General features: G+C 41.1%; 1 protein-coding gene across 1 annotated transcript; it reads left to right on the forward strand.

Moving 5' to 3' along the window:
- The first annotated feature begins 13,858 nt into the window (after window positions 1-13,858).
- C7H14orf132 (chromosome 7 C14orf132 homolog) lies at window positions 13,859-37,425 on the forward strand. Its single transcript, XM_075280679.1, has 2 exons — window positions 13,859-14,263; window positions 36,803-37,425. Exons 1-2 carry the CDS (start codon window positions 14,237-14,239, stop codon window positions 37,025-37,027), a joined length of 252 nt encoding a protein of 83 aa, XP_075136780.1. The 5' UTR covers window positions 13,859-14,236; the 3' UTR covers window positions 37,028-37,425.
- Window positions 37,426-72,089: the final 34,664 nt, after the last annotated feature.

Here is a 72,089-nt window from a genome sequence, read left to right on the forward strand (position 1 = left end):
AGGAGCAGATATCAGACAGTCCTGTTTTCTGTGTAGTGGCCAGACCAGGTACTGCAGATCAGCTCCAAGTCACTGGAATGGGATATAAACTGCAGTGACTCCACAAAACAGAGCTGTCTGCCTCCATCTCCATTCTCTGTGCATCAGTTACTAAAAGCAGCTGATCAGAGGGGATGATTAGTATCAGACCCTGACATATCATATATGAGTGATCGATCCTTGGGATAGGTCATCAATATTTTTATTCTTAAAAACCCCTTTAATGATTTCATAATGAAAAATTCTAATATATTTTCAGGAAATTTATCAAGGCCTGCAAAAGTGTGTACAAAGTTGAGTAACATCTCAGAACAGAAATATTAGACTTACAGTTGCAGAGCTGAATTGTTATCAAAGATTGTGTAATATTTCACAAATATAGTTCAAATTGGACCAACACGGACTCCACCACAACGGACTTTGACTTCTTCCCCTATGCGCTGAACATATAGTTAATGCTCAGCACTGCAATATTACGGCGCTGTAATGGTATGGCACTATAATGCATTGGGACAGGAGCTGTGCCTGCAGCATTACTTCTAGTACTCGGCTATATCACACAGCTGAGGCCCAGAACTAGCTGTCGGAGTCAGAAAATACCCCGACTCTGGTGGTCAAGATCGCATTCCCCACCACTCCTCAGATCCCTTGTGATGAAATCATGGAGTTTGAGGGGTTGCCATGGCAGACTGAACAATGGTCTTCTGATTGCCATTCCCTATAACAGGTAGTAATAATAATAGGTAGCCTATGTGTGATGCTCTGCAATATGGTGTATCAAGAACATTGCAGTGGGGATCAGAGATCCCAGGTTCAAGTACCCATGTGGGATAGGTAAAAAAAGTGAAAAGTCAAGTATAAAAAAAAATTAACAAATAAAAAGTTTTTTTTTTTTTTTTTTAAAAAAAAAAAAAAAACACTTTTATTTTATCCCTTAAGTACTATCATGGTGTACACCATGATAGTACTTAAGGGTTAAAAAACTACAACATAAACAAAAAAAAAACAAGCATGTTAGGTATCTCCATGTGCATATAAGTCTTCACTATCCAAAAGTAGAGCTAATTATTCCTATGGAGAACTCTGTAAAGAAATATATTGCAATATGCAAATCAACTTATTTTGGTCACCTCATTTCCCCCTCAAAAATAGCAATAAAAAGTGAACAAAAAGCCATATGTACCAAAAATTGATACCAATAAACACTACAGCTTGCCCTGCAAGTAAAGAGCCCTAATTGATGTTTTATTTGTAAAAGTGGTAAAATACGATAAAAGTAATATGAATATGGTATTGCCGTAATACTAGTGACTCACCAAAGTTACCATGTCATTTTTAATCTAGCGTGAACACCGTAAAAATAAAATGCTAAATATTATGATAGAATTGTTAGTTTTTTCACAAGGACCACCAAAAATGTTAATAAAAATAAATCAAGACATTGTGCTTAGGCTCTAGATTGTACTGGCCAATCACTGAATTGATCACTGAAATCAATAGCGGCCATCAGCTATTCAGCGACAAGTGCTTTGACTCAGAAGGCTGGAAAATAGTGGAGCCAGAGCCATTAATAGCAGCAAGTGCCCTACTATGATTTAACCCTTTACTGTGACACAGTGATGAACACATGATGCATACATCCACATCACAGAGAATTCTATCCCATTCTAAATTCCAAGAAGAGCTCACAGAGTCAATGGGAATTTAAAGTGTCATATGTCTTAAATAATAGAAAAGATGAAACCTAACTTTTATTAAACATTGTATAATAAAACCAGAGCTGGAAGCTTTTCACTAGACACAATAAACCGTCTCATGTGTTTGGCTCAATAATGTACAGATATCACCGCAGTGATTACCTGTCTGACCGCAACCGACTAAGTAAACTCCACTCTAGGGGTTTCAATAAATAATCATCACCTTAGTGGGTATCGATAATAGACCTAGATTGTCGTGTCGCTATGTACATGAACCAATTCAATGTTATAATAGCTGGATCTGAAATAAACAACCAAATTTTCAGATTGGAGGTAATTAAGTCCCCCTATAGCAGCTATAGTGCTCCTTGCCTAATCATCTCCACACGCTCCCCCACTATATACAGGTTCATCAGTAGAGTGTGCAAGGTTAAGTACGGTTTCAGTATAGCCAAAGTTTCCAATAATGTGAGCAGAATTCCCCCTTCCCCCCAATATAATTATTATACCCATAGTGTGATATCACTGTCAGAGTACAGGGTTAACTCATAGTGCCTTCCTCTGGATCAATGTTGGATCAGAGGAAGGCAAATAGAAACAATTAGGCTGATAGTAATTGCCCCATGTCAAGGGAAAAAATTCCTTCCCAACTCAAAATCCAGCAATCAGTATAAAGCCCTGGATCAAATTGTCATGATCAAAATCTAAAACCTGTAACTTGTAATATTTTTACATTCAAGTAAGATACCCAGGCCCTTTTTGAACTTGTTCATTGAATCCACCATCACCACTTCCTGGGGCAGAGTTTTCCAGAGCCTCACTGTTCTTACAGTAAAGAATCTCTGTCTATATTGCTGGTGAAATGTTTTCTCCTCTAAACGTAGAGGATGTCCCCTTGTCACTGTCACTGGCCTAGGAGTAAAAAGATCATTAGGAAGGTCTTTGTGCTGTCCCTTCATGTATTTGTACATTGGTATTAGATCTCCCTATTGACATCTTTTTTCTAAACTAATAATGCCACTAATTAATTACCAATGTCCATAGCTGTCCCTGCTAGCACTTCCCCTTCAGCCCTCAAGTGGGCCCTGTGCTTCCCACATCCTGTCGCTAAACAGTGTCAATCCGTCACTGACGTTGTTTAACGCAGCACACAGGATCTCCTGGAGGCTGAAGGATAAGCACAGATGGAAGCGGCCATGAACAGGAGTGATGATCAGTAAATAATAGCTGCCTGCAGTAGTAATCAGCAGGTCACAGCCTATTGCAACAACAAAAAAAAGCAGCAGGGTCTAATCATTACCCAAGGTATGGGTGGTTCACTATGGAGAGGTATTTACTGCATGGAGATAATACTGGAGAAGTATACCATGTGGGAGCCAGTAAAGGGAGTAGCTTCCCTTTACTGGTCCCCACATGGTAACGTGACCAATTAATGGCCCCAACATGGAATATCACACCCTTTACTGGCCCCCATACAGCATACTACTCCCTTTACCCACTTACAAAACGCACACCTTTATTGGTCCATAATATTCCCCTACTGATCTACAGTAATACGCCCCTTTTACTGGAGTCATACCATTTGGGACTGGTAAAGAAGGCTTTATACATTGTGGTAGCCATGAAAAAGAGTTATATTGTGTGGTGGGGGTGAGGGGGCAGTCAAAAGTTTGCTACAGAGTCTGATCTTTGCTAATTATTCTTGTGCCCTGTGTTCAAAATCATTACTTTATTACTGCTCCCTGTGTACATAAACCTAGCTACTATAACACTGCCCCTTATATAGAAGATAAGATATCCCTATATTACTTCTCCCTATGTACAAAAATGTATCTACTATAATACAGCCACCTACAGCATGTGCCATTATAACTAGAGATGAGCGAACACTAAAATGTTCGAGGTTCGAAATTCGATTCGAACAGCCGCTCACTGTTCGAGTGTTCGAATGGGTTTCGAACCCCATTATAGTCTATGGGGAACATAAACTCGTTAAGGGGGAAACCCAAATTCGTGTCTGGAGGGTCACCAAGTCCACTATGACACCCCAGGAAATGATACCAACACCCTGGAATGACACTGGGACAGCAGGGGAAGCATGTCTGGGGGCATAAAAGTCACTTTATTTCATGGAAATCCCTGTCAGTTTGCGATTTTTGCAAGCTAACTTTTCCCCATAGAAATGCATTGGCCAGTGCTGATTGGCCAGAGTACGGAACTCGACCAATCAGCGCTGGCTCTGCTGGAGGAGGCGGAGTCTAAGATAGCTCCACACCAGTCTCCATTCAGGTCCGACCTTAGACTCCGCCTCCTCCGGCAGAGCCAGCGCTGATTGGCCGAAGGCTGGCCAATGCATTCCTATGCGAATGCAGACTTAGCAGTGCTGAGTCAGTTTTGCTCAACTACACATCTGATGCACACTCGGCACTGCTACATCAGATGTAGCAATCTGATGTAGCAGAGCCGAGGGTGCACTAGAACCCCTGTGCAAACTCAGTTCACGCTAATAGAATGCATTGGCCAGCGCTGATTGGCCAATGCATTCTATTAGCCCGATGAAGGCTGGCCAATGCATTCCTATGCGAATGCAGACTTAGCAGTGCTGAGTCAGTTTTGCTCAACTACACATCTGATGCACACTCGGCACTGCTACATCAGATGTAGCAATCTGATGTAGCAGAGCCGAGGGTACACTAGAACCCCTGTGCAAACTCAGTTCACGCTAATAGAATGCATTGGCCAGCGCTGATTGGCCAATGCATTCTATTAGCCCGATGAAGTAGAGCTGAATGTGTGTGCTAAGCACACTCATTCAGCACTGCTTCATCACGCCAATACAATGCATTAGCCAGTGCTGATTGGCCAGAGTACGGAATTCGGCCAATCAGCGCTGGCTCTGCTGGAGGAGGTGGAGTCTAAGGTCGGACCTGAATGGAGACTGGTGTGGAGCGATCTTAGACTCCGCCTCCTCCAGCAGAGCCAGCGCTGATTGGCCGAATTCCGTACTCTGGCCAATCAGCGCTGGCCAATGCATTCTATTAGCTTGATGAAGCAGAGTGTGCACAAGGGTTCAAGCGCACCCTCGGCTCTGATGTAGCAGAGCTGAGGCTGCACAAGGGTTCAAGCGCACCCTCGGCTCTGATGTAGGAGAGCCGAGGGTGCACTTGAACCCTTGTGCACCCTCAGCTCTGCTACATCAGAGCCGAGGGTGCGCTTGAACCCTTGTGCACACTCTGCTTCATCAAGCTAATAGAATGCATTGGCCAGCGCTGATTGGCCAATGTATTCTATTAGCCTGATGAAGTAGAGCTGAATGTGTGTGCTAAGCACACACATTCAGCTCTACTTCATCGGGCTAATAGAATGCATTGGCCAGCGCTGATTGGCCAGAGTACGGAACTCGACCAATCAGCGCTGGCTCTGCTGGAGGAGGCGGAGTCTAAGATCGCTCCACACCAGTCTCCATTCAGGTCCGACCTTAGACTCCGCCTCCTCCAGCAGAGCCAGCGCTGATTGGCCGAATTCCGTACTCTGGCCAATCAGCACTGGCTAATGCATTGTATTGGCGTGATGAAGCAGTGCTGAATGTGTGTGCTTAGCACACACATTCAGCTCTACTTCATCGGGCTAATAGAATGCATTGGCCAATCAGCGCTGGCCAATGCATTCTATTAGCGTGAACTGAGTTTGCACAGGGGTTCTAGTGCACCCTCGGCTCTGCTACATCAGATTGCTACATCTGATGTAGCAGTGCCGAGTGTGCATCAGATGTGTAGTTGAGCAAAACTGACTCAGCACTGCTAAGTCTGCATTCGCATAGGAATGCATTGGCCAGCCTTCGGCCAATCAGCGCTGGCTCTGCCGGAGGAGGCGGAGTCTAAGGTCGGACCTGAATGGAGACTGGTGTGGAGCGATCTTAGACTCCGCCTCCTCCAGCAGAGCCAGCGCTGATTGGTCGAGTTCCGTACTCTGGCCAATCAGCGCTGGCCAATGTATTCTATTAGCCCGATGAAGTAGAGCTGAATGTGTGTGCTTAGCACACACATTCAGCTCTACTTCATCAGGCTAATAGAATACATTGGCCAATCAGCGCTGGCCAATGCATTCTATTAGCTTGATGAAGCAGAGTGTGCACAAGGGTTCAAGCGCACCCTCGGCTCTGATGTAGCAGAGCTGAGGGTGCACAAGGGTTCAAGTGCACCCTCGGCTCTCCTACATCAGAGCCGAGGGTGCGCTTGAACCCTTGTGCAGCCTCGGCTCTGCTACATCAGAGCCGAGGGTGCGCTTGAACCCTTGTGCACACTCTGCTTCATCAAGCTAATAGAATGCATTGGCCAGCACTGATTGGCCAGAGTACGGAATTCGGCCAATCAGCGCTGGCCAATGCATCCCTATGGGAAAAAGTTTATCTCACAAAAATCACAATTACACACCCGATAGAGCCCCAAAAAGTTATTTTTAATAACATTCCCCCCTAAATAAAGGTTATCCCTAGCTATCCCTGCCTGTACAGCTATCCCTGTCTCATAGTCACAAAGTTCACATTCTCATATGACCCGGATTTGAAATCCACTATTCGTCTAAAAAGGAGGTCACCTGATTTCGGCAGCCAATGACTTTTTCCAATTTTTTTCAATGCCCCCGGTGTCGTAGTTCCTGTCCCACCTCCCCTGCGCTGTTATTGGTGCAAAAAAGGCGCCAGGGAAGGTGGGAGGGGAATCGAATTTTGGCGCACTTTACCACGTGGTGTTCGATTCGATTCGAACATGGCGAACACCCTGATATCCGATCGAACATGTGTTCGATAGAACACTGTTCGCTCATCTCTAATTATAACATTTATAAAGTATATCCAGCTCACCTGGTACACAGAAACAGGCAGGGATAGTGCATGCACCAGAACATAACCCAGCCACAAGATAAGGAAACCATGATTGGATATCTGACAGATGCCAGACATAGAGAGTTTTAAGGTTCATGATCATTTCCATTGGCAGCCTACCTAGAGGACCCCAAAAAATGTCTAACTTTTAATTGTATACTAATTTAATAGTATATTAGTTTAATGCATGTTTTTTCCACAGTGTTTTTCATTGAGTTTTTGTTTTTTCCCTATTAAATATATTAGGGAAAGTGAACAAACCACACTTTTTAGTTTCTTATAATAAGGATTATGCAGAATGCATGTCCTTTAGATTTTTCATGAACTACCAAAAGACGAGATTCTTTCAATGTACTAAAATATAACTGCTATAATGTTGTTTTCTATGTTAAAGAATATAACTATATATAACACTGCTCCATGTACAAAAATATAACTACCATAAAACTTCTCCTATGTACAAGAATATAACTACTAGAATACTTCATCTATTTACAGAAATATAATCTCTATAATACTGCCCCTATGGTGAATCATATAGATCTGAACATTCACATCTGTGCCTGGTCTCCATACAGGGATTCCGTTTACCTCTCCGTATGAAAAATGGAGAAAGAAAAGTGCTGTGGTTTTCTCTGTGCATTTTCACACTTTTCAGGCGGAAACTGAACGTAAGCCACATGGACCCCATTATAGTCCATGGGATCCGGGATTACTAAGGTAACCACTTTTTATGCACATTAGGTTTCCGTTCTGGGGGACCCCAAGTGGATGTGAACCAAGCCTAAATCTCCCTAGTGATAAGATTGTGTTGGACATCTCTGTATGTACTTGACAGATCAATAGTGACGCTCAGATAACATCATTAAGGAATTGATTTTTTTTGTCTTTCCTTTTTTTTTTCTATTTCCAGGGTTTGTGACACAATTTATCTGTAAGTTTCCATTTGCTTTTTCCCCTAAATCAATAGCATTATAATAGCAGCCACAGTTTTCATGCAGACTTCGCTCACTTGACACATTGTGGCTGTATTACTAAACCTGTCTAAAATAAAGATGACATAAACGTAAATGACGCACTCTATTGGATATAGTTTGCACATCTTGCTATAAATTAGATACTTATCTTTTCTCATTTGTGTGAGGGTATTATATGAGAATCTGATATAACATATTAGGTATGTCCAAACTCTCACTGTGGGATTCTTTTTCAGGGTCCTAATGTCATGTCTAGGGGTGTAACAAGTAAGAAAGGGGCCCTATAACAAAACTCTTAATGGGACCTCAATTTACCAGGACCCCCTGAAAGAGCAATTTCGGAACCTGAAAAATGTACAATTATTTTGGTCTCCTTTACACAAAGGGGTAAAACAACACGCAGAGGCTAGAACCTTATAGTTCACTTCTCCCACTCTTTCAATAATTTCATAATGCTTTCTGGCCAGAAATTTACTTTCCACCATAGGAACTAATACCAACACCCAATCAACTGGATTAAAGGTTCTAAGTTTTACTGTTCTGTTATAGACACGGCTCTGGGACATTTGGGCCTTCTCCATATGTTCCTTCACAATAGGCATGACTGATGCAATTCTGTCCTGCAACAGGGTAAGGGCTCGTTCACATCTGCGCCCAGTCTCCGTTCTGCAGGTTTCTGTTTCTTGCACAAAACAGAGGCAGGAGACGGAAACCTGTAGGACTCTTTCAAGCCCATTCATTTTTTTTAAACCGGACACAGAGTCGGACATGCAGTACTCTGTGTCCGATTTAAAAAAAAAACGGTTTCGCAGCAGAGAGCATAAAACGCTCACCGCTGCTCACCGCTGGACCCGATCTGACAGGTTTCCGTCTTCTGCATGCAGAAGATGGAAACCACAGAACGGAGACCGAACGCTAGTGTGAACCTAGTGTAATATGTTCAATTGCCCACCAGTAAGGAGGTTTGCTTTTGCTTCCAGGTTTCTTTAGCCATATCTAGGAGACCATGTGGGTGTCTACCATACACCAACTCAAATGGGGGAAAACTTGTGGAGGTCTGGAGGATTTCTCAGATTGCAAACATTAAATAGGGGAGTAGGCAATCCCAATCTTTGTCATCCTTGCTAACCACCCTCTTTAACATGCTCTTAAAGGTTTTATTGAACCTCTCCACTGGGTCATCTGTCTGGTGGTGATACACAGGAGTTCACAGATGTTTAATTTGTAGGAGCTTACACAATTCTTGCATTACCTTGGACATAAAAGAAGTCCCTTTGTCAGTCAAGGTCTCCTTGGGTATACCTCTCTGAGAAAACATATAAAAGAGCTCCTTGGCTATTAGCTTAGCCAAAGTATGTCTCAAGGGTACAGCCACAGGGTATGGTGTAGCATAACTAATGCCACTAGTATATACTGAAGAAAGTAATAATGATGACTCCTATCAGATTTTTGAACAGGACCTACAAAGTCCATGGTCATAGTACCAACTATAATGGGTAGAGGTAGCAAAGGACTCCTGAAGTGTGACACAGGAGCGGTTAGTTGACACTGGGTAAGAGTTACAATAATCTTGAATATGTTTATCAACACCTGGCCAATAGAAACACTGTAGAATGCTCTCTTTGGTCTTTTTGTACCCCAGGAGTCCTCCTAACACATGCTTATGTGCCAAATCCCAAACGACCCTCTGATAGGGCCAGGGCACCACATATTGTTCAACAATTTCTCCCCACATTTGGTTTACCCTATACAGTAGGTCCTGCTTACAGACATATAGGGGAACTCCTTGTCAGAGCCTGGATACTGGGGTTCACCATTTACCACCTTTACATTTTTCCTGGCATGGGGAAGATTAGGATCTCTAAGCTGAGCAATCCCAAAATTGTCACAGGACACCTCGAGCTCCGGCATCTCAATAACTCCCTCCTGATCCTCAGCATCTTCAGCTAATACAGACAGTGGAAAGTTATTATCATCTTGGGTCACCCCTACAGCTGTTGTTTCCCTGTCAGGTTGAAAGGGTTCAGGGTTAACGATAGGCAATATTTTTAGGACATGGTAGTCTTTGCTTTTTCCACATATCCCAAAACAGACGAAAATCCCTCCCTATAATTACACTATGGAACAGGTATTTAACCACACCCACTTTGAGAGTGACTACGCCAGAGGTAGCTGTTATGGTGAGCTCTGCAATAGAATACTCTCTAGTTTCACCATATATGCACAAGACCCCAATAGTTTGTCCACTGTACAGTGCAGGACCAGGTCACGATGCACCAGGGTTCCCAGCCTTCCAGAGTCCAGAAGAGCCAGTACCGCATGCTCTGTCACAGTCACAGTGCACATTTGTGGTTCTGTTGCAGTTTCTATTGAACAAGTGGGTTGAGCAAAGAGGGATACCCGCCTAAAACTGCTCAGTCGTCAGTATGCAGCTACATGACCCAATTCATGGCACCGCCAACATATGAAATGAGACTTGGATTTAAAGTTCACATTCCCACTGCCTGTTTCCCCTCAGAGCGTCCTCCCATCACAACTTTAATCACTCCTACAGTAGTCAGCACAGTCTTACTTGTCTTGGGGGGTAACAGGTCTAGGAGATGACTACAGTAGTTCATCTTTGGTTCGGTATCGTTCCACCAAAAATACCAGCTGGTCAGCCGTTGTAGGTCCCGCTTGTCCAACACAGCACTAACTCTGAGGCAGAAGCAATTTGGTGTATTTGTTCAGTACCACTGTCTCTAATATCTTTGCCGGAGTGGCCTCCTCAGACTGAAGCCATTTCCTCACCAAACACACTAGATCATGCATCTGGGATCAGGGTGGAAGACTCTCAGAAAAAGTCCACTGATGAACTCTCCCAGCACGTACATGCATGTTCACCCTGAGACGTGACAAGATCTCACGTGAAGTTTGGGTTATTCCTTAGCCTACTGTGAGAAACGATCCCAATACATCGGCCCATTGATCCCTTGGCAATTTCTCTCGCTCAACAACTCACTCAAAAACCTGAAGATATGCCTCCATGTCATCTGTGGATGTCATCTTTTGTAGGGTACACTATAGTGCAGCTCGGGCAGTGGTCTGTAAGCTCCGGGTCTCTCTTGCACCAGTACACTCTCCTGCTGTCCTCTGGTTGACCAATGCCTTGCTGAGCAGCGTTAGCTTCTCCATAAGCAGCAAGTTCATCTACTGCTGTTCTGCCTGGGCTTGCTGCTGTAGTAGTATTACCTGCCCAGATTGCTTCACAAAGTCCTCCATGCTGGCAATCTCCTTTTTAATCCTTCCCACAGCCTTTACTCAGGACATTGGAGAGTTAAAAAAAATAGGTGTTTATCTCTTTAATACTGTTTGAAATTGCGTTTCCTGCATCCGTAGCACCATATGTGGGGAAGGTAGCTCGGTAGCAGCAACCAGAGACAGGGACACGAAATCTGTAGAAAACAAGTTTATTTAGAAAAACAGCAAAATCAATAAACCTTACGTCAGGTACAAAATGAGCAAAGTAAAATACAGCCTTAATTTCAGACGAAAGTGTGTGAAACGAAACCCTGCTCGTCTGAGCAATAACTACACAATAAGTAGTAACTGTAATGGATGGCTTACTACCAGCTACACGAATTAACAAAAAGAGCACAAGATAGTCTCACCAGACTCAGTGTCAGGGCAGACCCAGGCACCTCCTCTTGCTTCCAGGGTCTGCCCTGAAGTGCAGGCTCTGCAGCCTTTTATGGCCCGGTAATGAGCCCAAGACCCGCACCTAAGCTGAGACCTATTCAATGCCTGCACTGGACCATATGTATGTCAGAAATCTGGGGGAGATATACCGTGACTCCAGCACTCTGCCTGTCACCTTCTCACAACACATTGATGCCACAGTACAGGGATAATACAGACATTGATGTCACAGTACAGGAATAATGCACTCAATGATGTCACAGTATAGGGATAATACACTCAGTGATGTCACAGTATAGGGATAATACACTCAATAATGTCACAGCATAGGGATAATACACACAGTGATGTCACAGTACAGGGATAATACACACATTGATGTCACAGTACAGGGATAATACACACATTAATGTCACAGTATAGGGATAATACACTCAATGATATTACAGTATAGGGATAATACACACATTGATGTCACACTATAGGGATAATGCACACAGTGAAATCACATTACAGGAATGATTAACACAGTGATGTCACAATACAGGTATAATATATAAAGTGATGTCACAATACAAGAATAATGCACACATTGATGTATAAGAAAAATGTAACTTTGTACCGTAATGTCATCAATGAAATGAAGATCCTGGTTCTAAGAGGAAATTTTAAAAGCTAAAAAGATCGGCGTGTGTGTGAATATAAACTAATGATGACCTTTGACACACTGCAAAAGGGGTTAAACCAGTCACACGGTTTTATGTCCTTTTACAACAACTAGACACCATGTCACTGATCAAGGGAATCATAAAACTCAGAGAACCTTCCTGTGAACTGACTTTTTTTTGGACTTATGTGTTTATTTGCTTGTACTGTTTCCTATCATTTGTGCATCAAACACTGTATTCCTGTATAAATGTACTTGCCTTCAGATATTGTGTTGTACTCAGGGGTGAACCTGCCTTTTTCGCCACCCCAACCCCCCCTCCAGGAGGAGGGGGAGGGGCGGAGGGAGCGGGGCGAAGGGGGCGGAGCGGCATTAGCAGGCACGGAGAGGACCTGCTCTCTGCCTGACCATGAGGGGAGGCCGCTGGAGCAACGCTGCTCCAGCGGCCTCCCCAATCCACCACTCGGTGACACTAAGCCAGTCCAGGACAGCTTGTCCTGGACTGGCTTAGGTAAGCAAAAATGCCGCCCTCCCCGGGGCCCTGGCATAGCGCTGCCTGAAGCGGTCGCTTCAGGTCGCCTCATGGGAGGTGCGGCGCTGGTTGTACTAGCCTGATGAAGGAAAGCTCGCAATATGTCATCATTTTTTGTTAGCCATTAAAAAGGTATCAACTACTAAGGACTCTCAATCTTTACATTTTATAGCACACATTGATGTCACAGTACAGGGATAATGCACACATTGATGTTACAGTAAAGGCATGATAAACACAGTGATGTCACAGTACAGGGATAATACACACAGTGATGTCACATTACAGGGATACTGTACACATTGATGTCACATTACAGGGATAATGCACACATTGATGTTACAGTAAAGGCATGATAAACACAGTGATGTCACAATACAGGGGTAATATGCACAGAAATGTTACATTGCAAGAACAATGCACACTGTGATGTCAAAGTACAAAGGAAACTGCCACTATGACATCATAGCACAGGGATTATGCTAATGAAAAAGATGAATGTATACACAGTGACATCACACTAATAAAGTTTGAAGCACATTCAGTTTTTCACGCCGCGTTCCACCATCCATAGTTATCCCTAATTGCCTTCTATTTCTCAGAAGAAATAGCCCCCCTTAGTTGTTGGGTCCCATAGCAGATGCTCTGTCTGGTACCAGAGTAGAGAACAGTTGCCAAGAATGTCTCATCCTGTCCTGCATGACATAAGCAGCAAATTAATTTAAATGGCCACTGTGTAAAGTTTAACAACTCCATTCGGATTTCCATTTGGAGAATTCCCCAAACGGAAACCTATCCGCATAAAAACGCTGTTAACTAAGGAAAGCTGCAGACCCCATATACTGTAATGGGGTCCGTGTGGTTTCCGCTCGGATTCTGCACAGAAAATCAGAGAGAAAAGTGCTGCTTGCAGGACATTTCTCTCCATATATTTCATCCAGAGGGGGGAACGGAATGGCTCCAATGCAGATGTGAACCGGGCCTTACATGAAGCCCCTGATCTGCAATACAAAACATATCTCAGAGTCCTTAATCTAGCATGTGCCATTGATAATACTGGTGTGATATAGGAGCTTTTAACCCCCTCTTAGGCTCCAGGACCCCGGTATGACTGCTACTTCTGTGCCCTCTATAGCTTCTCCCAGTTTCTGCTCTTTTTAAGCTTTTCACAATAATCCATGTAGAACTATAGCCCTTAACTAAAGTCCAAAACAACGACCGTCACCAACTTCCAGACGCAGACTGCATCTGCCGGAAACTTCCCTGTCAGTCGCTCTGCTCATTCGTTCTGTCCCTAAGGAGCTTTTGTTGCCATAGGAACCCACTTAACCATCACATCACTTTATAAATGAAACTCGCTGCATAATATTCCGCCACCGACACACAAATCTGTGCCAAGGCGTTCACACTAGAATAGCTTGCTATGGATAATACGTAACCCCTGCATCTGTTCCCTTTCTCTTGCTCGGTACATATGGGTGTCATTAGGTTGGGCGGTGAAGGGTTAACTTTGCATGGCACTGCTGCCACTTAAACAGGAGGCTTACCCCTACCAGAATACCAGAAGCAGAACGCAGTTTGCATGGTCAGTGGTGGTCAGTGTATTCGGTATTGGGTATGAGCCTGGAAGCAGCAGGTTGGGTCGCACAGGTCTCTGTACCAGTGATTGCCCACCCCTCATGCAAAAACATTAGGGAGCCCAGGAGGATGAGCGCAGCTGAGGTCACCCTGGATCTGTAGAAAGGATCTACTCCACCAGTAACCATGGACCTCTCCTTCATGGCAGCTCAGGTAAGATACCTACATTACTGCTCTTATTACAGATCTCAGAATGTGGGAGATGGAGAACTGAGAAGAGATATAAGCAAAGTGCAGATTCTATGGGAAATATTGAACATTAATATCTCAGGACTACAGAATATATTATACCCTGGCATTAATAATCTGGGAAGTTATGCTCATGTAATGAATCATATATTATGTAATTGGTAAATATGTGTAATGGATTTCAGTATAACTGTAATCTGGTGATGTCATCAGTTCAGTAAACTTGTACAAAGTCAAGTATTATAAGTATTAAATTTATATTAATTTATAATAATGTAATAATTTAGCACCAATTAATAGAGTAGATTGTAACATGTTACAGTGAGGGGCAGTACAGATCATCGTAGTATAGAGTAGAATGTTATTTTATAGAACTATAATATCATATATAATAGCCAGCACAGGATTATAGATTATACTAAAGGATGCTATAGTGAATTAGAGAACAGATTATTAACAGTAAAGTGCAGTATATTACAATATAATGGAATATATTATTGTATAGTATAGTACATAGTATATAGTATAATATCTAGTACTAGATATTACATGATATTATGTTACAGTGCAGAATGTTATCTCTTTTTACAAATTATATTTCATTGCAATATATTATAGTATAGAATACAGCAGTGTGCAGTAAATAATATTATGATTGCCATATATTGCATTATATATTATATTACACTACAATGTGCAGTATTACAAAATATAGGACAGTGCTAGTAAAGTGCAGCGTATTATATTTACAGCACAGTAAATTATAGAATAAGTGTCTTGTTAACCCTTCTTTTACTTGGTTTATTTCAAAAGGGAATATGAGATCAAAAAAATGTTATTGACACTTGCATACCACGTGTTCGTTTTTAGATATGACACCCCCTCCCCTCCTCTTAGTGGCTAATTTATGGTTTGTTTTGATTAATTAATTTGCAGACTAATGACTTCAGTCCCCAGTGATCAGTAGCACTAAGTGCTCCCTATAGTGGAGTCAACAGGGACTGAACTACTCCGGTCTGTAAATACTGTTTGTAATCCTGTCTGATGGAGTCATAGTGGACCTGTAGCTTTTGAACTGGTGAAGAATCTATCTATCTATCTATCTATCTATCTATCTATCTATCTATCTATCTATCTATCTATCTATTTCCTATCTATCTGTCTATTTATCTGTCTATCTCATATCTATCTATTATCTATCTATCTATCTATCTCACATCTATCTATCTATCTATCTATCTCATATCTATTTATCTATCTATCTATCTATCTCACATCTATCTATCTATCTATCTATCTATCTATCTATCTCTCTCACATCTATCTATCTATCTATCTATCTATCTATCTATCTATCTATCTCACATCTGGCTAATCTATCTACATGCCAGGTGCAAGCTGCTATGGCAGTAATACAAATACAGAAACTACAGTAACACCCTGTAAACAGTCCCAAATCCTATATAAATTAAGCTGAACATGTATTGCTGCTATTTGTTAATTATAGATTTACTGCTAATTATTATCTATACATATAAATTTGAGGGTCTTCATAAATATGATTGATCAAACTTGTTAAAGCCCATTTGGCATGACAAGGCAACTTCATTCAGATAGTACCTACATTAAACAAACATACCTCTACTGGACTCAGAGTAGGCCTACAGTGTGAATACAGGGCAAGTAGGATCTAGAGCCATGCTCCTTTCCAATTAACTTTGGACAGATGGGAGAGTTTAGATTCTACTTCCGACTCCCATCTGTCCAAGGCTATTCTAATTGGAATGGATCATGACTCTAGATGCTATGTGCCCTGTATTCACACTGTAGGCCTATTCTGGGTCCAGGAAATGTATGTTTAAGTGTAGGGTCCCCTCTGAATGAGGTTGCCTTGTCATGGCAGATGGACTTTTACAAGTTTGATCTTTCAAGTATATGAAGAAGCTCAAATTGATATGTATAGATAATAGTAAATTTATATGTGTAGATAACAAATAGCAGCCATGCATTTTCAGCTCTATTTGTATAGACCTTGGTGCTGTTTTCAGACTTCTGTTGTAGTTTCTCTCTATCTATCTATCTATCTATCTATCTATCATCCATCCATGCATCCAATATTTCCCTTTCTGTTTGTCTACCAACTATCCATTTGTACAATATCTACCAATCTCTGTCCATATATCTCTAGTATACAGTGGCTTCATCCACTATATATCGGTGGCACCAGGGTGCTGCAGATCTGTTCCTACTACTAATAGGAGAAGAGCTGCTTCAGGCTCCATGCATCATAATAGCTCCTGGCACCTAGAGGCAGCAGGATCAGGTGCTCAGTGCAGGATCCAGGTACTGGACTACCACCAATCACATACTGATGACCTATCCTGAGGATCACTCATCTGCCTGGGGGCCCCGATTTGCTATTTTGAACAGCATTATGAAGACAATTCATATAGGAGAATTACACGACTACTATTTTGACACTTAGGGTATATGCATAATATAGTCATGCAATTGTCACAGGAAGTTCTGTCTTCTGTATAGTAGAGTGCTTCTCCATGTTACACAGGCTTGGTAAGTTATCTCCTATTCAGGATGTAGGAATATGGGAATATTCTATTAGAAAACACAGCAAGTCTTAAAAGATAGGTACAGGACCAAGAAAGATTGGTCTGTGCTATAATTGTATTAATTTGATACAGTGTATTATATGGTTATATTGTATATCATTTTATAACAAAGGAGCATGCAAGACTGATGAGGAAAGCTGTCCAAGCCTCACATGCCTGTATTTTGTCTCCTGATCTTTACTGTCACACACAGTTACATAGTTAGTGGGTTGAAGGAATACCTAGGTCCATCAAGTTCAAGCGTTTTACACTTAAAACCCAAGTTGATCTGGAGAAAGGCAAAATCCACTCTGTTAATGGCACAGACCCAATTAACCATAAAGTGGAAAAAATTCCTTCCTGACCTCTGCAGGCAATAAGACAGGTCCCTGGGTCAACATTCTCCATTTATACCAGTAGCCCTGAATATTGTGCTCTACAAGGAAAAAAAATATTATTTAAAGTTCAACTCAATTTCTGCCATTACCAAATCCTGTTCCATAATTTTACAGTTCAGACAGTAAAGCAATGCTTCTGAACTTTGTGACGAAACGGCACTTCATTTAACTGTAAGCAGTGACCCCCCCCCCCCCCATGTTGTTTGTTCCGATTGCAGAAAAAATTATTTATCACACTTTTTTTAGGACAAATCATATATTTATTTGTATATACTCCTATAAAGATGATGGGGGAGATGGATCATGCGTTGTACACCAAGTTTATAGTGTTGAAGGCATGAAAAAGTCACAAGTTTTTATACAATTAGTATCAAACAAAAAATATATAGGGCAAATCTAGGTAGTGTTTAACAGAAACCAACCATATTGACCCATAGGCCAACTACCATATAAGAACAAAAAATCGGTATAAAAAGTATAAATTTATTGAAAAACATAAATAACAATAAATATGGATTCAGAGGCAATTTGTGCAACCAACAATGGATGCAATGAAATACATACTAGCAGGTTTCCATAAAGAATGCACTTTATAATTAGTCAATGCAATACTGAATGACAAAAACAAGAGTACTCCATAGAGTGGGTATCATTCACTGTGTTCAAATAGGTATATGAAAGGATCATAGATCACTAGCAATTGCTGAAAGCTAACACATTAACCCACAATATTGCATACATGAGAGAAAGCATTTGAGATACATTTACATTACCTGTATGTATAACATGCATTAGTACGCGCCCCGACGCACGTTTCACCACATAAGTGGCTTCGTCAGGGGGAAAGGCTATATGCCTTGTACAGAGGTGTTCGAATGGGAAGAAGGACCTCTGTAGGTTGCTTGTTCTTTTGAGAGAGGTGTATAGGTAATGAAATTGGACATAATGCCAGTGAGTTGAGAGTGTTCTGTTTTCTCAAGGCACCAAGTCTTGACAGGAATGTAGAACAGTTGGGGTTAGCACTTTCTGAAACCTGAGGGGAGCCTGCCCTGTGAAATGGAAGAGAAATGGAGAATAAAGCACAGCTCGAAAGTCTGGGTTGCCTGAGATGGGAGTCATAGGACCATCATTAGAATAGACACATGAGATGCCACGGTATATCCTACAGGTATGAAGGACTTGGCATGTTATGTACAGTAGCTTGGTCGTAGCTTTGTTCTATATGAAGCCAAGGAAGGGCAGTGAGAGGATGAGAGCTGAGGGTCCCCTGCAGCGAACTATGGAGTTCTGAGCATGTGGAGTGATGCAAGTCCAGTAAGGTCATAGTTTATTGCTTCGGGAACTGCTAGGCCCCCTTCTATTTAGGCAATGTTATTATGCAATTAGCAATTTGTGGGGGTTTAGAGGACCAAGTGAATTTGGAAAAGGACTTTCAGATAGTGGAGAAAAATTCTTTGGTGAGGACTATGGGGATGGTCTGGAAGAGTTAAAGGACTCTAGGGGATACATTTATTTTGAGGAGGTTAATCCTACCAAACCAGGAGAAGCCTTTTGTATTCCATCACTCAAGGTCCATAAGAATGGTGAGAAATATGGCAAGGAAGTTTAAGGAGTAGGAATCTGTGACATCCCGTCGAAGGTATATCTCTAGGTATTTAATGGCTTTGGGGAATCAAGTGAAGAGAAAGGAAGAGTGGAGAGACTGCACGAGAGACGGGGGGAAGGAGGTATAGAGCGCTGTGATTTTGGAGATAATCATTTTGTAATTGCTAAAGAAACTATAAGTGGCAATTTCATGGAGCAGTAAGGATAGCATCGTGCGTGGTTGTGTTATGAAGAGTAGAATGTCATCCTTAAATGCTGAAATTTTAAGATGCACGGAATGCCCTGTATATTAGGGTTGCAGCTGATGGTTATGAGAAAATGTTCCATGACTAAAGCATAGAGTATGCTGGCGGAGCATGCCAATCACCTTTATTTGGGCTTGTGGAGAAGTATATAGTATATATGCCAGACAGCATGGTGGAGCTGGGGTCTACTTGTGAAAGAGTCAATTCCAGGTAACCCCAATATCCACTCTATAGAAAGCCTTCCCACATTGAAAGAGAGCAGCATCATTGGTGTGTGTGTGTGTGTGTGTGTGTGTGTTGTGGCGTGGTGGATTGCAGAGAAGGCTTTTAAAATGTTATTCTGAGCCTCAATGTGTGGCATGACGCCCACTTGGCCCAGATGTATTAGGTTGCTCATATGATGGCCTAGTCTCTTGGCTAGTAGCTTAGTGAGCAGCTTTTCTCAGGCATAATTGGGGATCAGAGTCTCTGATACTTATGCTCAATAAGTGATCTGATCTCATGACGTGTTGCTGTGTGCGGCAAAGGTAGAACGTTAGAAGGATAGATTATGTTGGGCCTCCAATGTGGTAAAAGAATGCAGCACCTGCCTCCCTTTTAAGTCGGGCTCTATGCCTCATGAGAACACCTCGAAGGATGCATTTTAGAACCTCCTATTGAATGGGCAATGAAGTGGCATCTTGTGCTTGATCCTTTTCAAAGTTAGTAATAGATATTTTGTGGTCTTTCATGCATTGAGCATCAACTAGGAGTGACTCGTTAAGTCTCCAAGAGGTGTTATGGGAGAAGGGTGTTGGAAATAGCAGAGAGCATAAGTTGGGGTGTGGTCTGCGAAGAGAGTGTTGGCAATTCAGGCCATGGATACCTGTGTGAGAAGGGCATGGGATGGAAAATATCATCCAGCCTGCTGTTTAAGTTGGGGACTTGGGAGTAGAGCAAGTAGTCTCGCGCATTGGGATGGAGGATGCGCCAGATGTCACACAGCAACATGGAGTGGAGAAGTTTTCTCAGTTTCTCAAGGTATTGGGGACCTGGGTTTTACCCGGAGGAGGAGTGGAGTAATGTGTTGATGATCAGATTAAGGTTGCCACATAGTATAAAATGACCCTGTGTGAAGGGCTGGAGAGTGGCTAGTGTAGAGAGGAGGAAAGGAATTTGACCAGAGTTGGGAAAATAAATATTAGCTATGGTGTATATTGTGCCATAAATTTCGCAGATGAGGAACACGTATCTAGCATCTGGGTCTGATATTGAGTCTAGTACCTTCACTGGCAAGTTTTTGTGAAAAAAATTGTGACACCTTAGGGAACTCCTACAGTGGAACCAAAGAGGGAAGTAACGATTTTTGATCATGGGTATGTGAGGGACAGAGAAATGAGTTTCCTGCGAACAAAAGATATGGCTCCTATGTTTGAGGGAACCATAAAGAATCTGTGAGCATATTTCATGAGTGTTTAGACCATTCACATGGAGAGATGTCACAGTAATATCCACCATTAGGAAGGAAGGGGACGGAGAGAGGGATATGGAGCACAATGCACTAGTAGAGGAACAATAATGGTGGAGAAGATGAGAGAATAATAAAGGGGTTTACACAGGAGAGAAGGGCAGTATAGCTATATTCAGGGGAACTATCAATGGGGAGCACAAGTCTGCAAGAGTGCTGAAACCTGCAGCCTCAAAACTCTGTTAGAGCAGTGGTAACAGAACAATGAAACTCAGTCTTTTCGGGCCCATTACAAATAGGTGGCAAAAATAAGAATGAGTCAGAGTGCGTGAGAAATGGGAAAGAGAGAACAATAAGAGAAGAACGAGTGTCAAAACTGGTTAAATATCTTGACAATACAGTGGTCAGGGGGAACAGCCCAGTACAAATGGGTCACCTGACGGTGCACAGCTCAGGCATTATGGTCTAATTTCTGGGCTGATCTCCTTCTACTGCAATGTCTTTGTGGACGAGGTGGGCTTTGACAAGTCTGATGACTATGGTGCTGCCCATGATGGACCTAGCAAACAGAGATAATAATAAGATATTAATCTGTTGTATTGTAAAAGAGATATAGAATCTGAGACGGAGGATTGAAACTGCTCCAGGTCATCTACAAGGTGTAGGATTGTTATATCAGACTTTACTATCTTGAGATCTTGGTTCCTGGAGAGTAAGTCAGAGGTCAAGTCACATTGGCAAGCAGTGCTAGTAGGGCTCTCAGTTCAGGATGACTTTGAAGAATATTCACCACTTCTTTGGGTGGTGGCAACTATGCTGTGAAAGGAGATGGCATAGTATGGCGTGAGGTATGGAGTAATGCAGCACGTTAGACTCTGTGTCATGTAGGTGGCAGATCAGAGTCCTCTGTAGAGGAGGATGCAGATATTTCAGGTGGCTGGTGCTGACCAAAATGGCATCCTCTGCTTGGGGAAGGATAGAAGAGCTGCTTTTTGGTAGGAGGTCCCATGTCCCATTCAGACTGATGGTTTTGGGGCCACTGAAAATGTAGGCTGTGATGGAATGGCCAGGGCTGCAAGAGTATATGTCTGCACCATGGAGCAGGGTTTTTCTGGCTGCAGGATGGGAGCGTGTGAGACGCCATGGGCTGGACAAGATAGCCGCCTAAACTTCTTTCTAGCTTCCTAACACAAAATAAAGCCTTAGGGCCCCTTCACACGGCTGATACGCTGGCTGCTTTAGAACTTGTAAACGTTCCGTAGCAGCGGCGTCTAAAGCAGTTCCCATTGTTTTCTATGGGAGCCGGCAGACGCACGCTCGCCATAGAAATGAATGGGCTGCTTTTTCCATTCATTTCTATGGGGAGCACACGTATGCCGGCTCCCATAGAAAACAATGGGAACTGCTTTAGATGCCGCTGCTACGGAACGTTTACACGTTCTAAAGCAGCCAGTGTATCAGCCGTGTGAAGGGACCCTTATACTGTAAAAGTGACAGCAGCAGCTGAATAGAATGTAGCTGGTAGTAACAAACAGCTTTTTTTAAAAGCACACTGTGTTAGCACTTCTTAAAATATTAGGGTTTTTTTGTTTGTCAATAAAAAAATGCTTCATTGACACACAGTATAATTGGTGGGTGGGGTTCACTTTCTCTGCTATCTGCTATGTTTGCAGTCAGTAATGAGGGATTGGTTGTAAATGAATTACCACAGTATGAAGCTGATGTAGAAGCTGATGTAGCAGAGCTGGATTTGAGTCAGTTTGCAATACATACAGAGGTACTGGACTCCCTAACTCAGCCCTTATCAGCCAAATTCAATTAAACCGACTGATAAGTGGAAGAGCAGGAGATAAGAGCTCTGAACCTTATCTCTCCACCAATTTGAGGAGCTCCGTTGCTGCTTGTCTGTGGCAGAGACATACACAGCTCAGAGCTGCTCCCAGCATTCAGCCCCTCCCCTCCCCCCTGAGAGCAGGCAGCTATGTCACTTGGGGACTGAGCAAATAAGCCTGTGGTCCGGGGCCCGTGGTCATAGAAACGCATGTAAACAATGAAGTGAATGAATTATGGTAGCGCTCAAACAAAGCAGTTTTGATAAAGCAATGTATTTAGAAAAAGTCTTATATCCACATAAACTAGCAGTATAGATAGGATCCTTGTTATGGGACAACCCCTTTAAATTAAAGTCTTTCCATCCAGTCCTAATATTACACTTCACCATAATCTCCACACTGTAGTTTTTGTGTATTATTGCTATCTTTCGTAGTCTGAGACCACATCTCTCTAATCTCTCCCCAAAAGATGGTTACATTGTCTTTCTGCCTGGGCTTTTTATTGCCTATGAATCATTAGTGGCCTCTGACCTACAGTCCCTTTTGATTGGCTATACACTTTCATGAGGTATCCTTGCAAGCCCTCCTGATTCCTAAATCATGTGATTGTTCTTCTCTGCTTTCTCCATGCTTTCATGTTGCAGTTGTCATTTTATTTGCAGCAGAAGTTGCGTTTCAATTCTTCTTCATATACCATTGGTTGAAAGGGCCCTCTTGATCCAAATAGTGGTAGTGGTAGTCCTCTTATAACTTTACTCTAGTAAAGATCTTAGTACAGACCCCTTGGGTATTACACTTATAACATTACTCTAGTAATGGTCCCAGAACTCCATCTACAGCATTTCTTAACTAATGGTCATAGTACAGACCACTGGGGAATTTCACTTATAAAATTAGTCCAGTCTGTATATGACCCATTTATGACTTCTCTTTCAATGTGCCAGTTTTGGATCTAATTACAAATATTACTATCTATGCCAATGGAATATAACATGTTCAATAACCACAATGTGTTACAAAAATGCAGTATGACATCCACTGACCACCCCTTGTCCAGGTCCCTGCTAAACACTTCATAATAAGTGAGTAAATTCGCTTCACCCAACTTTCCCTTCATAAAACCCTGCTGGTTACCGGTGATTATATTATTATCTAAAACATAATAATCAACATCATCTCTTAATAGACGTCCAAAGTAATTTTGCATCTAAGTTTAACCCACCAACCTATATTTATGAAGCTTTGACTTTGAACTTGTTAATACTGCCTTCATGTATACTGTACAACGTCCTTATAGCAAACCAAGGGCTTTCTATGTTGTTGCTACTTCACTGCCTCCAGCTATGAACATCTGTTTGGGTGGGGGGCACTTCTCATAAACAGCCAGGATCCTGTAGAGGGGGAAACATTCACTGAACTGCAAGTCAAGGGGAGAGGTAATTGTTTAACGTAAAGGAAATAAAATTGGAATACCCTAGTGATGTAAAATGTGGGTGACAAGATCACTTTAACAAACAGTGATGCCGGCTGACAAGTAATCAAATGGTGATGTTATAGAGCTGTACGGTATGATGCCCAAGTCTTATGGAGCTGCTGTTCAATGGACGTCAGAAGCGCCTAACGTGCTGTAAATATTTTATGAGAGCCATTGTTCCTTGAGATGTAGCCAACGTATATCCCTTATGGCCTGAGAAACCCATAGGGAACACTATGTATTTAGAACAAACTGCTTAGAAGTTATAGTCATGGGCATGGTCTAAATGATGACCTATATGTAGGTCTTCTGTGTCATCTTTCATGAGGAATGATGTCAAAATACCCTGCTATTAACAGGTATAATTTTACATAAAAAAACTCAATGTGTGTCAGGAAGCGTGTTCCCAGCTAGACGGTCAGGAACACCCTTCTGACAGTGAAGAGTTCTCGGTAATGGCACAGATAGCTCTTCACCCGGGGCACATAATGGGAAAGCTGATAATGTGCTGAATTCAGCGCACTATGGGCTTTCTAGCAGTATATAAAATCATATGTACCCGAAGACATGAGAGGTCCTCTTTAAAGAAGCTCTCTGAGATGAGTGCCTCATCCCCTTTATTGTTTACCAGCTACAGTGCCATACATTTGATAGTGGCTCTTCCTAGTATTGGAGCTCAGTCCCATTCGCTTGAACTACAGAGAACTTGCAGTACCAAGCACAGCAACAACAATGTACTAATGCTGGATATCATTGCTAGTGGCGCCTAGTGTTGTTCAGATTTGATCTTCTTAAAAGCTATGTTTATTGATATGTAAATGGTTGTCCCCTTTTTTTCTTGCTATTTAAGCTTACAACCAAATATACAATGTTATTGCATCTGATTGGTAGGACCTATCAATATCAAAGTCCAAGGAAATCATCTCACCTTGAAATATATTCTGATGTAACCCCAGTTCTGACAGTCAATATGTATGTCCAGTATGCATTCCCTTTTTGCTGGCAGGTGCTGAGGCAGGCTGCTCTTACAGTCCTATGAAAAAGTTTGGGCACCCCTATTAATCTTAATAATTTTTAGTTCTAAATATTTTGGTGTTTGCAACAGCCATTTCAGTTTGATATATCTAATAACTGATGGACACAGTAATATTTCAGGATTGAAATGAGGTTTATTGTACTAACAGAAAATGTGCAATATGCATTAAACCAAAATTTGATCGGTGCAAAAGTATGGGCACCTCAACACAAAAGTGACATTAATATTTAGTAGATCCTCTTTTTGCAAAGATAACAGCCTCTAGTCACTTCCTGTAGCTTTTAATCAGTTCCTGGATCCTGGATGAAGGGATTTTGGACCATTCCTCTTTACAAAACAATTCAAGTTCAGTTAAGTTTGATGGTCCGATGGATTGGTTGATGGTTTGATGTCCGTGGATTGGTACACCTCCCTGGAAATGGGTAATATAGGATTCACCACTGAACTGCAGGGAGTTTACTACCACCAAAACAGCGTCTAAACCACTTACACTCAGTTGCAGGAGGTAAGTGATATAATGTATCAAAGCTGTCAAGAAAAGCAACCTTTATTCTGTATGCAAATGAGCTGTTCCATGCATCTAGGACTTGGCAGGACCCAATGGAACCTTCCAGTCTTTATGTTAGAGGGCAGTGTTGGCTTGTGACCGCAGGTGAACATGCGTGCACTGGCAGATTTGGCCAGTGCACCAAACAACTTATTTGCACATACATTTAAAAGTTGACTTTCTTAGCAGCAAGATTGCACTGTGAAACAAAAATGATATGTTCAATATGTCCCTAACTACCCCTATAATTTTAGTGGTGGTAGACTTCCTTTAAACTGAAACAAGCACTGAGCTCTGCTGTGACACCATTGCAAGATTGCTGAGTTCTAGGCAGGGAAAACGCTAAGACACTGTTACTGTGAGAATCTGCCCGGTGGATAAACTACTGTGGACATTGGCTCTGTGAATTATAACTGTGTGGGCAACTACCAGTAGGATTAAAACTAGGCAGAAAGTCCTGCTAAAGACTATGTGTTAGCGAGACTGTACTCTGCAGAAGGACTCTGTTCTATTCTGTACAATGAGACCTAATTGAGAGACTGTTTTTTTTTATACCTTCAAGCCAGTTGCCTCTTTGCGACTAAAGCCTTGTTCACATCTTATTCTTCTACTGTGTATACCTGCATGTTTGTGGGAACCCAGGGCATGAACCCAGATGTATCACTCATAGAGCCAAAAATACTTGTATGGTCTGATTTCCTTATACCCTTAACCAAACTATAAAGCTCAATTATACAGTTTTGCCTGTTTACAGTCATCACAATAGGAAGTAAATAAGCTTACAGCATACAATTTAAAGAGTTATATACAGTGAACTTCCCCTAGTGGTTGATGATGGTAGCCACATACCTCTGGATTCTATACAGACAATAATGAAGGGAAGGTTATATTGGGCAAGGCACTTTAAACTTCCAGAAACTGTTAGTGCCTTGTACAGTATTTTCGTAGGAAAAAATAGCGCAGAATGGAGCAATATTTGCCCTTGATCAGAATAATAACCAAGGGGAATGCTTCATTCCACATTGCCCTCAATGGAGGTCACAAGTGAGCCACAAAATGCTATAAAATAAAATTCGCTATTAACCCAGTGTATGAAGAAGGATGATAATAAAAATCCCACTTAGATAAATGTCCTCTAAATTCAACTACATCATCATCCTATAGCCACTAATTTATGACCTCTCCTGATGTTGAGCCATTTGGTGTCTTACTCTATATGCATCACATTACAGACCAGAGCCGGGGCTTGCCGACAAGCGATGCAGTGACGGGAATTCAGACTGTCAGCTCTTCATCACACAATTAAATGAACAGAACATAATTTACAGGAATGGAAAAGTGGAATTTTTATTATGTCTTTAAAGGGTTTTCAGAATTTTATCATTGTATTGGGAAAAGATAGATAGAGTGGTGCAGTGTATGAGCTCACTGGCCACTGTATTATATGGTCCTCTGTTTGATCACATTATCCACAGTTGGACCAGCTGTAGTGTCTCATATGTCAGTCATAAGTTTGTCTGTGCAAGTCTATCAGAAGCCTATAGTCTTGCATATATAGACTTGTTGTATCTGACAGATGCTGGAGAAGTTGGGTTGTCTTAGGGTCATGTGACTGAACAGAGGATCCAAATGAATCTCAAAAAGATTCCAGTGGCCAGTGAACTTTTATGCCGCAGCAGATTTATCTATCATGTTCTTTTACAAAGGAGGAATAAAATAATAAATAAGAAAAAAGAAATCAAACTGCTTCTTTATCAGGACCTTTAGCCTGTAATGGGTGTTACTGGTTCACCCAGCATTCTGTCGATCGCACAGGGGGATAGTGACAATATGACTTTCACCTGGCTGTGGCTAACATCGTGATCCTCAGCATCTGATGTGCCGCTTACCTGGTGAACCTCACAGAGCAGACACCCCAGTCACATTGCCCCCTTGCAGGTCATCTACCAGCGCTTCCTACCAGTAATAGAAGGAACACACATTTCAGACACTGGGGACCTGGGAACTTCATTGCAGAGTTGTTTACTGTGTTGAGATGTTTAGCAGACAAGATACAAGCTGATGAACAGTAGAAAACTGTGAAAGTAGAACCAGTAGGCAGGTCTCTGGGAATTGATGACAGATATCTAGCTTGTGTTAACACGACACCTGCCTCCCACAAACCCAAGTCACTCCTTCATAGTGTATTGGAGCTGTCCTGCTGCTAAGAAATAGGTGAAGTCTCAGTGCAATGGCACCTTCTTCCTCAAGCTATCTAGGCTTCTAACGCTGACTTCTGAGAAGCAAACTGCTGCCTCCTCAAGAAAGGTCCCAACTCCTATTACCCTCAAAGTATGATTGGGCCCATAAAAATAGCGTGGCCCTTCCCACCCTGGGTAGCTTAGGCAATGCCTGATGAAAGTGGGAAGCCTTGTGGCAAAACCACTAAACTACTCTCACAATAAAAGTCTTACGCAAAACAGTTTCACCTATAAAGAACCTTCCCACAATCCATCTTCCAATAATTTCCAAAATAACGAACCGCACCAGTCAAAGTGAAATGTTCTCATTAAGACAACACACAGTACAAGTCATATCTTGTGACATATGGAAATACAACCTTAACGACAAGCTTGGAACGTGCCAGGCTGTGTCACAGTGCACCAAGACCACAGCTCTACCAAACTGCACCAGTAGTGTCAATAGTGACTGGACTCCTTCTGTGCTCATCTATGCAATTGTTCATGCAGACTGAGAGGAGAACAATTGTTTGACAGATTATTGGTCCTAAGGGTCATATATCTCAGAGTTGCGATGTGTTGTGAAGATCAAACTTTAATAAATCCCCGTTCTCTAACTAAAACAGGTCTCCCAGTTACACCTGTTTGCCACCCTATTGATTGAAAATACTGTACAAGATTCCATCTTCTATATGACCTGCTAATCCTAAAGGTTCACATACTTTTGTCTCTCACAGATATGTGATATTGGATCATTTTCTTTAATAATTTAATGATCCAGTTTGACAATGTTGACTTGTTTGTTTGTCTCTCTTTAGCACTGTGGAAATCTGATGCAGATTTTTCATGGAGTTTTTACACTCCAATGAAAAATACTGATATGGAATTTAGATTGTGAGCCCTACTTGAGACAGGAAAGGATTACAATGTCTGAAACACACTGTTCAATATATTGGCTCTGTATAATTAAGTAAAATAAATAAATAAATGGTTTAAAATAGATTTAGGTCAAAACATTCAAGTACCATTGTAGCTCAGATCAACAAGAGACGTACAGTCACATCCAAGTAGATTAATATTAAGGGCTCCTGACACATAGGAGATGCAGTATAGTCTGCAGGCAATGTTTTACAGGTATAGGTGTGACTGATGTATATTTATGTGGACAAAGATTCAGTAAAACTTTGTCATTTATATCTTTGCTCGCTCTATGCTTGTCTAGTCAATGGGATGGTCCTGTGATAGTGAATGATGGACAGTTACTGGTGAGCTGTCAATGATAAGACTGCCCTATGACAAGGTCATTGCTTATGAGCATAGAAAGAATCCTATTAATATTATAAATTGTGGATTTGTGTGTTTGGATGTTCAGATGTTTGTTCCTCAATCACCGAAAAACCGCTCCACCGATTTGGCTCAAATTTTCCACAAACATAGCTAATACACTGGATTGCGCAATAGGCTACTTTTCGTCACAATAACACACATACATTTTTGCCACGACCCACACAAACTTCCAACTCACATCACCATCTCTGCAAAATCACACACTTTGGCCCATAGCAAGCCCCTAAATTTCACATTCCTCTCTACAACCTAGCCCCTAACCACACACAATCACATTCACATATACTTCAGTACTTTCACACTCACCTTCACCATCCTGCAGGAGCTTACCTGTTTCACTCTCCAGCTCAGCCATCTTTACCGACCCCCACCACTGGGAGGATCTGCGGCTCCGCCCACCAGACTACTCCACTCTCCTCACACACTGTCACGAACATGGCGGCTGGCCGCATGGTTCCATACGCCGCTCATATGCCGGCCACCACACATTGCCTCAGGCCGGCATACCATACAGCAGCGGAACCCGGCCGAACATGGCCAGCCACACGTAACCCCCGTACTCTGCGGCTGGGAACACAGACGCCTCGGGTAAAACCACGCATGACTAGTGAAGCTGCAGCCGCGACACACACAACTCCCCGGCATCATCATGGTAAGTGTTGTGGGGACACTGATCGGCAGGTTGCTTAGCGGAGGTGGTAGCAGTTAGGGAGGGGTTCTGCTGGGGGGGAAATGGTACCACAGGTCCGAGGGTGCGTAGAGGGGGGGGCCCAGATTGCACATGTGGAAGGGAGGGGGGGGGTTACGGTTACCGGAGTCACGGGTGGCTGGTGCTGGGGGGAAGGGGGAGATGTAGGAGGTCAGTGTAATCTCTATATGGGGGCAGGGGGTCGGGGGAGCGGGTGGTGGGTAAGGGCAGGGCCGGGGACGCAGGTAGCGGGAAAGAGGGGGGGCCGACGCGCAGCAACAAGGCTGTTGCCTCCCGACCCACCATCCTGTAGGAGGGGCCCGCCGCAGCCGCAAGGAAAGGGACGTGGGGGGCCACGGGCCATGCTGCAGGTGGTTTGCGCCAGGGTCAGAGAGGGCTGCAAAGGAAGTCGCGGGTAGGAGGGGACAACAAACTGAGGGCAGAGATGGGGGAACAAGAAATATAAGCAGTTCACCGCCACCGCCAACCCGTAGACGAAGTCGCGGGTAACTGCTAGTAGAGATATAAATGACACATTATACTGAATCTTTTCTCACAAAACTATCCCTTTGACGACATGTTTATTTTCCATTTTTGCATTTTCATTTTTTACCCCACATCTTTCCAAAGCCAAATATTTCTTATTTTTCTACTCACAGATTCTATTAGGGGTTTATTTTCTGTGGGACTAATTGTACTTTATAATGCCACCATTTAATACTTTGTACAATGTACTTGAGAGCCAACAAAAATTCTGAATGGGGGAAAAAAAAATTATAAAATATTGTATAGCTTTTATTTTTACATTCATTGTGCTTCGAAGATGACTTGTTACCTTTGTTCTGTGGGTTGCTATGATCACGGTGATAGCAAATTTCTATAATTTTTTCATGTTTAATAAAAAAAAATCTAATTGTTTACCCATATGTCTTTGCTGTTTTAAGCAGCTGAACAAAATCATTTCTACAGCTGGAGCTCCTCTAGAGAAGCCAGGGATGGTAATAAACCATCAATGAGCGCTGTATACACAGTTATGGGAGCCACCATGATGCAGCTCCCCTCTGACCCAGTGATCATGTGATCCAATGGGGATCAGAGACTGTTAGAGCTGCTGAGTCCTAGACAACCCAGATCAACTCAGTAGTTATACCTGATAAGTATAGCCCCAGTCACAGGAGAAATCAGCCCCACCGCCAAAAAAAAAATAGTGCTCGGATGCCACCAAAGGTCAATTATGACCTTATGGGGACACAAGTTTAAATAAATAAATAAATAAATAAATAAATAAATAATAAATAGAAACCTCAAAAATAAAAATTAAAATAAAATAATTAAAAAATTTTAAAAAATAATACACCAATATCATGTCCACATCACAATTTGTTTACCCACCCCTGACAACACAATACAAGATAAAAATTACTGTAATGGAGAGGAAAAACCAGTAGCACTTTGTGCTATAAAAACAAAACAAAACATAAAAACCCCCCGAAGTGAAATGTGAAAACCAGACACCTCCTCCTCTTCATCCTCTTTTGTTTACATTTTCCTGGACATTTAAAAAAAATAAAAAACATGAAAAAAACAAAAATTAAGTCCTGTGTTTCACTGAAAAGAGATACAAAAATTAGTTGAATAACTAATAACTAAACTAAATAAATAACTAAAGGGATCCTATCATTCAACGACTTTTTTTTCTAACACGTCGAATAGCTTTAAGAAAGGCTATTCGTCTTCTACCTTTCGTTGTCTTCTCCGTGCCGCTGTTCACCTAAAATCTCGTTTTTTCTCGGTATGTAAATCAGTTCTGTCGCAGGACTGGGGGCGGGCCCGAACGCTCAAACAGCACTGGGGGCGGCCCCAATGCTGCGAGAGAACTCCTCCTCCTCTTCTTCTGCAGCGAGGTCGTTACCGCGTCTTCTTTTGGTGTCGGCTTGTAACTTCTAGGCTTCGGGCCTAGGGCAAGCCGACTGCGCATGCTCGCGGACACAAGAAAAATGGCCGCTTACATAGTATTGACAATGAAAGGTAGGAGATGAATAGCCTTTCTTAAGGCTATTCCGATGTGTTAGAAAAAAAAGTGATTGAATGATTGAGTGATTGTCTGGTTCTGAACCACAGAAATTGGCCCGTTATTAAAGTGTTTAAAACGTAACTATATTAAACTTTTTTTAGCTACTGTATTCCAAAATCCCTACGTAACTACTGAAGTCTGCCAATACCTTGTTACCAATGGTAACATAAAACTGCAGATTGGATGGGGAGGGACACAACTCTTATACTGGCAAACCAAGAAACAACCGCTGTTCACAGGAGAAGACTATGGCTGATCTGGGGCAAGACAAAGTTGGAGCAAATGCCCACAGCAACCAATCAGATTTCAGCAGAGGGGTAACTTGATGCATCTAGACCCCAATGCAAAATATGAAACTGAACCCCCACTTACCATGTTCTATTTACAATTGAGGCTCCAGGGCTTTGTACCAATTGCTACCTCTGCACCCCCTATAGCTACGTCTCTTGCTTTCAGCACTCACAAGACACTCAGATTGCTATTTAGATAATGAAGGTTGAGGCATGTTTGGATTTTGTATCTCCTGCCAATTTCTCCTAAATATCAGTTTATTTCTAGCTATCCAATGCATTTCAGATCACTAATCTGTTTTGATACATTAAACAGGAAATTTAAACCCTGAAGATCAAGATCTGAAAATCTAGATGTTTGGGAAAACATTTCGAAAAATAGTAACACTAGTATGAGATGTGTAAGACATCCACATGGTGTGTCCATAGTTTACAATTACAGATTAATGGGGGGAGGTGTTGTTTGGGTTTGTATTCCTTTCCGCCAATGAAATGCTCAGTTTGGCTTCAGATGAAGAATCAACCGTCTGTTTTATTAAATCAAATTCCACTTACCCCTCCTCATTAAAATACCAGAGAGCTCCAAACACTGATTTAATGGAATGTGAAAAGATCCTTTGAGCATTTATACATAATTTACAATGTTTCCAACTCACACAATCTCTTGACTTAAATCAGATTCTGCCATCAGGTCTCAAGTAAAGTGAGTGGGAACAAATATAGTGACATTTACACTTATATACTTTTTTTTTTTTTTCATTTAAGTGTGTTTCTTGTATAATGGGAGAAAATCCACACAAACACGGGGAGAACATACGAATTCCTTGCAGATGTCGTTCCTGGTGAGATTCGAAAACCCAGGACGTTAGCGCTGCAAGGCTGCAGTGCTAACTAGAGATGATCGAGTACTGTTCGGATCAGCCGATCCGAACAGCACGCTCCATAGAAATGAATGGATGCACCTGGTACTTCCGCGTTTAACACCCCGCGTGCCGGCTACGTCCATTCATTTCAATGCAAGCGTGCTGTTCGGATCGGCTGATCCGAACAGTACTCGCTCATCTCTAGTGCTAACCACTGAGCCACCGTGTTGCCCCTACATTTACACTTATACTATACAAGTAACCAAGATATAGCAATATTCTACTGGCAGCATTATAGCAGTTATATTCTCATACATCGATGGTAGTATTACAATAATTACACTCTTCTGCATAGTAGACACTATTGTAGTAGTTATAAATATAAAAACCTGTATTGCAGAAGTCATGCTCTTGTTGTTGTGGACAGTCTGAAGATGCCTCCTCAGTACTAGTCTATGGGTGTTATTGCTGGGCAGTAAGGAACACCCCCTCACAGTATAGCGCTACACACAGTACTGTCAGGAGGGGTGTTTCCAGTTAGACTATCAGGAACGCTATTCTGACAGTGAAGAGCTATCGGTAACGGCACCAATAGCGCTTCCCCTGGGGCACAGAATGGGAAAGCGGACAGTGTGCTGAATTCAGCGAACTATCAGCTTTCAAACAGTATATAAAACCGCATGTGCCGGAGGACATGATGAAAGGTCCTCCATAAGAATGGTTAACATTAAATGGACAGTAACTTTTCAGACAATTTAGTCTCATTTCATGTGATAATATGATTCTGAACCAAAATGTAATGAACTTTAATTACAAATGTGGCTGCTTTCTGCCTGAAAAACCTCTCTAAAGTTCCTGGCACTGGGTGGCTCCCTTCTATCTAATTTTCAGTTAACTCTTTTGTTATTAAAGAAGATGTCCTATCGCAAGGATCCTATCTATACTGGTAGCTTATGTGACTTTATTCCTCCCTTTGTTTACACAGCGTTGCTATAAACATGGACCTATAGGACAAGTGACATCATTTACTTACTGCTCTTGCCAGCAGGGTAACCCATTCAGATAATTGCAGTTTACTGATAAAGCCGAGTCTGTTATCTCTCTATGTAAACACACAGATACACTGAGTCTGTTCTCTACAAGAACCTGCAGAAGTGTTGTGTATCCCGTACAGCAAGAGGGAGGAAGGGGGAGAGAAATATAGGAAGTAAGAAGTGCAGACTGCAGTCAGACTGCTGAAACACTGAGATGGAAAAATCCCTTTAAGGAAATTTGTCCCTAGATACATTGCATTCCATCAGAGTAGAAGGCAGTCCTTTTTTCTCACTTCACATAGTGAATGGAGGGGTTGATTCTCCTCACAGCCTACACAGACATGTCTGCAAACTGTTGGTGTGTGCAAAAGACCGATGATCCTGCATAATCTCATATTTTACAATGTAAGAATCAACCTTCTATGTACTTGTATCTTCTTCTAGCTGCTTATGTGGTTACAGATGAGATATTATTCACAGACAGCGGCAGCTTTACTAACTGTACTTCTAGATTCTTGTACATAGGGTACTCTCTCTATATATTTTTGTATTTAGGGGTAGTATTTTCGTAGTTATATTCTTGTACATAGGGGTATTATTACTATTATTATTATTATTATTATAATACATAGGATCAGAATTACAGTAGTTATATTTTCATACATAGGCACAGTATTACAGTAGTTATGTTTGTGTACATAGGCGATAGTATTATAACAACTCTTATAGATCAGTTATATATTATTGTATGTAGAATCAGTAATATAGTGGTCATATTCATGTTCATATAATGCAGTGTTATAGTAGTTATATTCTTGTACATAGGAGAAATGTTTATAGCAGATATATTCTTGTACATTGCAGCAGTATTATATCAAAAGAATAATGCTTTGCCATGCATCAAATGGCATATTCCCAGTTATGGAAAGAGGAGACCAAAAAAACTGGATACCTATTTATTCTGCCAGATTTCTACTTTTGCTTCTCCCCTCTCCTCCATGTATGTTTTTTTTATGTAACTTCTATGTAAATATGAAAGATTAAAACATATTTTATCCTATTGGAGGTTTGGAACGTGGATATCTTGGCCGTAGAAAGGGAAGGGAATGTTCTGTACTTAATGATAGAATCACCAAATCTATGAGCACATAATACAGGCCAGGGCTTCGATCAGCATGACATAGAGATGCACAAAGGATCAGGTACAGGCTGTATCATTACTGTGTGGCTGGGATGTGAGGCTCCAGCTGGAGTGCTCCAGTTACATTAAAAATAAGCTCAGCTAATTATGGGGGAGGGGGACACAATGTACGGTTATTATTGTACTTTACTGATGGAAATGATTTATGAGTATAATCTGTGGCTGAGAAAGGCCAAACATTCTGGATTGCTTCTATGTAAATGCATTGTTAAAGAATTCATGGAGAGGTGCAGGGAATGGGTGGGTGTAAGTGGTGGTAGCGGGGTAAATATTTATATTTCTGTGTTACACTGACTAAACCATATACAGTATTATACAGAAACAGTTATACGGTACATGAACACCATATATCATTATAGATATTCACAGGTCTTTGGTTATCCAAGAAAATAACTTTGCTTCAAAAAAAAAATGTCACCGCTTTCCTGATGATCAAAATTATCATCATTCAGGAGAGCAGCAGCTGGCGGGGAAGGGGAGGGATTGGGGTCGGGGGTCAGTGAAACTCCATTTATGTATATCCTTGGTTTTGTCTATTCTATTTATGTTAATGACAATGAGGGTACGCACCATAGCTATACCCCACCTCTCATTACGGCATGTGTATACAGATAAGTGTGATAACAGTATTCCTCGGCCATGTTGGCAGCCTCAGCCTCTGTACATGTACTTAACTATACTATTCTGTCATGCTCAGCACATGAAGTTCCTCTTACCCACCCAATAACTGAATATTTCTTTTTTTTTAAGTAGCAATTTATGGAAATTAATTTTATTCAACAAAAGGAGAAAACAATGTTTTGGGGTCATGGATTTTGATGTCATTTACATGATTTATTTTGCTGTCAAAGGTTGGAAGCTGTTAGCAGAGAGATGAAATATTCATGGTATCTGGCGGTGAGATGGATATTAACACATCAGACAGGAGCAGTAAACATTTCATGGTGTGGTGGAAGGAGACGCATTTTAATGTAGTTGGCAAAAACTTACAAAAACAACTTGGATTGCTATCTTAGAATTATTCAGAATGAACGGATTTAGATAAACAAAATGCCAACATGTTTAGGGTGACAGCAACTATCAGATCAAGTATTTCAATGGGTTTTCAGACCTTGTGACAACAGAACACTAGAGAAAGCTGCCTTTTTTTTTTATATTTCTTAGCTTTTTCTTTAAAATAATACCAAATTTGTTGCCACTCCCCAACAAGGAACCATATTTGGACCACTTGTAAAGTCATTGCTTCATCTGATGCCACTGTGTTTCAGTGTATAAATACCAGGGGGCATCAGCCTCCAAAGAGGATCATTTATGGGCTGACAAAATTTTTTTGCCAATGCAATGTTTTTAAAGAGGCTGACATAAACCGCATATCATCCATGTATTTTTAGTCGTATCTTTTGATGTCACTTTGAAGTTAGATAGAGTCGGACTGTCATACACAATTTTTTGTGCAATCGGCAAACCCGAGGTGAATATTGAAAGTTTTGCTCATATCTAGTCATCATCACAGGTTGGAGACCACTGAACATAGCGTGCTGCATATATTTTGATATTTAGAATGCTATTCTAATAACCTTTTTATTTCCTTTCACAGCTCCCTGTCATGGGTGGAGCTTTTATGGACTCACCGAATGAGGAATTTGGAACAGAATATTCTTTATTCAATTCATCTGCCAATGTCCATGCCGCCTCATCTGCCCAAAGCCCCCCTGAAGAGCCAGCAAGGTCCTCAAATGATGCTATATTATTATGGATTGCCATTATTGCCACTATTGGAAATATTGTGGTGGTCGGAGTGGTCTATGCTTTTACTTTTTAAGAAGGCTCGAACTGTTGGCGATGGTGCTTCAAGGCACAGACACTATTTTTTATTGATGTTCTTACCATGTTCATAATTTACGTTCTGTCAGACTGAAAAAGAAAAGATCATGAAACATTTAACAGCAAGAAACAATGTCTCCCTGTACAAAGGAAATAAGTTAAAGTACTGTGCAGTCACATAAGCTGTGTAGCCTGGAGTCCCAGATCTGGGCCCTCCCTACAGATAAGGAAACTTCCAGCTCCATATTAGATTGTTGGACACTTCACCTTTGTTTCATCTTGATGTATTATTGTGAATTAGTCCATATACAGTATGCCAATGAAGTTTCCTATGTGGATGCTATGGGGTTCATGACGTGGGAGCCCTGAGTCAGTTTTGCACCATCCATTCATCCAAATGATAACCATGGTACAAGGAAGGGATAAGCCCAAATCAAATGCCATGTTGTTCTTCAGTCCTACAAGGGTTGTGAAGAGGATGAACCCGACTCATTTTAATAAGTCCATAGAACTAAAATGTAAAAACACATTTCTTATTATCTACTTTTAATGAAGTGTATTTCCATCTGCAGACAAGAGAAAACATGTGCCGTGGTCCAATTATCATATAACTAATTATCTGACAGCATAGGCAGAACAAGAACAATATAATTCCCATAACTGAGCTCAGACAGACGTGCCCAAGGGTCCTGCATCTGTGAAGGTCTCCATTCTGCCCTATACATATGATATCCCATACAAATGGATAAAAATGGTGGAGTAGGATGTATTTATCTGCTATGCCACTAACAGCTTTTGATAATGTCTCTCAATAAATATCACTACTCTTGAGTGATGATGTCACTAATTCTTGCCCAATTTGATGTGATTGTTCCTCTATGATGATCTCCAAATTCATTTGTTGTAAAGCCAGTTTGTATACCTAACAAGGGCTTTCCTTCTTTTCCTGGATATTTTTTATGTTCAAAAATATACAGAAGCCACAGAAAGTTGTATTATCTTACAACATCTATGAAGTTGTTTTTATAACCTGCAAAACAAATATACATTTTTAAGACAAATTAATGAAGTTGGATTTTGGAAGTAGAAACAATTTTTCTAGGAAATTGGAATCAAATTAATTGCATTTATTTATACATTGATGTTTTAATGTATCATCATTTAAAGATCCGTCAAAATATGGTTCTATTTTTACAGACAAGTACGTTTTTGATGAGAAGTTTGATACTGGAAATATAGAATTCTAATAAATGACTATTGTAAGGAAGGCCACTTTGACACAGCTTTAATATGGGTGCAATTTGGTGTCCAAAAACGTAGGGACGGTTAACATCTCTGTTCGGGTTACCATTTGGGGTTCCCCCAAATGGAAACCTGTCCGCTTAAAAAAGCGGTTACCTAAGGAAACCTGCGGACCCCATAGACTATAATTGGGTCGGTGTGGTTTCCGCTTGGTTTCCGCACGAAAAATGCGGCAAGAAAAGTGCTGCTTGCAAGACTTTTCTCTCTACATATTTCATGCGGATAAGGGAACGGAATTGGCCCAAACACAGATGTGAACCAGGACATAGCTGCAAATTCCAAAGACTTTTATAGAGGTGGATTTTGCCACTATATTCACAAAAACTCATTATTATTATTATTATTATTATTATTATTATTATTATTATTATTTATATAGCACCATTAATTCATTCAAAGTCATAATAAAACACAAATGAGAAAAGCTATATTTTCTTTTGTTTGCTTTGACAAAAAAAAAAATCGCAGCAAAGAGTGGCTTCATACGGAATGGGCAATGTAAGGTAGAGTTTGCACTACTGTTGGATTCCGTTATGATAGTGTCCGTTTAAAAAAAGAAATGGATACTTATCATACCAGACAATTACAAACACTAATGCTGGTTCATATCAATGTTTAGTAATCCATTTGGGGAGTCTGCATGGGGACCCCCCCCCCCCGAACGGAATACTGAACGCATTGGCAAGTGGGGAGCTTATGAGAGCACAAGGACCCCATAGACTGTAATGGGGTCCGTGTGCTTTCCGCGTGGTGTCTGCACAGAACATGCGGACAGAAAAGTACTTTGTGATCTACTTTTCTCTCCATATGACTCGTGCGGGCAGTGCGTGGAAAGCAGATGGACCCCATTATAGTGTATGGGGTCTGCTTGTCAATGCGTTTGGTAGTCCATTTGGAGAAACCCCATACAACTCCCTGAATGGATTACCAAATGCAGATGTGAAACAGGCATAACCGGTGTTAAAAACAACAGATACATTAGCATTAGGGTTGAGCTGACCTTGAAATTTTAGGATTGTTTTTAAAATCCGATTTCTGATCATTTTCCTTCTGAACCCGATCCCGATCCCAATTCCGATCCCAATGCAAGTCAATGGGATTTTTTTTAATTATCGACGATCGGATTTTAAAAACGATGCTATTCACTACACACTGTGGAGTCCAAAAATTGTTTCAATTTTTGGACTCCACACTGTGAAGTGATTAAAAAAAAATCCCCCGGCTATGCCTCTCCCTGTTCTTCTTGGTCCGGTCCTCTCCGGTCCTGACATGCCTTCAGAGCGCCGTGCGCGCCCCCCCCCCCCTCCCTAGGCTAGTGTTAGAGATAATGGAAGTGGGCGGGGATTGTTGTGGCTTAGGAGAGTGTGGGCTGGGAGACGTGAATGCATCATTCACGTCTCCCCTCCCAGTACCCACCCACACTCTTCTAAGCCACAAGCCCTGCTTTCTCCCAGCATCTCTAACACTAGTCTAGGGAGGCAGGGGCACGCAGGGTGCTCTGAAGGCATGTCAATGAGAGAGAAGAGGAGCGAGAAGAACGGGGAGCGGCAGCGGATCTGTGCAGGTAAGTTGAGCAATCGGGATCGGAATTCCGATCGCGATCGTGAAATTTACTTGGTTGCCAATCAGAATCTGATCTTTTCCTATCCCGATCGCTCAACCCTAATTAGCATCAATTAGTGTCCGATACTGTCAGTTAGTGTCTGTTACTGTCCATTTTCTACTGCCCATTACTGTCCGTTACCCATAGACTTTAATGTTAAAAAATAATGGATGCTTGACATCCGTAATGAAACCATTTTTCTTAACTGACACAAAAATCCTGCATGGAGGGTTTTTTTGTCCACATTTGACAGATTGGGTGTAAATGGACATTAATGGACACTAACGGACACAAGATGAAATCCCATTGAAATGAATGGAAATTTTAACAGATTTTTGATGGTTCAGCTAGTGTCCATTGCTAAAATCTTATAGCGGACAATAGCAACAGACACTACTCATGGTTACCAATGATAGTGTAAGTGCCTAAAGAAGCACTTATACTCGTACCTCCTGCTAAATCTACTCCTGGCTTTGGCTCAAAAAATCCCAGCAAAATCTGAAACAAACAAAACACAGTTTTTCCAAAAGGTGTGGCCAAAAACAACACACAACTTTCTGTTTGTTGCGGTCCATAGGATAGGGTTTGGAACAGTGAGATCCTGCCACCTGTAAAAATTATGGAAATAAATGAGACTAATAATGTGAATAAATGTATTTTTATTACTGAATCATTTTTTAAACGGATTTTAAACTGCAGGATTTTTTTATGAAGACAACACATATTAAAGCATACAGATGTCATAGAAGGGTTGTCCATATGGAGAACTGCTGTACAGCAGCTCCCACTTCAGTAGTCCCACTTAAATCAATGAATTTGGATGGCCAGGATGTATTACTGCATATGTCCAAAGGGTGGTTGGTGAAGTTGCCACCTGAGATATTACAGGAAAAAGTAAAGCAAAAATAGACAGCACATAGACAGTGAAATATGTAATAATACAGCATCGTCCTTCTTTCACACTGCTGCTGAAGTCCATTGTTCTGATCTGTCAGGGAATCACAACAATGTACATCAGATTTACGGATACAAGTGGAAGAATTTCTCTTTGGTAAAACACAATACAACTGTGGTGCACAAACACTGCCATAATTCTACGATAATATATCGATAATGAGGTACAAAGAAACAATACAATTCCTTCTTTACGCAAATTTGTTTGGATAAGCAACATTTGCACTTCATTAAGAATCTTCCTAGCAGTTAAGGGATTAACGTATTTTCAGGTTATGTGATGATTTATTTTTTTTTAATGTGCTGTCACTTCTGAAATTTTTACTGTATTTTCGTGTATATGATCTCGTAAAAAAATAAAAAAATGAATAATAATATATGCAATCATTTATTTGGTTTACACTTATGCTTGGATTACAATGGACCTTTATTTGAAATGGGTGAACCCTATAAGCAATGTCTAAAGGTTTTGCAGTTCTCCATAACCATTTCCCCAGCACGGATATTCCTTAGGCTAGGTTCACATCTGCATTTGGAGGATACCAAAGCAGACCCCCCCGAATGGAAACCTAATCCGCATAAAAAAGCAGTCACCTTAGGAAACCCGCGACCCCATAGACTATAATGGGGTCCGAATGGTTTCCACTCGGTTTCCGTGTGAAAAATGCAGAGAGAAAAGTGCTGCTTTCTCTGGACATTTTTCATATGGATGGGTGAATGGAATCCCCAAACGCAGATGTGAACTGGGCCTAATGCAGAATTGGCATTCTGAATTTGAATACATCTGCATGGAGTTTGTATGTTCTCCCCGTGTTTATGTAGGTTTCCTCTCATATTCCAAAAACATCCTATAAAACAATGGATCCTTGTGGGTGGTGTTGATGAGCGCCTATATTGTAGCCCCTAACTCTGCAATGCTCTCTGTTCTTTGAGTCCCTTTTGTCATACACAGTCCAGTGACATTATTGTGACCACCTGTCAAAATCCAGAATAACCACCTTTCGCAGAGCGAACCGCTGTGAGACGTGCAGGAAGAGAGGGGTTGTTGTGATGATGTTCCCTGGATGTTGAGCCATGCCAACTCCATTGCCGTGGCCAGCTGCGCTAGGTTACGCAGTTGAGCATCCATGGCATGAGCAACCCGATCGAGGTGGTCCCACAGATTCTCCATTGGGTTCAAGTCCGGGGAATTTGCTGGCCAAGAGAGTACAGTAAACTCATCCTGGTGCTCCTAGAACCACACACGTACACTGCAAGCTTTATGACACGTCGCATTGTCCTGCTGATAGATGCCATCATCCTGAGCAAAAATTTTCCGCATGTAGGGGTGAACATGGCTGCAAGGATAGATACATAATTGTGTTGATCCATCGTGCCTTCTACAATGATGAGTGCACCCAGATGGTTGATGAAACGTGCCTTCTGCGATTGGTTATTTAACGTTGACATCAAAAGTAGGCGGTGGTCACATTAATATGACTGGAGTGTGTATATAGGAATTTAAGAGGAGCTCCCCTTTAAGTGTCTCATGCAATAAAGATCTAGCTACATCATAAATACATAATGAAAGAAATTCCTTTGTATCCATAAGAGGAAACACATTGCCAGAACTGCACATACATTTTGCCATAAGAACTGGCAAAGCTTTCATGAAGCCTTAAGCCATCTCTTCAGTTGTAATGTTTAATTGATTACTCACATCTTTGATGTTCTCTTTACAAGGACGATCAATATTTAACGTGAAGTCTTAGAGGGAAGTAGATCCCGGGATTCTAATGAGATATTTCCAAATTGTTTCTAAAAAGGAAATTTGATTAAATGTAGGTAAAATACTGAAATAGGTAATGTTTACACAAACGTATACAGTCACCCTCTGGTCTCGTGTGGGCAGAGTTTTAGTGAAGATAAAGAAATACAATTCAAAAATGTATTTGTACACCAATTCATGTATACAGCCCTGACGGTTATCCCCCTGTATACAGTTATTCCCCTATTCACAGGATAGGAAATAGGTGACTTGCCTGGAAATCTTTCCTAAGTGCTCCATGAGAATGTAATGGTAGTGTGTAGAGATGAGCAAATAGTGAAATATTCGATATTCGATTCGAATAGCCCCTCAATATTCGACTATTCGAACAAATATCGAATCCCATTATAGTCTATGGGGAAAAAATGTTCATTTCAGGGGAAACCACTATTCAACTAAGGAGAATCACCAAGTCCACTATGACACCTCAGCAAATGATGACAACACCTCTGGAATGCAACTGGGACAGCAAGGGAAGCATGTCTGGGGGCATCTAACAAGCCCAAGTCGCAGTATTACCATCGCAGACCATCAACTAGACACTTTCCAAACTCAATAGAACCTCTATGAAAGTGGAAAAATACCTGGAAACCTTCTTTCCTCTACATTAGTATGGACAGAAAGACAAATTTTAAGCTAAAGAAACATTAGCATGCACCCCTTTAAATCAAGTTGCTCATGACAACCACAAATGGTATAGCCCTAAAAAGGGCTTTTGTGCAATTTTTTTTACAGGGTGAGTATATATACTGGAGGAGTATAAACATTCTTTGAGCAGTGTAGCTTTTAAAAGAGCTGTTGGTTTGTTTTTTCTGCCTAACAGAAGCTAATCGCTAGCTAACCCTGAGCAGACGTCTCTCCCTCTATCAATCCAAGCCGCATCTACCACGAATATGGCTGACACTATTCTTATAAATCGGAGGTCACCTGATTTAGCCAGCCAATGACTTGTTCCTACATTTTTCAATGCCTACATTTTCCTGCTTTCTGTCCCACCTCCCTTGCACAGTTATTGGTGCAAAAAAAGCGCCAGGTAAGGTGGGAGGGGAATCAAATTTTTACTGCGGTTACTGCGTGGTATTCGATTTCATTTGAATATCTCGAATACCTTAGTATTCGATTGAATCCCTATTCAATCGAACGGTATTCACTCATCTCTAGTAGTGTGTATGTATGGCATATGCTTCAAAATCCATGGGCTGTGGATAAACCTCCCTGGTCTTCATCCTTTAACCCCTACGGGAATTTTTAGATTTTTGTGTTTGACTCCCCTCCTTCCAAACCCCATAACTTTTTTTATTTTTCTACTCTCAAAGCCATATGAGCTCTTAATGTTTGCAGGACAAATTTTTCTTCATGATGTCTCCATTTATTATTCTGTATAATGTACTAGGAATCTGGAAAAAAAAAGAAGAATGGGGTGGATTTGAAGAACAAGTGCATTTGTGGGACTTTCTTATGGGCTTTGTTTTCTCTGTGCGGCCAAAATGACATATCACCTATATTCTATGTTTCAGTACGATTCTGAGGATACCAAATTTATATGGTTTTATTTACATTTTAAATAAATAAATAAATCGGTGCGGGCACTGATCAGGGGCATTAGCGCTGGGTGTCTGCTGTATAAAACAGCAGCCACCCAGCAGCTCCAGCAGACATCCGACTCCGGAGTGGCTGCCATCTTTAGGGGGCATTCACAAGGAGTAACACTGGGCGTGTATCACAGCCGTACACGCCGGCGTTACGGCAGACTGCCGAACACTTCCCATTCACTTCAATGGGAGCGCTCGTAAACGCCGCTGTTACGAGCGCTCCCATTGAAGTGAATGGGAAGTGTTCATCAGTCTGCCGTAACGACGGCGTGTAGGGCTGTGATACACGCCCGGCGTTACTCCGTGTGAATGCCCCCTTAAACACCTTGCATCTGCCATACTAGTACAGTGGATGTCGAGAAGGGGTTAAAGAGTACATTTTACCACCTCCTCCAAGTCTAGCTCTTTGAGTCATTTTACAGGTGCTGCTCCACTGATTTTCGGCACCTATGATTCGAGCTCTGAATCACACCTAATGCTTTTATAAGCGGTATGTATTTACAGATGGTACGAAATGAAGTTGGTGGAGGTGGCAAAAGGTCCTTTTTATCCTTTTTAACCCCTTAACAAGGATCTAAACTTCGCTACAAGAAGACTATCAAGTTGCTACCTACCGGATCGGTCCTGGAGCAGATGACATAGGTCATCAGTATGAAAATTCCATATGGGCAGGAAAACCCCTGGTGATACCAGACATGACTTAGCAAAGATGTACAGTCAGAATAGTGGACGATCTGTGTCCACTAACTCACATATACTGGTGGTCATTACTATGGAAATCATATAGAGAATGTACTTTGCACCATGGGGAAATATATCTATTGGACATAGCTCTTTGACTGTGTATATTGGTGCATATTTCTTTTAATGGGAATACCCCTTTATCTGACTGGACAATGTGTGGTGGGTATCCTTTCATTATATATTTTCCTTTTAGCCTCACACATGTTGGTAATGCATCCATAAGCCCTGCAGCCCTAAGCACAGGCATATTTGCAATCTTTGTTGGGTAACATGGTCCCTGTGCCCATGGAAATGTGATGAACCAATAGTCTGGGGCAAACCAAATCCATAGGTCCTAAAGCACTTCTCAGCAACTGACCTTCAACCAATAGAAAGACAGGACACAAGAAGAACTTCCTGTGATTACCAAAAGGTGGTCACCTGGACAGGAAGTCAGATGGTTAGGAGGAAACCTGAGGTAATACAGCCTAAAAGAGGCACCAAGGAGGGAATACTAAAAGTAACATTGGAATACTAGAAATTTCTGTAACATTGAATATATTATGGATATTTAGTTTCCATTGTAGACTTGGAGCCTATGGTGTGAAAAGTACAGTACAAATCTCAATTATAGTTCACATTGATGGAATTCTATTGCACTGCAGGGCCTATATGAATGACATACCAATTGTATAGATTGCATTCTGGCTAAACCCACATAATAATATACTAAATGTATTTCATTGTAGGAAATTATTTCTGGACCACTGAGAAGAGTGGGGGATGTTTAAGTCAGAATTTGTGAGTCTGGCTAGAATATTACATAAGGCGAGCAGCTCTGCCCTATGATGCCCATTCAGAGCTCAGCTGCCACTGTGACATTGAAATCAGTGCGTCAGTGTTATTCCAACGATAGAACATGGGGAAAGCAAATTAAATTGGCAGAAGGCAAGAGACGGCAGAGAAACATCTGCTGCAGATACAGGATTTCCTTCCATGAGGGGGAACGGTGAAAAAGAAAAAATCTATAGCGTTCACCATAAATATAAATGCTTCTAATAATACAAAGCATACAATAATAATTGTATTTACAACACAAAATTATCATAATCTAAAAATCACAACTTTATACTTGTCACTAAAGCTAAGACCCCTCATAGGAAATGCAGCTAAAAAACCACAGCAAAAAAATGTTTGTTTTTTTCTGCTACATTTTTCAGTTTTTGCTGCTTTTTCCACATGCCTTTTCTTCCTGTTAAATCTATAGATAAAACGCTCACTTTTGCACATCTTTTCCGCAATTTTCTTTTTTCAAAATGTGTGGATGAGATGAAATGAAATCTCAATCATTTCGCTGGTACCGTAAAACGCAGCAACCAAGTGTTCTGTTTCCCCAGTGTGGGGCCTAAGCCTAAATGTGTATATGATTTGTAACATTATAATAAATTTAGAGTAAATTACAACCTGCACAGGACTTAAAGGGGTTTTCCAGGCTTCAAACCTGTTTTAAAAAGGGTTCCCTAGCTTGGATCTGTCCCCCAAATGTTTCCCGCATACCTTATTTTCCTGCTACCAATGGTCTCTATCATGTGCCAATGTTTGGCTTGTTTTCATCCCCAACTCTTGTCTGTCACCTGATACTATAATTCCCAGGTCTCCTTCCGCTGGTTCACTTATAGTTTTGTCTTAAAATCCTTTTCCAATGGGGAGCCCAGACTGTTAAGATCCATGCATACCTTACATTATGTCATGGAAGTACAGGCATAAAATGGCGGCACTACAAGCCCAGTTTTCAAACTCTAGCGCAATATGAGATTGTCCAAAATTAAACACAGCCCTTGTCCAGACAACCCCATAAACCTGTTCCAAGACTGAACTTAACATGTTAAAAGATATACAGCACGAGAAAAGGTTTACAAGACATATACAAACTACAGACAACATATATATTTATACAGTACAGTGCAAAAATTTCAGTAACAAAATGCAAAGTGAATGAACAAAAGAGAAACCTAAATCAGATCAATATATATTGTGGCCATCAAACAGCATCAATTCTTCTAAGCAGTTTTTGAAGTTGCTCAGCAGGGAGGTTGTTCCAAACATCTTGGAGATCTAAGCAGAGATCATCTGTGGATGGCGGCTTGTTTAGATTCTTTTGTCTCTATAAGTAATCCCTGGCAGGACCGGTGATGTTGAGATCAGAGCTCAGTGGGGACTATAGCCATCACTTCCAAGATCTTTTTTCTTCTTTAGGTTGAAACTAGTTCCCAATATTTTGTAAGAATGTACTGTTGTGGCCAAAAGTTTTTGAGACTGACACAAATGATAGATTTCACGGAGTCTTTATAGTTGCAATTTGCCATAATTTTAGACTGACATGAAGAGTCATCAGATGAATTCCAAAGTCATTCCTTGCCATGAAAATTAATTTTATCACATAAAAAACATTTCCACTGAATTCCACCATATGACCTGCTAATATGTTTTCAGTGATTTTCTTGTTAACTTAGGAGATGTCAATGATGACAAGGCAGCGGATATCACAATGTCATGCTGATAAAATTATAAGATCAGACTGGATGAAATCATTGTATTTTTCTGATAACTATGGTTACCTCCAAGTAAAATGGCTTTACAGGCAAGGACATTGCTGCTTGTAAGATTGCACTAAATCAACCATTACTCAAATTAGGGGAGAGGCTCAATTGCTGTGAAGAAGGTTTTGGGGTAACTAAAAACATCCTGCAAGTGCTAGGACTGTCTCCTAAAGAGGATATGACTACAAGTTCAGTTCAATACCAGTCCAGAGCTTGTTCAGGAATGTCAGGGAGCAGATGTCAGTGCACTTCAAAGCACAGTGAGGTGAAGGCTTTTGCAGGCTGGACTTGTGTCAAGGATAATAGCGAAGAAGCCACTTCCTGCAAGGAAAATACCATAAAGACAAACTGACAATCTGCAGAAAGTACAATGAACTAGGGTAAAGTTATTTTCTTAGGTGAAGCCGGCTTTAGAATGAGAAATCTGGAAGAATCATTGTCCAGAGGAGAAAAGGTAAGAGTTACCATGAGTCCAATGTCATTTCAACAGTAAAACATTCATGTTTTAGGTTGCTTTTCAGGACGTACAATTTTGCCTAAGAACACAGCCATAAATAAAGAGTGGTATCTAAACATCTTCCAAGATCAACTCCTCAGGAGAAATTTGGTAATGAAGATGCTTTTTCCTGCATGATGGAGCACCATGTCCATGTGTCAAGGGAAAAGTGAAACTACGTGCCTAAGTGAACAAAACATTGAAATTTTGCGTCCATGTGGACAAACAAAAACACATAAACTGTGATAAACTCCAGGTACTGATCACCCCAGAATAAGCTGCCACCAGTCAGGATTTGGTTCAGAATGCCAATATTACATGCAGAAGTCTTGAAAAATAAGGGTCAACACTGTAAAATATTGGAAATTTACATAAACTTTTAGGAAAAAAGTTAGAAACCTGTGAAATTTGCAAACTTTTGGCCATAATTTTATGTTATGTACTGAATATTAATACTACAATACTATGTACAAGAACCTGGAGGCCGCCTCAGGTTCTGGTCTGAAATACGGGTCGTGCACTCCGCTCCAGATTAAGCCCAATGAATGGGCCTAGTTGGGAGGAGGGAGTGTCTTCAGGCTAAATCGCAAGGTGAAATGGCCTGAAGAATGAGCATCTTGCTTCTTTTTCTGGGAGTCAGAACAAACCGGCTCCTGGAAAAAAGAACTGACTGGCTCCCATTGATTTCAACAGGAGCCGTCTTTTTGGTCAGGATTTTGTGACCTTAAAACTCTGTGTGAACATACTCTTAGGAAGCTTTCACCCAGGGCAAAATGGCTCGGAATCTGGTGCGACTGTGCAAAATTCACATGCAGGATTGCCGCCAGAATCCACACGGGTAAAAAGCCTCCCCATAGAACTCTATCAAGAGGCTTTTTAACCATGTGTGAAAGCTCCCTTAGGAGTTTTGTGGCGCTGATTTTGCCACAATAAAGGAGCCTTCACACGGAGTTATGTACGCGATACCCATTGAAATCAATGGAAGGCTTTTTTTACCTATTGCTTTCAATGTGATGGGCGCATATCACATTGAAAGCAATAGGTAAAAAAACCTCCCATTGATTTTAATGGGGAGTGCGTGTATGCCGGCACCCATAGAAATCAATGGGATCTAGTTTTTACACGCTCATTCTGAACGAGTTTTACGTAAAGAATGAGCGGTGCATAACTCCGTATGAAGGCTCCCAAACTCGAGTAAAGAATCCGCACTGAAAAAAAGACTCCCATTGACTTCAATGGGTTCCATTTTACGCACAGAAAATGGAACCCAATGAAGTCAATGGGAGTCTTTTTTTCAGCGCTGATTCCTTACTAGAGTTATTGTGGCAAAGTCAGCGCCACAAAATTCCGTGTGAATGCACCCTTAGTGTAGGGTCCTACCTTAATGAAGTTGCCTTGTTGGGGCAGTTGGGCTTCCTACTGTTTGATCAAATATGTACAACGAAGAACCTCAAATTTATTTATATATTTAGTCTGTAGACCATAGTATTTTTATAGCTGTAATGCAGTTTTTTCTTTGTTCTTTGTGGCCTTTGTGTTATGTCAGAATGCTGCTATATTTTTTCTTTATATGCCTTATTGGTGCCCCATATGTGGTAGCATATGATATGTACCAGAATAGTGATGTGTCTCTGGAGTTGTAGTTTTTGTTGTTTTTATAGTCTCTACAATTCTTTTTTTTGCACCATGTATATTTTTTTACATTATTGACCATAAAAGTATTGCCTGCTGTCATATCAATTGGCCGTCACCATATTAAACACTTTCTGCTCCTTTGAACTTGTGACGTCAGCAAACAGAACACTTATTTACAGGCTTCATTCACCCGTAATAAGATCACCGGGGAGTTTAAGGTACTTTTCCATTTAAAACCATCCACACAGAGGGATATGAGTCAGGCAGAATGCATTACCACTGGGTAAAACATCAATTATTTATTGTTCTGTCATTTTCTGCTTGAATGTGAGATAAAGATTTCTTCCCTCGAAGGTCCATATATAGGACCTTGAATTGCAGCGTATGTGAATACAATGAGTTTAGGAGCATAATAAACACTTGCATGCAGATTATTTGTTGCTATATGGTGGGTTAGTGATCAACACATCAAAATCATGAGTATAATATCAGTCATTCTTATGTCCCATGTGACCTTCTATGGAACTATTCAAAAGGAACATTTTTTGATCCATTTACAAGTCATTATATTTTGTGGCCTCATAGTAGAAAGCAAAATAGACCCCAATCCTGGTCTTCAATCACTCCAATTAGGATTTCACATTTCTAATCAAATATACTAGACAGATTATTACAAGTGCCACAACTCAATGAAGGTAACCAGAGGATGGGAGTAGCAGTGACAGTGGTGATGTCACAGGGTAGGCTGAGTACACTCAACCAAACTCCTCCATCCCACCAGCCCAGAGACTGATGAGGGAAGCCTGCGTGGTACCTGGTGGTCGTGGTAGTTGTTCTCCCAGGGCGCCTCCAGTTGGAGAGGGTCCTCTCTCACCCTGAGCCGTGTGGTGGTGTTTCACAGAGCCCAAAATAAATACAGGACCCAGACCCAAGAATATAGCACATAGATTGCATAATAAATTCAGATCCAAGACCAGACTGCAGAATAAATACAGATGCAAAGCAAGACATCAGATTGAATACAGATCACAGTTGAGACCCCAAAACAGATTAGACGACAAAGTAATTACAGACCCCAGACCAGACCTCAAATTAATACTGATTGCAGACCAAAGTGACTTTAAAATAACTACAGACCCCAGACCAGACCTCAAATTAATACTGATTACAGACCAAAGTGACTTTAAAATAACTACAGACTCCAGACCAGACCTCAAATTAATACTGATTGCAGACCAAAGTGACTTCAAAATAACTACAGACCCCAGACCAGATGTCAAAATAATACACACTGCCGACTGAAGAGACTGGAGAATAAATACAGACCCCAGACCAGACCTCAAAATAATACAGACTGCTGACTGAAGAGACTGAGGGATAAATACAGACCCCAGACCAGACCTCAAAATAATACAGACTGCCGTCTGAAGAGACTGCGGAATAAATACAGACCCCAGACCAGACCTCAAAATAATACAGACTGCCGTCTGAAGAGACTGCGGAATAAATACAGACCCCAGACCAGACCTCAAAATAATACAGACTGCCGTCTGAAGAGACTGCGGAATAAATACAGACCCCAGACCAGACCTCAAAATAATACTGACTGCCGACTGAAGAGACTGGAGAATAAATACAGACCCCAGACCAGACCTCAAAATAATACAGACTGCCGACTGAAGAGACTGCGGAATAAATACAGACCCCAGACCAGACCTCAAAATAATACAGACTGCCGTCTGAAGAGACTGCGGAATAAATACAGACCCCAGACCAGACCTCAAAATAATACAGACTGCTGACTGAAGAGACTGCGGGATAAATACAGACCCCAGACCAGATCTCAAAATAATACAGACTGCCGAATAAATACAGACCCCAGACCAGACCTCAAAATAATACAGACTGCTGACTGAAGAGACTGCGGAATAAATACAGACCCCAGACCAGACCTCAAAATAATACAGACTGCCGTCTGAAGAAGAGACTGCAGAATAAATACAGACCCCAGACCAGACCTTAAAATAATACAGACTGCTGACTGAAGAGACTGCAGAATAAATACAGACCCCAGACCAGACCTCAAAATAATGCAAACTGCCGTCTGAAGAGACTGCGGGATAAATACAGACCCCAGACCAGACCTCAAAATAAATTCAGACCTTAAAGTAAACACAGACTTCAGTCTCAGGCCTGGCTCACATCTGTGTTCGGGGAGTCCACTTGGGGTCCCTCGAATGGAATAGCAAGCACATTAAAAAGCAGTTAGCTGAGAAACCACACGCAGAGCAGCAGAACTTTTCTCTCCACATGATTTGTGCGGTCACCAGGTGGAAAACACACAGACCATTATTATAGTCTATGGGATCCGTGTGGTTTCTTAGCTAACGACTTTTTAATGCGTTTGGTATTCCGTTAGGGGGGGTCCCCAAGTGAACTCCCCAAAAGGAGATGTGAACCAGGCCTTAGAAATAAATGTAGCCCCTTGACCACCTAAACAAATACAGACTTAAGACCAAACCCCAAACACATCACACAAAGCTTTAACAGTCCCATAACTTTTTTCAGTGTAGACATGATGTTTACCAGTGGCATAACTAGGAATGGTGGGCCCTATGGCGAACACTTGTAATGGGGCCCCCCAGCCCTCCCCTTTATGTTATTAGCAGAATTGCTCTTCAAGTCTTTGTCCAAAAAAAGTCAGTGCTAAGTACAGAGCTGGTCCTCATGCACTGATCAGTGTCGGTCCAGGCAGAGTTTCAGTGTGGGGCTGTCATTTGTGTTTCTTCGGGAGTAGCAGATGTTTAATAATGAGGATTTTGTTTTGTCTCTACACACATTTGGAGCAGATGTAGTCAGATGGTGCATGAACTGCTATGAACCAAGTGTATACCGGAGATCATGGATGCGGAATGCTACCAGGCCGACAAATACGTGGTGAATAAGTGTGTGGTCTGCTCAATGACAGCATGCAGTTCACCTGGTTTTATAAATGAGTTTCATCTGGTCGGCAATCGCAGGAGGCACAGGAGTGGACCGTGAAACCTACTGACCCATGAGGCTGTGGAGGTGCTGGAGGCACTCTGTTCTCTGGCGTCTGTTATTCTAGGATGCTACAGAATATTACAAGCTTTGCCAGCATATATGACCTCATACATCCGGGGAGCTCTGTATATACTACAGTAGTTATTTTAGCTATTTGTACATGTATCTGCTGCCTTGTCATATAGGGATCACAATGTACATTTTTTTCTCCTAGCAGTATGCCTTTTTGTAGCAGGGGAGGAAATCCACACAAACACAGGGAGAACATAAAAACTCCTTGCAGATGTAGTTCCTGGTGGGATTCGAACCCAGGACTCCAGCGCTAACCACTGAGCCACTGTATTGCCCCTTACTTCCTCTTCTCTATTGCTCAGACATTCACTTCTACCTTATAACTTTATCTTTTTTGCCTCCTCTCTATTACTTCTTTTCTTTTGTCTGCTTTTTTTTTTTTTATTCTCTCTCATCGTTCTCCTGCTCTTTTCTGTGTCTACACTTCTACAATCATGGCCGTAAGCGTTGGCACCCCTGAAATTTTTACAGAAAATAAGTATTTCTCACAGAAAATTATTGCAATTACACATGTCTTGTTATATACATCAACAAAATGTGAAAATAAACCAAATATTATATAATTTCATGCAAAACTCCAAAAATGGGCCAGACAAAATTACTGGAACCCTCAACTTACAATTCCGACACACACCCTTTAGAAAAAATTACTGAAATCAATCGCTTTCTATAACCATCAAAAAGCTTCTTACACTTCTCAACTGTAATTTTGGACCTCTCTTCTTTTGTAAACTGCTCCAGGTCTCTCATATTTGGAGGCTTCTCCTAACAGCAATTTTAAGATCTCTCCACAGGTGTTCAATGGGATTTAGATCCAGACTCATTCCTGGCCATTTCAAAACTCTTCAACACTTTGTTTACAACCATTTCTGGGTGCTTTATAAAGTATGTTAGGGGTCATTGTCCTGCTGGAAGACCCATGACTTAGGACGCAGACTCAGCTTTCTGACACTGAGCCCTACATTGTGCCCCAAAATCCTTTGGTGATCTTCAGATTTCATGATGCCTTGCATATAGTCAAGGCACCCCGTCCCAGCAAAATGACCCCAAAACATCTCTGAACATTCACCATATTTGACTGTTGGTACTGTGTTCTTGTTTATGTAGGTCTCCTTCATTCCGTTTTCAGTAAACAGTAGAATGATGTGCACTAACAAAAAGCTGCATCTTGGTCTCATCTGTCCACAAGACATTGTCCCAGAATGATTTTGGCGTACTCACGTACATTTTGGCAAACTGCAGTCCAGCTTTTTTATGTCTCTATGCCAGGTCCTCCTGGGTCTCCTGCCATGGTGTTTCATTTCATTCAAATGTTGACGGATAGTTCATACTGACACTAATGCACCCTGAGTCCAGGACAGCTTGAATTTCTTTGGAACTTAATTGGGGTTGCTTATCCACCATCCAGACTATCCTGCCTTGCAATCTTTCATCAATTTTTCTCTTCCGTCCATGTACAGGGAGATTCGCTACAGTGCCATGGGTTGTAAACTTCTTGATTATGTTGAGCACCGTGGACAAAGCAACATGAAGATCTCTGAAGATAGACTTGTAACCTTGAGATTGTTGATATTTTTCCACAATTTTGGTTCTCAAGCCCTCAGACAGGTCCCTTCTCCTCTTTCTGTTCTCCATGCTTAGTGTGGCACACACAGACACGCAATGCAATTATTGAGTCAACTTCTCTCCTTTTTATCTGGTTTCAGATTTTTTTTTGCCCACACCTGTTACTTGCCACGTGTGAGTTTGAATGAGCATCACATGCTTGCAACAAGATTATTTACCTATAATTTTGTCAGGCCTATTTTTGCTTATGTGTGAAGTTAAGTCGAATTTGCCATTTTTTCCTCTGTTTTTTTTTGTGTCTTTCCAATACACACAAAGGAAATAAACATGTGTATAACAAAACGTGTAATTGTAATAATTTTGTGGGAGAAATGCTTAATATTCTGGAAAATTTTCAGGGATGCACACTTTCAGCCATGATGGTAAATCTCTATTTTTGTCTTCTTTCTTATTCTCCCTCAGTATTCTGCCTGCTCTTTTTCTCCCACTAACTTCCTCCTTTCTCTTCCTTCTGTGTTCTGTGTATTTGGTTCATCTTTCTCTGCCTTCTCTCTCTGTCTTATCCTATTTCTCCTTCTCTCTGCAGTCACACCTGGAGCCTGAAGCAGCACTGGAGATGCCAGCAGTAATGTGAATGGAATGACATGGTTGGATGAACTGTATTTCACACTTTGCATTTAGGGCTAGAGATTCTCAAACTAAACCTGAGTTCTTCTTATTTTGCTCTCTTGTTCTGTTATTTCTATCTTGCTACAGCTTTCTTACATTCACTTATTTCTATTGCTATTTATCTCATTACTTTTGTCAATTAATCTCCCCTCTCTATTTTACTGTATTTTGCTCTTCTTCAAATGATGACCCCTGCCCTATGGTGAGCTGATATGAGATTTATGATATGCAGTCTTCCACTGTCAGAAAGGAGAAAATTAACCTTTTATTTGCAAAAATAGCAGGGGTCAACAGGGATTCTGTTAGGGAAGATGTGGCACAAACCAAAAAGGGACAGGATTACTATGTGGAGGGCGTGGACAGGGGATGGGAATGAGAAGATATTGTGAACAAGTATTCACAGCGTTCTTGGTGCAGGAAGAGGAGGAAAGGGAAATGCATATGATGATAAAACGTACAGATTGGGCACAACTGATAGTTTTAAGGAGTAGTTTTACAGGGAGGTCCAAGCAGAGCTTTTGCACCAGGACCTGTGAGCCTTAGCTTATACCCTGTGCACTTTCTTAGTTATAGTATAACTGTGTGCTCCATAGTTCAGTACAAGCTTGTTAACTTTTGTCATAGCTCTATTTCTTTACAATATATGGTAGATTTAGTCATCATTAGAAGAAGCCGACAGTCAGTCTACAATCTGCCCATGGTCATGACCATAGACCACATTTTGCTTAGAAGTCATACTCCCCAGAGAATTCACTGTCATGAGTACCATTTGGGGATACTGTTTGTCCATCTCTATATAAAATATTATGCAGCCTCTCCTGCTGTGACCTTTCAAGATGGATTATGTATGGAGCTTGCAAAAAAAATCATGGAACTCTGCAATGTAAATGAAAAGGAGCCATCTAATCTCCGAGGTGACTGTATGAGTCATGGCTGTTGCTCGTAACTTGAACTCAAGTGACTTCACTGGATAGTAGGGAAGAAAAATGCAAACAAGATTTAATGGTGCTCAGGACTTGTCTTGGATCCCTTTATTCCCATACACTGTACATTTTCAGAACTGGAGTCAGAATCAGGTAGTAAAAACAATGCACCACCCATTGAGATGCCATGGTTTACCCAAACTGTCTGCAGTTGGTGTCAGCAGCAATGGCTAGTATTAGAAATGATTCAGATTCTGGGCTGAGTAATCCTTTAGATGCAATGATCAGTAGAGAATGCACCATCAGTGATTAGATGGGGTTTTACTTTTGTCACCTTATAAGAACCCAGGAATGTATTTTTGTAGACCCAATGGATTGGAGAAGGAAGTTACATGCTGATAAGATGCCTACAAGTCACTCGGACATGGTTGCCTAAGATAGAGGAAAGAGAAACATGAAAGAAGGGAACAGGTAAGTAAGGTGTTGCTTTACTGTAGGGTTAGCACTATGGACACTATGGTGAAGACACTCTGAATATTGATATGATACAGTGACCATAGGGAATGTTGTAAGGCTTCTCATTAAGTGTATTGCTACGAGGCTGGCACAGTAAGCATTACTATGTGCTAGGTACATTAAAGACTATTTTGAGACTTAGATTAGGGATATTACTATAAGGTGGACACTAACATTATAACATGTAAGGTTAACATTGTAAATTACTATGTGTTAGTTAGTATTATTGGTATAACTAATGCTAGCACCTGGTATTGGCTCTGTTCCTCCTTGAAGACAATTTCATGAACATAGTGGGAAATGTGAAGACACAATAATGACAAGATTTCTCCTCTAGGTTGTAAACATTTCACTAAAGCTGCTTCGTCCATCTCCACTCAAGCGGTGGTAAAGTGTTTTTAGCCTGAGACAGTGCAACGTTTGTTCAGTTTGCGTTCATGATGACAACAGACACACAGCTGACACTACACTAAAAACAACACACTGTCATAGTACTGCCGAGAAGGTAAGTAACCTAGACAGCTCAGCCATGGATGTGTCACAACATGCAGCCATCCTGAATGAACAGGAATGGGGAAAGTCTGTGCTCACATTATATACAATACAATATCATTGTCTATGAATATGGGTGTCCATGTGAAAAACATGGCCCATATAAGTAAGAAGTCCTGGAGTTGATCTTTTTACATGTTTCATAAAGGGGTACAATTTTGATCATCTGATAGGACATCAGTATTAGACGAGCAGAACCCTCACAGATCATCTGTACAAAGCGTTACTGTCACTCTAAAGACAGACCAGGCCACATCATATTTATTGGCCACATGGTGTGTTTGCATATCCATCAGATTCACCTGAGCTGCTATACCAAGTGCAGCTGCTCTATATGTAGGGCACTGAGCTTTGGATGTTACAAAGAGGTCGCAGCACTTGTCCCATTGCTGCAGCCTCTTCAGCTTAAAGGAGCTGTCCAGGAATTGAAAAACTCCGGAGAGGCTTGGGGCAGGTGTAACCTTAGATAAAAACTTACTCACCTTTCCCCATTTGGTCATGCGTTGCGCCTCTGAAACCCTGAGTGCCATGTTTAGTCAGAGGCCTCAGTTATCGCTGGAGAAGGAACAATGACATATGTGACAATGGTCCTTCTCCAGCAAGGGGTGCAGTGCTTCTGGGGACTGAGGAATGGTGCACAACCGAATGCGCTGTCGGAGTATGTTTTTTTTATGATATACCTGCACAGGCACTTATGGAGTTTATACAATTCGTAAACAATAGAGGCAAATATAACAAATTATGTGTGGGTATATGACCATAGCAACAAAGTGAACCAGCCACACAAAATATATGAATAAAAATTAACTTTTATTAAGTGATCCTAAAAAGGTGTAACAACATATATACATAAAAAATGTATGAACAAACATGAAACAAAATCATATAGGGGTAGACAATGCTACAAATATCAATTTGTCAGCCATGGAATGTACACTGGATGGCAACACTAATATCATAGTACAAAGGGCTCAACCATAGCTAAAACTGAAAGTGTCCAATAATAAAGTTTTGTAAATGAAAACAACAAATAATCAGTGTAATAACCCACAGATAGCTATGAGACTGCCCACATAGGATGATCCAAGATTAGCCTCCATACATACCAAAAGTAATGGGACCCGACACGCGTTTCATCTGTACTTGACAGGTTTCGTCAGGGGACTGTCAAGTACAGGTGAAACGCGCGTCGGGTCCCTTTACTTTTGGTATGTATGGAGGCTAATCTTGGATCATCCTATGTGGGCAGTCTCATAGCTATCTGTAGGTTATTACACTGATTATTTGTTGTTTTCATTTACAACATTTTATTATTGGACACTTTCAGTTTTAGCTATGGTTGAGCCCTTTGTACTATGATAATAGTGTTGCCATCCAGTGTACATTCCATGGCTGACAAATTGATATTTGTAGCATTGTCTACCCCTATATGATTTTGTTTCATGTTTGTTCATACATTTTTTATGTATATATGTTGTTACACCTTTTTAGGAGCACTTAATAAAAGTTAATTTTTATTCATATATTTTGTGTGGCTGGTTCACTTTGTTGCTAAGTTTATACAATTCCTAAACCCCTTTAAGCTGAGCAATTAAGGACAGATGGACCAAGTCAAGTTTATACCACTTGAAAAAAAATTCCTGGAAAAAACGATCAAGAATTTTGGCAGAGTGTAGAAAAGATGCACAAGAGCCCAGACCTGTACACTGTAAAAGAAAAAAAAACAAAAAACCTCTCAGAAATTTGCTGTGCAGTGTAAATGACTCGTTTGTATTTGATGTTTACTTTTCTTTCACCCCTTGAAATCTCCCAGGTCCTTGTGTATTCTCCAAGTCTGGCTGTGGGTACCAATGCCTCCTGCCAAATCCGAGATCCTAGTGGAGCATGTGATCTACATCCCTGGATATGATCCCAAACAATAAGGCCTCTAACACAAGTAACTACTTTGTGTATAAGGAATAAATTATGACCAGAGATCTGCAATTCAATGGTCACTCAATTAAAGTGGTATTTCCATCTCAAGGAACATATTTATACTGCTAACTAATGTAAATTAAAGAGTTTTCCTAAATGCATTGCTTTAGGAATTATGCTTTGTTTGCCTGCTATGTGACATTATTCTCATCATCATATCTCATCATCATTGTTTACACATTGTTTCCATGGAGAACAGCCTATCTGACAAGAGAGGACATAGGACATGAGTCACTGCTCTCGGGAGTGGGTGGCTCAGTTCACTACCTGTTATGTACAATTCTGCGTCAGGAAATCAGTTGAACTAATTGCAATTTGTTGATAAAGGCTCTGGGAGCCAGGTCAATTATCTCTTTATGTAAACACAAAAATAACACTGAGTCCATTCTCTGTAGAAGCATGATAAGTGTTCTACTCGTGTAATATAATATATATTTACTGTGTACCGTATTTTTCGGACTATAAGACGCACTTTTTTCCCCAAAAATTTTTGGGGAAAAGAAGGGTGCGTCTTATAGTCTGAAGGTGGCGCCTGGCATCCGCTGTAATAGAGAGGCGGAAGCCGGCAAGTGATAGACGCCATTACAGGTGCCGGGGCCTGCGACATCGCTGCGCTCCTCTGCCATGCATGAAGCCAGCAGCGGCAGGGGCTCCTCCGTGCCCCCGCCGCTGGCTTCATGCAGGGCAGAGGATCGTAGCGATGTCTCAGGCCCTGGCGTCTATCCCTCCCCGGCATCCGCCTCTCTAGTACAGCGGATGCCGGGTCAGTATCGGTGGCCCCTTCTCCCTCGGGGCCGGTCCCCACCGGCCCCATACCTGTAAAGTTGCAGGCCGGCTCCTGCGCGGCGATATCGCAGGAGCCGACCTGTTCGGGTGACAGCCGGGAGCCTAATGAGGCTCTCCGGCCTGTCACGGCTATATTAGTATTGCGGCTGGTCTCTATGACCAGCCGTAATACTAATAGACAGAATGTCGCATAGACGGCAATACAGTTGTATTGCCGTCTATGGGACTTGCGATCAAGTGACCGCAGGCTCAAGCCCCCGGGGGGGAATAAAATAGTAAAAAAAAAAAAAAGCTTTAAAAATATGAAATAAATAAAAGTTCTAAATCACCTCCTGTTTTTTTTTCAATACAAGGTGATCTAAGCAATAGATATCCCCCAAAATGGTATAACTAAAAATTACAGCTGGCCCCGCAAAAAAAACGCTCTATGCATCCCCGTACAGCTGCAGGGTCACCTGTCAATGTGGCCTTGCAGCTGTTGCAAAACTACAACTCCCATACATTAAATATTTTACCAGTTTTTGCTTCAAAATTTTTTTTCCCTATTTTCCTCCTCTAAAACCTAGGTGCGTCTTATAGTCCGAAAAATACGGTATATTATTTGATTTGCATTTATATTATATTAAATTTCTAGTAATTATAATAAATAAATTCTCATGGTAAAGGCAATTTCTATATTGTTATACTTCATAGTATCATGTTCATCAAAACTGCCTCGCTCAGCTTGCTGAAGAATACAGGAACTGAGAAGAAGAGGCAAGCAGGGAAAGGTGCTGAGACATGGAAATGGGAAACCCCTTTTAGGACAGGCAGGTGAACCAAGTCAGGTTAACATCCTATTTTCCTAGATAAAGACCTATAGTGGCCCCTTCACATGGTATAATGTTATAAAATGGTATATAGTAGCTCTCACACAGTTTAATTTCCCATAGTAGGCTTCATACAGTATAATATCCCGTAGCCACCCTTGACATAGCATAATATCCAATAATGGGATAATATCTCACAGTAGCCCCTTCACACATTATAGTATGCCATAGTGGCCCCTTCACATAGTATAATGTCCAGTAGTTGCTGCTGAGCCTTTCTGACTATATCTGAGAGCAGCACCACCTTCTTGACTTTACATGAGAATATGCATGAGGACATGAGGAGTGGGCGTTGTATGTACTTTTTTTTAAACAATGCAGGAGCAGACTATTGATAAGTTTACAAGCATAGCCTTCTACATTATACCGCAGTGATGGCAGTTTTCAAGGGAAAAAGGTCCTGATAACGTGCTCAGTGTCCTCACATTACTCCATAAATAGGCGAATATAGGGAAAAAAAATCCTGGAAAGATGATCAGGAATTTTGACAGAATGTAGAAAAGATGCAAAAGAGTCCAGATCTGTACACTGAGTAGAAAAGACCCTCATAATTGTGCTGTGCAGTGTAAATGACTCCTTTCAATTCATGTTTACTTTTCTTTCTTCTCCTGAAATCTCCCAAGCCTCCAAGTTTGGCTGTGGGTAGCAATGTCTCCTGCCAAATCCTGGATCCTAGTGGAGCATATAATATACATCACTGGACATGACCCCAAACAATGAGGCCTGTAACATTAGTAACTACTTTGTGGAGGAATAAATTATGATCAGAGATCTGCAGTTCAAGGGTTACTCAATTAAGGTCAGACAGATGGACCAAATCAGCTTAATACCCTAGGCATAATAAATATTACATTTATAGATATTACAGATAGAGAGAAAGATAAATACATAGACCAACACATATATAGATGGTATACGAGATTCTAGAAGGGGGGAGAGGTTTTAGAAACAATTAAGACTAGAAACCCTAAAACCAGCTGCCCCACACCAGTTGAAGGCTCACAGATAGAAATCTTGAGGTGGGTCATTGTGCCAGCCAGTGATTGGCTGAATCAAATGTCTCCAAGTATTTGGTGTGTGTTGGAAGATGGCAGGATATGGAGCACAGTGGGGACCTGAAAACCAACGGCACTGGAGCAGTGGGGGATTGGGGACTGGTGAGTAACTTCATGTCATGTTAATGCATTAATCAAATGTTAATTGTCAACAAGCAATTCATGTATACTATATATACTGTGCATGTGGCACTCGACAATTGCCTACTCAGCTTCAGTAGCCAAGAGTAGGTAAATGAAGCTACTCTATATATCCATAAGAGCCTGATCAGGGAGGCCAATACAGTGTCATGTGGGAGGGTAAACAACTTTTGGGTCCTTCATCTGGAATTTAAGCAAGTTTAATGAAATTTTGTCTGCTCCTGACATCTGCCTGGTATAGAATAGAACTTTGTAAAGTTCATAATTTTTTTAAAGGGGTTTTTATTAACATTTCATGTATTAAAGCACAATAGGGAATGCAGATTGTGAGCCATATATGGCACAGTGACTGTCAATGTCTGTAAAGCACTGTAGAATATGATGGCGCTATACAAGCAAGCATAATAAATAAACAAATAAATAATAATCTCTTATTACACTATTACCTTATATAAATACAAATAGAATGTGTTAATAGTGCTACAGTCTATTGAACATACACAGACAATGATAGAATGACTTAGCAATGGTATACAAGTAGTATTTCCACTAAAAAAAGACCTGCCAGGAAACCAGCACAACAAAAGTAATGCATAGTCTGGAGTACTCAGTACTCGCAGTCTCACATTGAAAGGTGCATTAGCAGATTTTCTGACCCTTGTACAAGTGGAGGGCTCAAAGCAGAAATTTCCTGATGATGTTTTCTATTGCATAAATTAGGAGATTGGAGCACTGGGCTCTGGGTAATTGAGTCTCAGTCAAATGTTCCCATGTGTATTAGATGTAGTGCGTAATAAGACCTTTCATGTGGTCAGTAATAGCATTTTACCAGCAAGGGACTAAATCCTGATGTAGATGACATTCTTTTAATTAACCTTTAATATCTACCGACCAGTCCTCAATGACTAAAAAAATCAATTTCAACTAAGTGGTTTTGTTCCGGATAAAGCCAAGAGAAGGAAAAAATATATCAGAAAAGAAAGAACAAAAAAACAAGGCGCACAACAGAAAAATAATACGAAAAACTCATCCAGTATTAATGTGAAAACATGCAAACAATACACAAGACTATAAATTATATCAATCACTAAATAATTTATTAAACATAATACTTAAGGAAAAATGAGACAAACATAAAAACATTAAAAACAATGGACATCAAGATAGAGCCGAGGTCGCAGTGAAATGAGCACATACATTACAATCATCTGGCCATATATGTTTCTGTTAGTAACATAAATTGTAAAGAAAACATGTGCCCATATACAATGTACATACATATGAGACCTATGTCTAGGCTATATTTAAAGCAATGCATAGCAGGAGTAAATATGCAAAATATGCATAGAAGCACAATCTTTTATAAATACTATGATGGTAGAAAAACACTAGAGATGAGCGAGTATTGTTCGGATCAGCCGATCCGAACAGCACGCACGCATTGAAATGAATGAACGTAGCCGGCATGCGGGGGGTTAAGCGGCCGGCGTCAAAGCGGAAGTACCAGGTGCTTCCATTCATTTCAATGCGTGCGTGCTGTTCGGATCGGCTGATCCGAACAGTACTCGCTCATCTCTAAAAAACACTTAATAATGCAGGTCATAAGCAATAGGCATCAATACTAGAGAAAGAAATCAAGAACAATAATATGTAATTGGCCATATAAACATAAAATAAAGTAAATAGCTTACCACTGTGATCTCCACTCTGAGCCCCGACACGTGTTTCGCACCCTTCGTCATTTGGTATGACCTCCTTGTGCAACAATAACTGCCTTGTCCAGGTGGTCTTTAACAAACCACAGAAGAATCTCAATGTTCTCTTTGGAGAGCAGAAGCTTTCTCCCTGCAGTTATGCCATGCACACTGTTGTTCAGTGTCCTCATGATGGTGGACTCATGAGCATTAACATTAGTTAATGTGAGTAAAGCTTTTAATTGAGAGGTTACATTGGATTCCTTTCCCAAAATTATACCTCTTACTGGTCATGAATTTGTACTGTTTGAACTCCACCATCTACTAACAGATTGTGTACAAACTCTTTAGAAATGATTTATTAGCCTTTTTGTAAGGGAATTGCTAGAGGAGCAATTCCCCATTAGCTGCTGGAAAATCCTGGAGGAAGGGGCACAACAAGACACTGAGGCCTAAGCTAAACCGCTGTACCACATAGTGTCGGCACTATTGAAGGGGACGAGAGAGAGCTCACATAAAGCTTTACAGAGAGATGAAAATTGCGAGTAGATTCACAATTTTCATCTCATCTGAAAGCTTGGAACATGGGCTATAATATGAGATGATAATTGTGAATCTGCTCACAATTTTCATCTCACTGTAAAGCTTTATGTGAGCTCTCTCTCATCCCCATCAATAGTGCCGACACTCTGCGGTACCGCTGTCTTCTTTAGTTGACAGCTGCGATCAGCAACCTCTTGGTCAGCTGATCACTGGCTTATTTCATAGCCCATGTACATAGCTTAAAAAAGAGATGAAAATTGTGACACTATTCACAATTTTCATCTCATAGTTGTACTTTATACGATCGCTGCCCGTTCCTCAGCACCATAGATAAGAGGGACAGAGGGAGCGTACTGCCATCTTTTTTATCTGATAGCTTTGATCGGTGACCTTTTGGTCAGCTTATCACTGGCTAATTTTATAGTCCATTTTCCTAGCTTTCAGATAAGCCAGTAATAAGCTGACAAAAAGGTCACAGATCACAGCTATCACATAAAAAAGACGGCGGTACTGCTATCTCTGTCCCTCTCTTATCTGTGGTGCTGAAGAATGGGCAGCGATCATATAAAGTACTACTGTGAGATGAAAATTGTGACACTCACAATTTTCATCTCATTTGGAAGCTAAACGTCTGAGCTTCAGAGTAAGGTAACATCTGGTGACCAATTGGGTCAAAAGATATACACAAGTTTACCCGATGGTGGCTGTAGAAAGTCGGTAGTGGGACTATAATCAGCAATTGACTCTCTCCCCCCCTGGTTGGCGCGGCACAAGCCGGCACTCCAGAAGGCTGGGGAATGCTTTGCTGAGCAGTGTGTATAGGTCCTATTCAGTGTTTATACTGATAGCCACATCGGTTTGTAGTGGGAGGGAGGTAGTGGTATTTAGACATGATACATTGTTTCATACCCCCTCCCTGGCGCTGAGTTAAAAACTCTTATTATAGGTGTGCGTTGTTTGTGCTAAGATTTTATTGGCATAATTTAATAAAAGTTATATTTTATCCTTTTATCCTATTTTGAGGTCTGATCAATCTCTTCAGTGAATCTCACCAGATCGTTCCTATCTGCATAGAAACTGTCCTTACCTGTCTAAAGTGAGAAGCCCAGGAAGCAGTGTCACTAACCACTAAGGACTTCCACCACATTCACTTACACTTACAACAGAATAACATTTATACACGTACATATCCATTCACTTACACTAACAGAATAAAATGTATACATGTACATACCCCTTTTTAAAATTCTTAGCACCTTACCCCTGTCCCTAATATACCACCCCACTCCCCTTCTATTATTCAAAGCCCCTATTTCCTATAACTTCTTTAAGTTAAAGGATTCTTCTTTAAATTTAAGCAATTATATACTGTTAAAAGTTAGGATTGCTTAGTGCACAAAGAACTCAGCTTTGACAGTTTTCTGTATATATACTGTAGTTCGAACGGTCTCAGAGATTTAGTCTCAAACCTGAACTTTTGTGTAATTTTTGCAAAAAATCAATGTTTGATAAAAAGTTGCATGAAGGTGGCTGTGAGTATAATAAGCTAGATGGTATTGTTATGATCGCCAGGGTGTCTGCTGTTTGGAAATATATAGTTTTTGGTGGTTTAGTCATTGTTTCTGGTGTGTGTGGCATGTTTTATCCATGTCACTACTACTTTCAAATTTGAAGACAAAAAGCAGATTTTGGGTGTTTGTGATTTTTGCAGTTTTGAGAACATACTGTAAATAGTGTCCAGGTGTATACACATGTGGTATGTATAAACTCCTCACACCCTGGCCTTAGGGTGCCTTCACACGGAGTTACGCTCCGTGCACTTTGTCCATTTTACACGTGTAAAAATACACGGGTAAAATGTAGTAAGCCATTGAGTTCAATGGCTTCCGCGCGTATTTTTGTGTGTGTGTTTTTGCGCGTGTAATTTTGCCGATATATGCGCGCTTCCCATTGAAATCAATGGGCTCTGTTTTGAAGCGCCGCACTCGGACACGTGTATACGTGTCTAAATGAGTGGCGCGCTTACGCCGTGTGAAGGGGCCTGTAAAATGGGCAAAATGCACAGATCGTAACTCCGTGTGAAGGCGCCCTTTTAGTTTTAGGAAGTATTAGGGCCCCTTCACACAGAGTATACGCTCGCTGATTCTGAACGTGTAATACGTTCCGAATCAGCGACATTAAAACAGATCCCATTGCTTTCTATGGGAACCAGCATACGTGCATTCCCCGTAGAAATGAATGGGCTGCTTTTTTCCCTATTGCTTTCAATGTGATACGCGCAGATATGCAATATGGAATAGTCTAATATTAAGTCTATTGAGCCATTTGTTTGATTTGGTTTTATCTGTTTTTAAGTGTGAAAATATGATGTAGTTTTAGGTGAATTTCCTGTAGAAATGTAGAAAATTCTGAAGGGTTCACAAACCTTACATCACGGCTGTAGATGTAAGATACATAGATTTCTTAATGCTAGTGGTTCAGTAAATATACAATCATTCCGGTTCAGTGTCTTTATCGGTGGTAATGGATGCAGTCAAGATGTTGAGATTTTCACAGAATTAGAATTTCAAGGTCATGGAGGAGGGAGTGTATGAAGTTAAACATCAGGCATAAACAATTACTCACAAAGATGAAAGATATGACAGATAACATGTAAATATCCTGCACTCCTGGAGCTCAGCAAGGATGTACTGCAATGCTACGTCCATCAACAGCCTAAGACTAAGCGTAATATTACCATGCTGACACAGAATCTACATGGCTCACAAACAAGGTCGTGACATCAGACCTAGTCAGAGGGGTATCCTGAAGTATGAGTGCCCTAAAACTAAATTAGTAACGGGGTCTTCCCTCCAATGGCTTCCCACATGCCAGTTGCTAGTGGACAGTGGGTGGCATTCTGTCTAGAATTATTAGTACTCATATTATGAATGGAGGAACTTTTATGGGCACTATTCAATGGGGCACTGTGGCTGGCATGAGCATACTTCAGTTACCATGGTTATGGGGGTACTCTGACTGTCATTCTGGAGACCAGCATTTTAAATATTTCTTTAAAACTAGCCATGGTATATGCCCAGGTCTGAGCTATCATCTGTGCCACTGTAAGTAGGCACTTGTCAATGGTAGAGTAACTGCAGCACCAACTAATACAGGAGAGTGCCGCTAACAGGATGCTCCACAATGCAAGTAAATCAGGTGTTTGTGCCTTCCCATGGAAATGCCAAAGCCAGGAGTGGATTGAGCAGAAGGGAGAACTATAAGTATAAGTAGAAGAAGTATAACTTCCTCTATATTTTCTATATTTCCTATTTATCTTGTAGTCATTCTTGGCTTTGGCTCAAAAAAAATGCAGCAAAATCTGGAACACGAAATGCTGCGTTTCCGCAATGTGGGACCTCAGCCTAAAGCTGCAAATTCAACACTCAGCCCTTAGTTCATCATTAGAGTATGTTTACATGATGCTGTTATGGTGAAGAAATGCATGTAGTGTATAACTGCAGCAATGAATAGCACGTGTATGTATATTTCATCTATAGGCTAATGGACATTAAATTGAAGATCTTTGGTTTATTTTGGTGGCATGTGCTATTCATTAATGCAGTTCTTCAGCAACAAAAAAGTGCCATGTGAACCCAGCCTCAAAAAGCGCAATGTAAACCCAACCAACAGGCAAAAGAAAATGGTGACAAATGATTCGCAACTGGATAGAAAGTGGCAATAAAATAAACCCGCAGCTGAATCTAGGTCTCTTTAGTGTCCCCAGATCCACTAAAAGGCAAGCCAGCAAGAAGATTTATCATATACTTATTCTTTTTTTACCAGGGATTTATATATGAGCATTGTACATATGAAGTTTCCCATAGGAACACTGCCTTTGTAAAAGTGATGCTATTTTCTTAGATTAATGGGGATTATTTATCATCTGTACCTTTTTCTTGATGTTGTACCTTTTTATAACCATGTACACTTTGCGTAATTGTTCAAGAAGACACATTGTGTAATAAATAGAGATGAGCGAACAGTAAAATGTTCGAGATTCGATATTCATTTTGAGTAGCCCCTCAATATTCGACTACTCGAATTGAATATCGAACCCTATTATAGTCTATGGGGGGAAAATACTTACCAAGTCCACGAGTGAGGGTCGGGCTGGATTCTCCGAGAAGTCTTCTCCGTGCAGCGTTCCCGCAGCATCTTCCGGCTCTGAATTCACTCTGCCAGGCATCGGGCCTGGGCAGAGCCGACTGCGCATGTCCGCACTACAAGTCGGCTCTGCCCAGGCCCGATGCCTGGCAGAGTGAATTCAGAGCCGGCAGACGCCGCGGGGAAGCTGCACGGAGAAGACTTCTAAAGGTAGGAGAAGAACCAGCGTTGATTGACTGACTGTATAGCATTCGGCCAATCAATGCTGGTTCTGCATCGAACTTTTCCATTCGAATAGCGAGTGGTACTCGATCGAGTACGAGTATTTCGAATACCATAGTATTCGATCGAATACCTACTCGATCGAATACTACTTGCTCATCTCTAGTAATAAATATTGTGCAAAATTCACCATATGGAATTGTGTTTCCAATCCTGTCTAACATGAAGGGCTCTGTTGTCCCTTTTTAACCCCTTCCCGCCGATGGCACTTTTTGACTTCCTGACCAAGCTCGATTTTTCAAAACTGACATGTGTCACTTTATGTGGCAATAACTTTGGAACGCTTTAACTTACCAAAGTGATTTTAAGATTGTTTTTTCGTAACACATTGTACTTCATGTTAGTGGTAAATTTTGGTTGATATGTTTTGTGTTTAATTATAAAAAAATTGGAAATTTGGTGGAAATTTTGAAAAATATGCATTTTATAAAGTTTGAAATGATGTACATTACATACAGATAGTCAGACCGCCAACATTATATCATAAATCTCATGTCCCAGATCTCTGCTTTATGTCGGCATCAAACTTTAGTCACCCTTTTAATTTTTACGGACATTATAAGATTTACAAGTGAAACAACAATATTCAAAATTTTCAAGAAATTTCCAAAACCCATTTTTTAAAGGGCCTAATCCAGTTATAAAGGGGTTTTGAAAGACCCTTGTATTAAAGCCCCCCATAAATCACCCCATTTTCAAAACTGCACCCCTTAAATAAGCCAAAACAACATATACCTAGTAATTTAACCCTATAAGTGCTTAACAGGAATTAATACAAAATGGAGGTGAAATTTTCAAATTTGAATTTATTTTACTAATATTTTCGTTTAGCCCTAGAATTTGCACATTCACAAGGGGTTAAAGGAGAAAACGCATCCCACAATTTGTTAGGCAAGTTCTCCCGACTACCATAGTACCCCACTTGTGGGTGTAAACTAATATATGGACGCACAGCGAGCCGCAGGAGGGAAGGCGCGCCAAAGAGCTTTTAGAGGGCAGATCTGGCTGTGATCAGTTTCAGGAACCATGTCGCATTTACAAAGCCCTTGAGGAGTCAAAACAGTGGAAACCTCTAGAAAGTGACCCCATTTTGAAAACCGCACCCCTCAAAGTATTTATCAAGTGATGTAGTAGCATTAGTAACCCCGAAGTGAATGTGTAAGCTGTGCGGAGTAAATTGGGCACACCAAATCCCATTCTATTTTCCCACTAGCTCCTATGACGCGGACGGGGAAGAGGGGCATTCTGGGGGGTCAGCGCTGGTGTATGCTCTCTCATAAGCTCTAAATATGGGGTGTCCCCTGAAAACGCTCGCACCGCTTACACATTTCCTTCTAGTCGCAGCCACTTATGTCCTAATGATTTGGCGACTTTTGGGGTTTTTGTCTTCACATTGTACAAGGTAGATTTTTATTTTTATTTTCTGGCAATGTGGCCATATGAGGGCTTGGTGTTTGCGGTATTAGATGTACTTTTCAATGCCACCATTTTGGGGCGTGTAACTTATTGACTACATTTTATTAACTCTTTCTGGGTGGGATGTAAAAGGAAACATCAATTCTGGCATTGCTTTTTAGCATTTTTTTTTTCCCGTGCAGCGTACCGCATAAGTAACGTGTTACCTTTATTCTGCGGGTCGGTACGGTTATGGCGATACCTCATTTATATGATTTTTTAATGCGTTGCTATTTGTGCAGAATAGAATTCAATTCAGGGAAAAAAATCTATTGTTTTTGCATCGCCATCTTCTGAAAGGCATAACGTTTTTATTTTTCGCTAGACAGAGCTGGTTGAGGGCTCATTTTTTCGGGAAGACCTCTTCTTTTTATTGGTACCATTTTGGTTTTCATCTGACCATTTGATTACTTTTTATTGAACATTTTGTAAGGGAAAGGTGGTGAATAATCATTATTTTGTGCGGTTTTCTACGTTTTTTTTTTTAATGACATTCGCCGTTCGGGTTAAATAATGTTTTAATTTTATTGTTCAGGTTATTACGGACGCGGCGATACCAAATATGTAATGTTTTTTTCTATTTTTCTTTATTTTACATAATAAAACATTTTATATGGGGAAAAAGGGATTTTTGGGGCTTTATTTATTTATAATTTATTTTAAACTTATTTAAACTTTTTTATTTTGACTTTTTTTTTCACTTTTTTTTTCTGTCCCCATGGGGGATTGAAGCAGTGATCGGCTGATCACTGCTTCAATAGATATACGCTGCGTGTTACACGTGTATTACAGAGTATAGGAAGCTGTCAGCCTGTGTAGACGCACAGGCTGATAGCTTCATTTACGGCAGGATCTGCCAGGAGCGAGGACGGGGTAAGTGATGGGGCAGACCCGGGGTCACTGATCAGACCCCGGGCTGCCCCCTACGAACACCGGCACCCCCCGAAACCGGCGCGGGGGGTGCCGATCGGCACCATATGACGTTGTAACCCCGGAGGTGCCGGTGGTCATGTTGATCACCGGCATCTCAGGGGTTAACACCCGCGATCGGACCCGGTTCCGACCGCGGGTGTTACGGGGCATTGTCAGCTGTGTATTACGGCTGTCACCCGCTGTGCATGGTGCGCACACAGTTTAGTACGGCGGTTTGCGGGAAGCCCTTCCCTGCAGCGCCGTACTATTACGGCGAATGTCGGGAAGGGGTTAAAAAAGGGATAAGTAATAAATACCATGAGAAAAGAAAACGCCCCCTTTTCCCCGCCGAAATTAAAAAGTGGCAAGGGCAACATAACATCTGGGAAAATGCACAAATACATAAATAAAGCACAGTGAAAAAACAAAGAAATTAGGTGCAAATTATGACAAAAAAGTGCAAGTGGCTTGATATGTTTTATAAGGTTTTCTCTGTTTTTTTTCTCTGGTTTTTGATGAAGGGATTATGCATTTCATGCTTTTATGATATCTGTATAATGGTAGTTGCATTTCCTCTATTATTGTACATGGTGGTGGAGTTAAAATGATAACATAGGATATCCCTACCCAGAGTGAGTCAAATGTCAGCTGGAGTTGAGTTCCGACAGGGTGGTGCAGTTGTGCTCTTCAGTTAGTGGCAGTTATTCCAGACATTATAAGACAGGATTCCCCATTCCATTAGGCCCTTTCAAGCTTGCAGAATGTCTGTTTTGTGGTTGATGTTAGACAGTGAAGACCTTCAGTCATGGCTAAGCCCTCATACACATCAGTGTTTGGAATACCAAACGCAAGTGCAAAGCGCTGTGCTGTAAAAGTGACTAGACTATAATGGGGTCCGTGTGCTTACCACCAGATCTCCGCAGGGATTGTGCAGACAGGAAAGTAGCTCCCAATCTACTTTCCTGTTTGCATGATTTGTGCGGGATGCAAGCAGCAAGCACACAGACCCCATTATAGTCTATGGGGTCCGTGTGTTTTACAGCACAACGCTTACAATTGCAATTGTATTCCATTCGGGGGGTCTCCATGTGGACTCTCCCCAGATGGAATACAAAAGCAGATGTGAACAGGGCATAAGTGTACCCTCT

Source organism: Leptodactylus fuscus, chromosome 7 (assembly GCF_031893055.1).
Source record: "Leptodactylus fuscus isolate aLepFus1 chromosome 7, aLepFus1.hap2, whole genome shotgun sequence".
In the NCBI taxonomy this organism is placed as follows: Eukaryota; Metazoa; Chordata; class Amphibia; order Anura; family Leptodactylidae; genus Leptodactylus; species Leptodactylus fuscus.

Bases quoted from the DNA above. Each gene is read 5' to 3' on its own strand.
- C7H14orf132 (XM_075280679.1), top strand. From the start codon at position 14,237: ATGGACCTCTCCTTCATGGCAGCTCAG. The intron at 14,264-36,802 runs GTAAGATACCTA...TTCCTTTCACAG, and splicing joins TCTCCTTCATGGCAGCTCAG to CTCCCTGTCATGGGTGGAGC.